Source organism: Amia ocellicauda, chromosome 21, assembly GCF_036373705.1.
Source record: "Amia ocellicauda isolate fAmiCal2 chromosome 21, fAmiCal2.hap1, whole genome shotgun sequence".
Taxonomy (NCBI): Eukaryota; Metazoa; Chordata; class Actinopteri; order Amiiformes; family Amiidae; genus Amia; species Amia ocellicauda.
This window is the reverse complement of record NC_089870.1, coordinates 928,965-989,227: the sequence shown is the minus strand read 5'-3', so window position 1 is coordinate 989,227 and position 60,263 is coordinate 928,965. Positions and strand designations below refer to the sequence as shown.

The following is a 60,263-nucleotide window of genomic DNA, read 5'->3' as shown; positions in this document are numbered from 1 at the left end:
TTTCTTTATATAAATTACAATGTTATTATATATTATTATGTGTATGTAGTCCTTTGTATGCTAGGGTTTGAGAAACTATATAAGTCACCTTGGATATATATATATATATATATATATATATATATATATATATATATATATATATATATATATATATATAATAGCAGATACTTACGTGTCAGTGATAGGAACAGAATGGCAATGAACAGGTGCATTGTGAGCTGTAATGGAGAGTCACTGAGAGAGTCTATACTTTCCTGTGCATGATGTTCAAAAGTCCTCCTACTTCAACATCAATGGCTGACAGATTGTAATGACTGAAACACACACTCAGACTTTTTTTTTCTAAAATCTATGAATCTCTAAAATAATAAAACGAACAACAGACCCCAATGCAGTATCATTAGGTATCTAGACCAATGCAGAAACCCATTGAAATGCTGATATTTACCCTACAGACATTGTGGTGCTTTGAAAGCTAGATAACTCCATTAAATTTGGGGGATATTCAACTTAAAAAGTAAGAATAATATGGTATCATATTTACAGAGGATAGAAAAGATTAACATGTTAATGGGGACACAACATATGTATACAGTAGAGTCTGCATCTCAAATTATCATATGCTTTCATTCTGATACCATGTCCATTATAAGGCTGATTTACATGACATGATTACACAACACAACCTATTCAGCATTTCAGTTAATCTGGTAAATCACCTTCCTAATGTTGGACGACAATGTTAAGTATATCAAGCCACAGACATTTATACTCTATTGTAATCACATACTACAGTTAGCAAACTTGTCAAATTTGTAGATGATTCAAAAATAGGTTGCTCAGCAGATCTGGGCAGCACAGGTTATTGAAAGGGATAATATTCAGTTGTGGGCCGTCACCTGGCAGATGAAATTCAATGTGGACAAGTGCAAGGTATTATATGCACGCAACAAAAATGTCCACTGTAATTACACTATGGGAGGTACAGATCTAGATGAAGTAATGCATGAGAAGGACCTAGGAGTCTATGTGGACTCCTCACTTTCTCCATCCAAACAATGTGGGGAAGCAATAAAAAAGGCAAACACAATGTTTGGGTATATTGTCAAAAGTGTAGAATTGAGAACAAGGGCAGTAATGTTCAGACTGTACAATGCACTACTTAGAGCTCATCTGGATACTGTGGACAGTTCTGGGCTCCACACTTCAAGAAAGATATCGCTGCTCTAGAGGCAGTTCAGAGGAGAGCAACCAGACTTATTCCAGGTCTGAAGGGAATGTCCTACTGAGAGACTGAGGGAACTGAACCTTTTCACCCTGGAACAGAGGAGACTACGTGGGGACGTCAAAATCATGAAAGGCATCGACCACATCAAACCAGAGGAGCTTTTCCAGATCAGCAGGGACACACGAACCTGGGGACACAAATGGAAATTGGGCTTAAAGACATTCAAGACAGAAAACAGGAGACTTTTCTTCACACAGAGAGTTGTTAATAGACTATGTATGAATACATTGACTAACAGACAATGCTTCCTTATCAATGAATAAATACATCAATACATAAAAATGAAATCAAACTCAAAGCAGAAGAAAAAAGGATATCCTTCTGGTGTTTGAAATATTCATGTATCGAACTGGAATATTAGCATGCAGCATCATTCTCAATTTGCACTGACCTTCAAATCCAGTCTGCAAAGCCCACAAACCAGCATTCAATTGAAGAATTAAGAGCTCACGTAGAACTAATGACAACGACAACTAGTTCTTAGGCCATCGAGGGCAGGGTACCAGGAATGTTGCTCTGGTGTGTCAACTAGATCTGGATCGAGCGCATAAGTTCTGAAGAACCATTATAGCCATTCACAATTATCATCAATTGACTTTGCAATGTCCCCTTCATATATTATAAAGTTAGAATGTGCTTTAGCCTGCACTGCCCTCTAGTGTTGAATTGAAAGTGCAGAAGCCAACTTGAGGTTTTTGCATTGACGTTACATGACTCTATAACACTGTGTCTGCACTACTAGCACAGAAATAGACAGCAGAGTCACTGAGCTTCAGGTCTGACAGGTTCAGAGGGAAGGTCTGTCTGTCCGGTCTTCTGACCGAAAATCTGTTGTCTTTAGACTCATCTTCAGGCTCCATTCCTTCTAACCTAGACATGAAAAGCAGTTCTGGACCCTGCCTGGGATATTGCCTGTACCAGTACATGCACTGATCTGAGCCCTGCTGTTTGCATGACAAAATAATGGCCTCTCCTTGATTCACTACTGCAAACATGTCTTGAATCAACACAGTGGCTGAAGACTCTGGAAAAGACAAATAACAAGCATTCTGAATCAGTGACTGTACAGGACTTGATTTGTCTGCAATATATCTAATGGAGTTTGTGCCAGTGTTAGAAGACTACACTTTTACTATTATGATGTAAGCACAGAAGATGAATTTATAATACTCTACATTCAAAACTACATCTTAGGACAATTGGATTCCTCTTCATTCTCTGCGTATTCTGCCATACAGTGAAGCTCTGCACTTACGAGCCCATGATGAGAGAGACAGGATGGTGGTGAGCAGGAGCATGCTGAGGTGGACTGAGGACTGAGGAACTCTTGACTCTGTCTCTGTGTGCCACTGTAAACCACTGCTAAACCAGTGTCTCTTTCAGGACACTCCCCCAGTAGTGTAGGATGGGCTGGCAGACAGAGTTAGCTTCTACTGTTTTTCTTTTTCTTTTTCATTTATTTGGAAGGGCGTATTTTCGTTATGCAATGTATTCATACATGGGATATTTTCTGTCCTACTTGTTTGTTTCTCCTATGATTACAATTAAGTAATAATGTGTAATATACATGTTGCTTATTAGTTTTGAAGTACCTTTAAACAATTCAATTTGATTTTGTAACATTAGGATTTAATGTATTGTTTCCCACTGTAAATACATGAATAGTAAACTTAGTGTGGTAAATGCTTCATGGATATTATTTCATATGCCTACCTTGCAATAGTTTTAACAACGTCAGAATAAATACAACCATACAAATGAGAAAAAAATGGTTTTAAATAATGCTCACATTTTACCAATAATGTTCACGTTAATCCAGATAAATACGATATATATGATTTTTTGGAGGATGCATGTACATATAATTATATTTACCTACCAGTTCACACTATCTGCTTTATCATTATTATTATTCACATCCATATTTTGGTAGCCTATATGGTGGACTATTGATGCCAAAATAAACACACGGACAATATGATTAGAGGTCGCTCGTACGTGGCGGCGCTGTGAGCGATGCGTGGCGCTTTAAACCGACCTGGCCGCGCCGGGAAGCGGAAGACCGGATCAGCGGGCTGCCGTGCTGCTGTGCTGCCGGGGGGAGGCTGCTGGCTGCTGGCTGCTGGCTGCTGGCTGCTGACAAAGGTAGCGACAACGTCTCATTAGCTTGAGTCATAGCGCAAATGTGCGTTATTACATTAATAAAAGTGTAAGCGAAAGCAACACAAAAATTAAGATTAATGTAGACCATAAGAGTGACAGTGAAAGCCGACTAAATGCATTTGGTGTAAACACTTGCTGTTATCTGCAAAATATTTACTTCGCAATAGCGTTTGTTTGTTTTTTTTTTTTTGTTTTTTTTTACTTGAATCTTTACATACCGCAATGGTCTTTACACGGGTTATTCGCTCTTAAATGTTTGAGTTTTGAAATGTTTAAAAACTGTTGAAGAATGTGTTTCATTGAATGGGATCAATGAACATTGACCTTTAAAGTCAATGTTTTCGCTAAAAGTAAAAACAAAACACTGTTTAAAAAAATTACGTTATTGTGGCCGTGGCCAATACAAACGCAAAGCACGCCGTGTCATTAAGGTAATCAGACTTTCTCTTAAACGGGTGCAGTACTTGACAAACATAATGCAGATCAAACTTCATTATCACCAGATTAAGAGCTTCTTAATTGCACTGGAACAAACAAACATTGGGTGCTTACTTGTTTGATTGTTTTCATTTAATTGACATACGACATCCTCTCCTGTAATTTATGATATTGGCCAACTACAGTCTATACAGAGCCTATAAATATAAAGTCTTTTTTTTTTTTTTTTTTTTTAGGGGGGTGGACTGGACTGGACTTCTAAATATGTTGAAAAGAAAATCTATTATAACCAACCCCAATTTGTAGTCCGATATATTGGCCTTTTAATTTACATTCAATTAATTATTTATATTTATTTTCTAGGAAGGTTGAGTATAGGGTTGAAGCTGAATTTACCTGTATGGCCTTCACAGCTACTGTGATTCTCCAGACATAGCTGGACACTGACACCTTGCCTTTCATTAGTATAAATAACTTGTCATCCCATTTACATTACACTGTGTACAATGTGATGATTATTATTCTAGTGCATATCCAAAGGCTGCTTATCGGAGTTAAAGATAATGTTTGCATATGAACATTTCCAATCTAAAGCTTTACATCTGTATAATGCTGATGTCTCTGTATAAGTTTTCAGGGAGAAGAAGTCGCATATGTCAGGATGGGGGTTGATGTGATTTAAAGATGATCTTGTCCGGAGGACGTGATCAGGGATTAGGATTTGGCATCGCTGACAGTCTGTGTTTTCTACGGCAGTTTCCATTTCGCCCGGATTGACTTCTTTCTTTCTTTTGAATTCTTATGAATGTGAATCTGCTTTTCTAACTTCCTGCCTGATTCCAGACTGTAGTATCCATTTGAGTGCTTTTTATTTATAATTATTACTTGTATTTGAAAGGATCATCACAAAATATAAGGCTTGCAAAAGTGCTCTTTTATTAATACCCACATCTGATTTTTACTCTCGGTCAGAGCTCTGTTGAGGTTCAGAAGGCATCCTTTCCTTAAGACCTCCCCTGCACATCACAAGATGTCCAGGCAAAGAGCATTTACCATAGCTGTAGGCACTGTAGTGGGGGCCACCTTGGGAGTCCTGGTGATCTGGAAAGCATTGCGAAGAAAGCTGCATCCTGGCAAACAAGACAGGGAGCCAGTGCAGGACGAGCAGGTTAGCACCACTGAAAGTGAAGCCTCCACATCCAGTTTGCCGCAGTTGCCCCAGCCTGAGCAGCTGCTGAGGGTAGAGCCCAGCCTGGTGACCTCTGTGGAGGATTGGGAGATGCTGTGGCCCACTCTGCAGCAAGATCTGTCTGCCTTTCCTGTGCTGGGGATCGATTGTGAATGGGTAAGTGAGGCATGATATATATAATTTATAGAATATGATAGACATCTGGTGCTTATATTTTTCATATTGTTCCATTTAGTCTATATTTAAATATTGGATGTATGTATATATTTAAAATACATCCAACATATATATATATATACACTCACCTAAAGGATTATTAGGAACACCTGTTCAATTTCTCATTAATGCAATTATCTAACCAACCAATCACATGGCAGTTGCTTCAATGCATTTAGGGGTGTGGTCCTGGTCAAGACAATCTCCTGAACTCCAAACTGAATGTCTGAATGGGAAAGAAAGGTGATTTAAGCCATTTTGAGCGTGGCATGGTTGTTGGTGCCAGACGGGCTGGTCTGAGTATTTCACAATCTGCTCAGTTACTGGGATTTTCACGCACAACCATTTCTAGGGTTTACAAAAAATGGTGTGAAAAGGGAAAAACATCCAGTATGCGGCAGTCCTGTGGACGAAAATGCCTTGTTGATGCTCGAGGTCAGAGGAGAATGGGCCGACTGATTCAAGCTGATAGAAGAGCAACTTTGACTGAAATAACCACTCGTTACAACCGAGGTATGCAGCAAAGCATTTGTGAAGCCACAACACGTACAACCTTGAGGTGGATGGGCTACAACAGCAGAAGACCCCACCGGGTACCACTCATCTCCACTACAAATAGGAAAAAGAGGCTACAATTTGCACAAGCTCACCAAAATTGGACAGTTGAAGACTGGAAAAATGTTGCCTGGTCTGATGAGTCTCGATTTGTGTTGAGACATTCAGATGGTAGAGTCAGAATTTGGCGTAAACAGAATGAGAACATGGATCCATCATGCCTTGTTACCACTGTGCAGGCTGGTGGTGGTGGTGTAATGGTGGGGGGGATGTTTTCTTGCCCAATTGGCACTAAGGGGCCTAAAGTGTGCCATCGTTTAAATGCCACGGCCTACCTGAGCATTGTTTCTGACCATGTCCATCCCTTTATGACCACCATGTACCCATCCTCTGATGGCTACTTCCAGCAGGATAATGCACCATGTCACAAAGGTCGAATCATTTCAAATTGGTTTCTTGAACATGACAATGAGTTCACTGTACTAAACTGGCCCCCACAGTCACCAGATCTCAACCCAATAGAGCATCTTTGGGATGTGGTGGAACGGGAGCTTCGTGCCCTGGATGTGCATCCCACAAATCTCCATCAACTGCAAGATGCTATCCTATCAATATGGGCCAACATTTCTAAAGAATGCTTTCAGCACCTTGTTGAATCAATGCCACGTAGAATTAAGGCAGTTCTGAAGGCAAAAGGGGGTCAAACACTGTATTAGTATGGTGTTCCTAATAATCCTTTAGGTGAGTGTATATATATATATATATATATATATATATATATATATATATATATATATATATATATATATATATATATATATATATATATACACACTTTATTAATTTATTATTTAAATATGGTAAAAATTAACCTTGCTATTTTCCAATCTATTGGAATCAATTTGAGATGCAAAAGAAAATTCTCTCCTAAGACACATTCATATTATTCGTTGCTGATGACAGTGATTCCAAGGCTAATCAATTTTAGTTGATGCCTTTATTTAATGTGACTTCACATGGTTACTCAAACTGTAACATATGGTTTATTACAAAGGTAACAACATCACGATGAAAATAAAATCGGACACATTTCAGTGCATATCAGTAAGGCATAATGGTGTAATGGGTGGTATAATTTATAATAAGCACTGAAAGGAGAGATGGCTAACCTATGGTATATTGATCTCTACAAACAACATTAATAACTGAATAACATGAAGTGCCTGATTCAGTCATTCATGTTACCTGTGCTTTCTAAACGTATCCTTGTTATACTTAATTAAGTTATTGCCGTCTTCTGCCTGGGGTGGCATAATTGAGCAATTATGTCACATGCGTTACATAGAATCCATATGAGCAACCTTGATGGTTTCCTGACTGCATTTCTTCCGTCTCCTCAAGGTGTCTGTAAAGGGGAAAGCAGGTCCTGTGTCCCTTCTGCAAATGGCCACTTATAGTGGCTTCTGTGTCCTTATCCGTCTGCCCAAATTCCGCTCCCCGCCCTTTCCACACAGCCTTATTGACGTCCTGCAGAATCCCGCCATCCTGAAAGTTGGAGTGGGCTGCTACGAGGACGCTGGCAAACTGGCTCGAGATTACGGGGTGGCGGTGAACTGCACCGTGGATGTGCGCTACCTTGCCATGAGACAAAGGTCTTGTCTCTACTACATTTTGAATGATTGCCAGCTTTCACTTTCAGCTGCTTGATGATAGCGATCCTTGGCACTTTATTCAAACCTACCTTTTATTTTTTTCCCCATTTGTTTTTGTTGCTTTCTTCCTTGTACAGACGGATCACTGTTCATAACGGCTTGAGCTTGAAGTCCTTAGCCCAGGACATTCTTAACTTCTCTCTTGAGAAGTCCCTGCAGCTGAGATGTAGCAACTGGGAGGCTGAACAACTTTCCCAGGAGCAGGTAGTGAGATAATGAATAGTAATAACACCTTACATTGACATAATTGTAAACTGTGCATGGCATGTAGATAACATCATGTGCTAGCAGTTCACTAAACAAAAATTAACTTGGGGAAAATAATGTTATTGTAATTTTGTTTACTACTGCACTTTCGTATGCTTAAACTGCTTATTGTATTAACTGTAAGTTGCCCTGTATAAGGGTGTCTGCCAATAAATAATAATCAACAGCAGACTTCAAAGACTGACAAAAGTATTTGCATTTTGACAAATGTAAAATTGATAATGCTTAGATCCTCTAATCCAAATTCCACTAATGCAATTCAATCACACTCGCCTGTTCATTAACTTTTGAAGGTGACCGTAGTAGCGTAAGGTACACTTATAAATTTCAGTTAAAGAAGTGAATTTAAGTATCACCTTATCAAGAATCCTAGAATCTTGTAGAACCCAATTTTGCAATAATTGGATAAGACACCAATTCCAAAGATATAAATTCTCAAATTTATTAAAAAAAAAAAAAAACAAGGATAGTGTAGTGCTAGATTTTAGTTGTACAAAAAGGGAAAAACTAATTAAAATTCACTCAAGATCAACAAATCACTTCCGTGACCAAATCAAAGAACATGGAATCGCATATGATAACACACAAAACGTTAAACAAAATTACAAACGCATTGACTACAATACCGGTTAGTAAGACGAAGGTGAGTCTCTCATTAGTATTGTTAGTTGGACATCAAATAACTATGCAGGTTAGTATTTATTTCAAATAACTTCTCGTTATATATTAAATTATTTCGTATGCTTAAACTGCTTATTGTATTAACTGTAAGTTGCCCTGTATAAGGGTGTCTGCCAATAAATAATAATGTAATCTTTTATTTTAATATATAGGTCTCATTTACGTTTGGGTGCCGAGAGAGATCCTATAATTTCTTGTTACCACAACTATCCCTAATTGATTACTGTTCAATGATTAAGGATAGGCAGAGCCACCTATAATCTAGTGTCTATTAACGTGTGTCAATTTCAGACTAAACAGTTAAATAGGAATGAGACGATATTTCTCGGCGTTGACAGATTTTAGTCAAACAAAACCGTTAAATGCATCACTCATTTATATTTAAGAACATACTAAATGATATTACACATTCTAAAGTTTATGACTTGCAGAATAACATTTCTAATTGATTTCTCAAATGTCATGAATAATAAACTCCAAACTGCTGAACTTCGTCGCAGAGAGGCCTCTCTGCCTTCTGGATCAGATAAAAGCACACGGCACGAGGTTCCACGGGGTGGGACGAGGTCTGTGTGGTTTGGAACAAAGGCAGTCCGGTTTGGCTTTGTCCAATAACTTAATGAGTCGATGCTCCTGGAAGTTTGGATTTCACGAAAGTAGAGTCTTTTCCCAACAGATTTTCCACTGGTTTGAAGGCTCCAAGGTTGTGCACAGAATGTCTTTGTAAGCAGGGTTTTCCACCGTAGTTACTTGAAGACAAAGTCTTTGAGGAAAGCAGGGCCCTGTTTGTTTCCAAGGGTCAAGTTTCTTAAGACTCGATAGCTATTTAAATGACTGAACACTTCTGTATTACAGTCAATTGTCCAGCTGTAGTAACTCCACTGATCAGATGGGTACAGGTGGGCAGACTCGGGTTCTAAAGTTCTTTACTTAATAAAGTTCTTTAAAGAATTCTTCGTACGGCTCAATCTCCTTCTCCCAATTAACTCTTCTGTTGCCGGCAAAGACTTAGTTTGTTTCCGGTTCCAGTTCTGGCAACAGAGCTACAGATTGAGTTGTGGCAGCGAGTTACTGGTTCAGGAGAGAGAGAGAGAGAGAGAGAGAGAGCGCACTGTGCACTACTTTTTATGCCCTTTTAGATCATAGCCAATTGGTTCTTGAGTGTACGAGGTCGGACTCCGGTTTCAGCCCCCAGTCTCCTATTGGAGGAGGCTCGATTTATGCTCTCGCCTGCTTCAAAGGGTTTTATTACCTCCACGCCATATTCCCCAGACATTTTCACAGCAGGGATTCCAAGCCATTTGGCCCATTCTAGGTGAGCCGACTCCCAAAACTGTCACTTTGACATAGAACAGTTCATGGGCCGATGAGCTCAGGAAGTCTGGTAACTTTGGGGGAGAAGTCTTCTTTAGATCAGAGTTCCAGCTCGGGGCTAGAATGCTCTTTTCACAATACACCCCCACCCCCCCTTAACGCTACACCGTAAAGCAATATGAACAATTGTTTTGATTGAATGGTAGTAACAGTTTAGCTTTAATTAGATGGTCTCACTTTCTTAATTAATATGAGTGAAGACCATATTAAAAGTGTGCATAGTGCAATTTTGATTGACCAAAAAAACTAGGGTACAATTTAGCCTGAACATGAATTTAACTTGGGCACTGGTTTTAATACTTTAATTCTCTTTCAAGTAGTACCATCAGATATTTATCATAGCATATCTTTTCATATATTAAACTACAACAATTAAAGTTGTTTTTATGTAAGCTACAAATCTTATTGATTATACAGTTAGGTCCATAAATATATGGACAGTGACACAATTGTCATGTTGGTTCTATACACCACCACAATGGATTTGAGAGGGAACAAGATGTGCTTTAAGTGTAGACTTTCATCTTTAATTTGAGGGTAGTTATTTCTTAGCAGATGCCCTTGTCCAGGGCGACTTACAAAATATAAGCGCAATACAAAGTGCAATAATAGTAAAATGCAAGGCATAAAACATTTTACAATTTCACAATTTACACACATGTATACGACATGTACAGTAAACCATATATAAGGTTACATCCAATATATAAAGTTACATCCAAATTGGGTGAAGGGTGTAATTCCTACACCAATTTTTGTATGTGGTCCCCCAATTTTTTGCAATCATTAATTAAATTGAGTTTCAATACGTGGTTGCGAATCCTTTGCAGTCAATGACTGCCTGAAGTCTGGAGCCCATAGACATCACCAGATGCTGGGTTTCTTCCCTGGTGATGCTCTGCCAGGCCTGTACTGCAGTTGTCTTTAGTTCCTGCTTGTTCTTGGTGTTTTGCCTTAGAAATCTAAACAAACAAATCTGAGAGATAGCAAAAACATTAGGTGTGGCCAAATCAACTATTTGGTACATTCTTAAAAAGAACGCATGCACTGGTGAGCTCAGGAACACCAAAAGGCCCGGAAGACCAGGGAAAACAACTGTGATGGATGACGGAATAATTATTTCTCTGGTGAAGAAAAACCCCTTCACAACCGTTGGCCAGATCAAGAACACCCTCCAGGAGGTAGGCGTATCTGTATCAAAGTCAACAATCAAGAGAAGACTTCACCAGAGTAAATACAGAGGGTTTACCACAAGATGTAAACCATTGGTAAGCCCCAAAAACTGGAAGACCAGATTAGAGTTTTACAAAAAACATCTAAAGAACGCTGTACAGTTCTGGAACAACCACCTATGGACAGATGAGACGAAGATCAATTTGCATCAGAATGATGGCAAGGGAAGAGAAGAGTATGGAGAAGGGAAGGAACTGCTCGGGATCCGAAGCATACCACCTCATCTGTGAAGCATGGTGGAGGTAGTGTTATGGCATAGGCATGTATGGCTGCCAAGGGAACTGGTTCCCTTGTATTTATTGATGATGTGACTGCTGACAAATGCAGCAGGATGAATTCTGAAGTGTTTAGGGCTATATTATCTGCTCAGATGGACAATGACCCGAAGCATGCTGCGAAAACAACACGACTTTTTTAAGGTGAAGAAGTAGACTGTTCTGCAATGGCCAAGTCAGTCACCTGACCTGAATCCAACTGAGCATGCATTTCACTTGCTGAAGGCAAAACGCCCCAAGAGCAAGCAGGAACTAAAGACAGCTGCAGTACAGGCCTGGCAGAGCATCACTAGGGAAGAAACCCAGCATCTGTTGATGTCTGTGGGCTCCAGACTTCAGGCAGTCATTGACTGCAAAGGATTTGCAACCAAGTATTCAAACTGCACAAACTAACAATCATGATTTAAATTGTGAATTACTTTTGAGCCCCTAAAATGGGAGGGACCATCTATATAACAGTGGAACGACCTGCCCACCGAAGTCAAAACAGCAGAGTCCTTGACCTCATTACGGCGCTTACTCAAGACTCATCTTTTCCGACAGTACTTGTAATATTAGTCCTTTTATCCCTGCTAGATAGCATTTTTATGATGCTTCTTGCGTTCTTGATTGTTTTCCTCCTTGCTCCCTTTCCCATAACCCCTGACTGTGACCCTACATCTTGACAGCACTTAGCTTTCACCGTCCAGGATGTAGGACCTCACTTACTGTACTAGTATAAATTGGGATTTGTAAAATGTATTATTTTGAATTGCTATGTTTTATTTAAATTGAGTTTGTAATGATTTGATGCCTTGTACTTATCTGTATTTTTGCACTTATGTTGTAAGTCGCCCTGGATAAGGGTGTCTGCCAAGAAATAATAATAATAATAAAAATGGGTGTAATTCCTACACTGTTCCCCAATTTGGATGTAACTACCCTCAAATTAAAGATGAAAGTCTACACTTAAAGCACATCTTGTGGTGTCATACAGAGCCAAAATGATGACAACTGTGTCGCTGTTCAAATATTCAGGGACCAACTGTTTGTTGAAGTACATCTGCAAACAATTCATTTGAAAGGTATTCTGTGAATCATTGGATATTCTGTGTTTATGGATCATTGGTTCAGCTAAAAGAAAACTAAAGATTTAGTTTAATTGGATTGAGAGGACCGGGAAATCATTCCCCCGACAGAGTTTGTACACCCAGTTTGTGAAGAGGGTTCACTCAACTGACTCGTTAGTGTTCTCTAGGCTGAATTGCACAAACTCCATAAAGATGAAACAGTTTAACAATATTTATTCAATAAATGAATCCCAGATGAAGCATGTGATTACAGTATTTTCATAGGGAATTGCTTATCCACCTTCCCCCCCCCCTTTTGATCCAGGTGCTGTATGCTGGCAGGGACGCCCAGGTGTCGGTTGCTTTATTCTTCCATTTGCTGGGGCAGGATTCCCTAGAGATGCTCAATGGTGCTGTGCCAGAGAGAGACTTCAAGCAGCTGGTGTCGCAGTGCCAAGGCCTTGTGGATGTGCCCTTCCGAGGGAAAGGGGGAGATGGGGATGAGAAGGGCTCCGACGGCATCGGAGAAAGGAAGCGCAAGAACAAGAGGGCAGTGTCAGACTGCCAGATCTCAGGGGACCAGCAGGTTCCAGACCCTCGCAAACACAGACGCAAGCCCTTGGGAGTCGGCTATTCTGCTAGGTAGGGTTTAGTGTTTTTTTTTTTTTTTAAATTGATTTAAAGCACCTTTCTGAAGCACCATAGTGTACCAAGTCTCTATACATTGTGTTAATATAATGTACCTGCAGATGTTTTTACATCATAACGGCATTCAAGTTGGATGCATCTCTGTCTGTCGGCATGGTTTTGAATTTCAGAACACAGAAAATAGTTTACCCTGACGGTCATGGTCATTCACCTCCTCCAGGAAAATTCGAATGCGTTTTAAAAGCTTATTAGACTATTTCCTGTTTATGTAACATGCTTACACGCAAGAGGGGGGAAATAATAATAGCAGAAACCCCAATATCTTAAAAACCTGATGGTCTTATAAGGCAGATCAGGAACAGATTGAAGGTGGTAGCATATTGTTTCTTTCTCATCCCTTCTGACTTTTTTCTTTCTATTTCCCCTTTTGACAGCTTAACTGACTGGATATAAAATGCCTTGAAATATAAAATGCTTTTGCCTGTTTCTTTAGTATTTCATGATTTGGTATTCTAGTTCTAGCCCTTTATCTAGGGATAATAATAACTTACTATTCAGCTTTATTTTTCAATTCAGTGCCTACTGGTCTACCAAATAATAAATAAATAATTGAAACTGAAACCAGTTTAGCTCAGTCTTTCTAGTTAAATGAAACTTTCAAGTTCGAAAGGTGTGGTGCTTCCACCTCTTTTCTTAATTTCCATACATGGTAGAAATAATATACAGAAGTCTGCATACAAGCCATTAATGTGTCCTCTGTCCTCAGGAAATCGCCGCTCTATGACAACTGTTTTCTGCATGCCCCAGATGGGCAACCACTATGTACCTGTGACAAGAAGAAAGCCAAGTGGTATCTGGACAAGGGGATTGGAGGTGTGCTCTCACCAGCCCTTTTAATAACTTAACTTGCTCAATATCTTTGTGGTCCTGACTGTTTTGCCCAAATGTTCAGGACATCTGCACCAGATCAACTAGTGATAGTTACTGCACATACAGTGGTGAAAATTAAAGCTCATAGTCAATACCCTTGTATATTAATATACATTGTTAATTTAAAAAGACTGGGGAAATTGCATTTATTAAAATGTTTAAGGTTTTTAAGGTTTAAGGCAGCCTATCAATTAAGAGCAACCACTCAAATCTTACACTGATCCAATACCTTTTTTAGGGCAATAGCCATTTTATTTTCCAAACAGATCTCAGATTCTTTGCATTTTTGTTGCCATGAGGTGGATGAAGTTAGGGTTAAGTATGGTGTATGAAAATGTAAGGTTGCTCCCCTCTGTTGCAGAGCTGCTGAGTGAGGAGCCATTCATCGTGAGGCTAAAGTTTGAGCCCTCGGGCCGCCCTGAATCGCAGCAGGACTATTACCTCACTGCAAAGGAGAATCTGTGTGTGGTGTGTGGAAAGACAGAGTCCTACATTAGGTGTGGCACTTCAATAGTTTTCAAAACAGTTTTTCTATGCCAAGTGTATTTACGCAATATACTGGTAGCTTTTCAGTTGCACAGAATATTTTACATTGTGATTTGCTTATTACATTTATATTGTGTTTATCTTGGGATTGCTTACTTGAATAATCTAAGGCTCTGTAACTTAACTTTTAAGCTTGGCTTGTTCTGCATCCAGTTGGAGTGATTCCACCAACCAGTCATTAATAGATCTAATTTGATTTATTTCTCTTCAGAAAAAATATAGTCCCGCATGAGTACCGTAGGCACTTCCCCACGGAGATGAAAGACCACAACTCGCATGACGTATTGCTGCTGTGCACCGCCTGTCATGCTGCCTCCAATTACCATGACAACCTGTTGAAGCAGGAGCTCGCCGAGGAGCACAGCGCCCCCCTGGGCTGTGAGGAGGGTGTGCGGCTGATGGAGGACTCAGGCCGACGGCACGTGCGCTCAGCAGCCAGGGCACTGCTTAACGCGGACGGTCTGCCCCAGAGCCGCAGGGAGGAGCTGTTGGGCATCATAAACAAATTCTTCAGTGTAGAGGAGATCACCCCTGACTTACTTAAAAGGGCTGCCAGTCTGGAAACCAGGTAGGAGCCAATCCACATGTAAAGCTGTTTTAGTATTGCAGATTTGCTCTGGAGCAGTGGTTCAGGGTCACAGTAGGTCTACAGGGGTGTAAAGTAACGAAGTACAAATACTTAGTTCCTGTACAAACAAAAGTTTTTAAGATGGCAGTAAGAAAACTGAAAATAGGGTAAATGTAGATAAATCTGATTTGTCAAGATGTCCGTTTATCTCCCAATGTTACCCTTTGTTAATACTGAATACAAAGATCTGTGCCTATGTAACATTGCATGTGGTTTTCGTCAAGATATAATTTAAGAACAAAAAAATCCTTGATTTATGAAAATTTAAAATGTTGGATTAAAACCTCAAATTAATCTCATGTGCCCCCTTTAGAAGGCTGTCACACAAACACATGAACATTCACTTTATTACTAAAATCACTATTTACTTTTGGTACTTGAGTACACTTGAAAGTATCTACTTTTTTTTACTTTTACTGAAGTACTGTTTGAATGGGAGACTTTTTACTTTTACTGGAGTATAATTTCCAAGTACTTTTTATACCTCTGGAGGTCTACCATAGTTTAGCTCAATCTACACTATTGGCCAAAAGTTTTAGAAAACCCCAAAGCACAGATTTTAAGTACAGTTTCTTACACCATCAAAAGGCACTTGGAAACTGGAGGCAACTCTGACAGGAAGAGGTCTGGTAGACCCAAAGCCACAACAGAATCAGAAGACAAGTTTGACAGTCAACAGGTTGTGTGATAGGCGGCTCACAAGACAACAGCTTCAAGCACAGCTTAACACTGGTCGAAGTAAGCAAGTCTCAGTTTCGAATGTGAAGATAAGACTTCAAGCTGCAGGTTTGACAGGTCGAGTGGCTGTAAGAAAACCATTGCTAAGATGGCAAAATAAAAAAAAGAGGCTTGCCTGGGCCATGAAGCACCACCAGTGGACTACTGAAGACCCGGAAGAAGGTCTTTTGGACCGATGAATCAAAATTTTGAAATCTTTGGTCACGCAGGATTTTTGTATGCCATCGAGTAGGTGAAAGGATGGTTCCTCAGTGTATGACACCAACTGTCAACCATGGAGGAGGTGATGGTCTGGGGCTCTTTTGCTGGATCCAGAGTTGGCAACTTGCACAGAGTGAGTGGCACCCTGAACCAAAACAGCATTTTGAAGCACCATGCAATACCCTCTGATATATAGAACAGGGGATGTACCAACTGACTGGAAGATGGCAAATGTCATACCAATCCACAGGAGCATCTTAATGAAAACCTTCTTGGAGCTAGTCAACATGGGTTTAGACGAGGCAGATCATGTCTTCCTAATTTATTGGAGTTTTTTTAATATGCAATTGCAGCTGAAGATCACGTGAAAGCATATGATATGATGTACTTAGATTTTCAAAAAGCTTTTGATAAGGTTACACACCAAAGACTGATCCTCAAATTGGAAGCTGTAGGCATTCAGGGTAATGTAAGTCGATGGATTATGAACTGGTTGATGTGTAGGAAACGGAGGGTGTCGATTAGAGGTGTTGCTTCTAACTGGAGTGAGGTTGTTACTGGAGTTCCACAGGGATCAGTACTAGGGCCTGTGCTTTTTCTAATCTATATTGATGATCTGGACTCTGGGATAGTTAGCAAACTTGTCAAATTTGCAGATGATGCCAAAATAGGTGGCTCAGCAGATACAATCTCAGCAGCACAGGTTATTCAAAGGGATAATATTCAGTTGTGGGCCGACACCACCTGGCAGATGAAATTTTATGTGGACAAGTGCAAAGTAATGCATGCAGGTAACAAAAATGTCCACTATAATTACACTATGGGAGGAATAGAACTAGATGAAGTAACGCATGAGACCTAGGAGTCTATGTGGACTCCTCACTTTCTGCAGCTAAACAATGTGGGGAAGCAATAAAAAAGGCAAACAGAATGTTAGGGTATATTGTCAAAAGTGTAGAATTGAGAACAAGGGCAGTAATCTTCAGACTGTACAATGCACTACTTAGAGCTCATCTGGACTGTGTACTGTGTGCAGTTCTGGGCTCCACACTTCAAGAAGGATATCGCTGCTCTAGAGGCAGTTCAGAGGAGAGCCTCAAATGGAAATTGTCCCCACAAATGGGGACACAAATGGAAATTGGGCTTCAAGGCATTCAAGATGGAAAACAGGAGACACTTCTTCACACAGAGAGTTGTCACAATCTGGAACAAACTCCCCAGCAATGTGGTTGAAGCTAAACATTTGGAAACATTTAAAATCAGAATGGATAGGATCCTTGGATCTAATGGACGCCAAACGAGCATGATGGGTCGAATGGTCTCCTCTTGTTTGCAAACTTTCTTATGTTTCTTATATGCCTAGTTGGTCAGGGGTTCATCCTACAGCAAGATAATGACCCAAAACATGGGATGAACTGGACAGAAGGGTGAAAGAAAAAGCAACCTACAAGTGTAACACATTTGTGGGAATTTCTGCAACAGTCTTTGTAATACCTTTCCAAACAATGTTTGATTTCCACTGTAGAAAGATGACATTGAGACATTAAACTGTAAATTTCTATAAAAATAAATAAAAATGTAGGTGTTCTAAAAGTTTTGACCAGTAGTGTAGGTGAATTGAAGTGTGTGTGTTGGGGGGGGAGGAGATTGTGTGTGTGTGTGTGTGTGTGTATGTTTATGCCATGGCAGTTAAGAAATTAAATCAATTGCTCTCTTATTGTTATCCATTTGTTACTGATTTAGCAGTTACTTCTAACACCAGGTCAGTACCAGGCAGGTTGAAAATGGGGAACAGCATTATTCCAGAAGTATACAAGCATTGTTTTTTGCATGGTAAATTCACACTTCCTAAGAGACGTGCATCTTTTCACACCCCCAGTCCCACAGAGCAAACGTCAGCTCTAAGATAGCTCCAATTATAGCACAGACCCTGTTACCCACCCAGTCCATGTGGCACATGGTAAGATCCACTCCCTGGCAGATCCCAGTCAGCTTACATATCAACAGATTCAAACCAATGAGCCTTTTACTGGTTCATTCCTTCTTATGTCTAATTCTGATCTCTTATTTTAATAAATGGTCAATAAGCATAACTAATTACATTTTTCAAAATATTAAATAAAAATGATGGTGATTTATATTGTTTATGGTCTTAGTTAAAAAAAATAAAAGCCTGTAACAGACCACCATGAATGCATGACATAGCATTCACAAAACTCATTTATTTTGAAAACCGAATCGGAAAATGTTTATTAAAATATTAAATTTAAAATGTATCTTTATTTACAAGCAAGTTTAAATTATGATGGAGAATAAAATGCACAGACATTGTAGTAGGCTGAGAAGAATTTTAGGTCAGCTATCACGTTATAAACTGTTTAAAATGCTTTCCAAAAACAAATTGTATTGAAGTTGTTCATTTTCAGAACATAATGGCAATGTCTAGGTAAGGCTTTTCCAATAATTGCCTTTTGGAATATTCCAATACATATAAAAACTGTTTATAGGAATTATGATGTTTGAACAGGGTTTTCTGAACTCTAATCTCATGCTTCTGTGAATTTTCCTAAAGGGAATGAATAATGCAGTATGGGTTAAATTTACTGAGACTGAGCATAACTGCAACAGGCTGGGTTGCACTATATTTTTGTTTTATTTCCCTCCTTTTCTTAATGTGTCTTCCGCAGTGTTGATGGGGAAAGATTGACCTTGTATCTTAAAAAGGAATGGCAATTGTAAATCAAGCTGCATAACATTTGTAAATAACTATTGTTTTGAACAATATGCATTATTTGCTAAAATTGCTAATTTGAACCGCAGCATTTTATTGGGTATTTTGTGTATCTGCTACACCATCTCTGAGGTGCCTTTTGCTTCTGTGCAGGATCTTCAATGAGAGCTACATCCCTCACGGGCTGAAAGTTGTCCAGGCCTATTCCCAGGGAGGGCTCTGTGGCTTAATGGACCTGGAGAGGCACTGGCGGCAGCACTTCTTGTCATCCATGCAGCCCCGGCACCTCCCTCCGCTGTGGTCTGTTGACCACAACCACAGCAAGCTGCTGCGCAAGTATGGGGAGGACCTCAAAATCCAACTTAACTGAAAACCTAAGAACCTTGCTCACCTCAGAAGCACACTCCCAGGCCGGGGGGCTTTGGTGTTTGCTGCAGATGAAAACCATAGAAAAAGCAGGACTCTCTGGGTTTCCATCCCATACCTTAACCAACTTTAATGAAATCCACACTAACTTTATTGTGGTATAACAGATTAGCTCAGAGACCACTCTGAACCCAACGCAGGATGTTAGACTGGAAAAAAAAAAAAGCACTTTGAATGTGGGGCACTTAGAATTTAATGGGGGAGAGGAGAAGAAAAATCCCGGTCAGCACATTGCTATTACATTTTTAAAATATTTAAATTAAGGAAATGACACTGAAAAACACTAAGAAAAAAACCTACATCTTCGGTTTTAACCTCAATCTCAAGCCGGCACTTAATTTTCTTTTATTTTTACATGTAATGCATAATGCAGATTCCTGCAGGTTTGTAGCTTTTGAGGTATAGGTATCATGTGTTTACATACATAAAACTAAAAAAAGGTTGTATCATTTAACCTCGTTTGTGAGTGCCACAATGCAAGATGCTAACTGGTGAAAATTGGTGCCCCCTAAACTGCACCTGAGTATTTCAGTTTGTGGTCCTTCCTGTGAACTGGCCCATTATACATATATTTTTTTTAATTCAGTGCCTTTGGAAAAGGGGTTTTGTTATGAATGCATAAGTTCATCCCTGATTCATGATTCCTACACCCAGTTAGTTTTCTTCCTTAAAATCTCATCATATTCTGAAAATGTTGCCATGTATAACTCCTCGGGTTAGATTAGAAGGTTTGGTACGGGCCAGTGGTAGTCCAGACATTACATACATTTGGTGTTGTTTGTGGGATTTCTAGAGTTTCCTTGAATGTGCCTTTTCTCTGTTTACACCTCTACATGAGAATCCAAAGTCATTCCTAAGGATTAACTTGATTCCCTCCAGTGTCTGTATCTTCCTGGCTCCAGTCTTAACTGTCGTTATGAAATCATAATTCATAGTAAGTTGTAAACTCAAGCTTAAAAGCTAGCCGCTGCCAACATTTACCTTGAATTTAGATGTGTGTGTATATATATATTTTGTTTTACCTTTATCTGTACAGTGGTGCCAACTTTCTTATTTTCTAACTTGAGTGAAATTAGATCCATTTTTAACTCCCTTACATGTGATTTACTTAAGCTGAACAGCTTCCTAGGCACCCCTAAACTTTTACTAAGAAACTTGTTGCGTTTCACTTTGTCAAAATAACTGAAAGCTGCTATGTTTCCTTAAATAAAATATTGTAAATTAACCTATTAAATAGATTTGTATTTTCTAGTCTGTTGCTGTTCGTCCCCTGTTTGTATTGCCTGGATCAATTATTGAATTGCTTCAGGGACCAGAATGAGTATTTTTTGTGTTTGTACATGGTGCCCTCTAGACTTTTTTTTCCAAGGATAGTGTCATACCCTTGAATAACGAGGATAAAAAAACAGCATGAAAAAAGATAGATTGGATAATGTGTCCTGCTGAAAAAAATCCAATGTTACAGTATAACCATCTTATTTGCATTGCACAGAGAAAAGTAATTTGTCATAATTCAATTCCAGAAAACCGGAGGGTCATATTTATTCACACCCTTGTAGTTCATAATTTGTAAATCCTCCTCTGGCATGGATTACACTGAGAAACCGCCAGTAGTTCTGCCACATTTTAGATGGATTTTTCTATTTTATTATTCCAAGCATACATATTTCCATACTTCTTTGTGTTGTCCAAAGTTTATTGTTGTGCTTAGTGACCAAGGTTCTGGTATTTAATGCAGGTAAGGAGTAAGAGAAACCGCTAAGATAGCCTAATTAGTCTCTTTGTTATACTATACATTATATAATATCAGTCTCTAGATAATACTTTTTCCAACCTTTAAAGAATTGTACTTACCTTTTGAATTGGAGGACCTCCTCAATGTCACAAATGTAGTGTTTTATGGCCAAAACATACATATTCACAAACCAGAAACTGTAGATTTGACAAGTTACAGTTTCTGCTAAGAAGTCTGAAACCTAATCAAAGTTAAGAATAGATTCTTAATTTTGGACCAGAGACTTAGGGCTTCATGAGTATTTAGTATTTTTTTTTACATTAGCTTCATAATAACTATTTGGCTTAACCTAAGGGTATGCATTTGATTATAATGATTATGTACTACTAGCACACTAGTTGGTGTAGGCAAATAAGCAGTGACAATACTGAAAAAGATTCATTCTGCAATTTTTTTTTTTTTTTAGAAAATCACAATTTAATAAATAGTCTGTTAAAAAATGTGTACAAAAGATTTTGTTCTTTTACATTTTTTTTTTTTCTTTTTCTTAAATTAAACACATCCACGACTAAAGCCAAAGGAGAGTCTTTAGTTGGGTTGATGCCAGAACAACGGTTACAATCTCGTTCTGGTGATTTAAGGCCCCAGGATTTTGGCAACAGAACAATCAGTCAGTCTCAAACTTTTTTGAGAAGAAAACACAGTGTCCGAGCTGTGCTCCCAGGTAAATGCTTCTTTCACAGTAAAAATGAATAAATAAAAACTCAAAACAAATGGCTCAACATGCAGGACACATCCCTTCCCACCCACCCCACCCCACAACCCCATCTAAAAATAAACCTGCTGGTTCCCAACAGTACTGCCTTTACTAAGGCTCACAACACCATCGCATCCGTTGTCACATCTGGAATTCACTGCTATTGTCTCACATTAAAAAAATAGATATAAAATATCGATGAGGAAAAAGAGGTAACCTCCAGTCATCCACAGTTGGCAAGTTGGCAAGTCAAACCAAATTCCTTGGAATTACTTAGGCACCACTGACTGAAATTACAGAAACAGGACCAAGAATTAAATTTGTAGTTTGTTTCTTTTGTTACAAAGTTCCTTCATTCAGAATGCTATTCTTTTCAATGTTTTTGTTTTCAGGTTATTGTACTCCCCACCTCACCTCGCCTTGCCTCAAAAATCTCACATTCATTCTACCATTGATTTGAAGTTACCCTAAAACAGTACTGCCCAAATCCAATCCTCGAGGGCCCCTAGCCAACAGTTTTTATAGGTAACCTTAAATGATCAATTTCTTAAAACCTGGAACCACTTCAATGTGACCAATTAACCAGGTGATTTGTGAAATTAAGTTATGTAGAGATTTGGTAAAAATAAAACTAACTACCCTTTTCAGCCCCCAATGACCAGAATTCCCTTAATTGAACATGTTAGTTGCTTAATTGATCAATACTTTCCATGTGGTCCCAGTCTGTTGAATATAGCGATTTAGGGTGACTGACAAAACTTACTGAATAGGGGCTCTCCAGGACCGTGTTTGGGCACCACTGTCCTAAACCTGTAAAGAATGATAAGAATAATTCAAACATGTCCAACCACCAATTATACATTTTTGGTTGAATGCTTTTTTAAACTGAATAAATGCATTACTAGATTTAAAATGTTCAAATCAATTTGTTATTGTTGTTCCATTGAACATTCAGGGTGACTCCAGAGCAATGGGATCCACAGATCTCAAGATAAAGCATGTGCATTTTAGTTACAAATGGCTTTTTTTAGTACATATGGGTCTAGTATAATAAATGAGGTCATCATGAGAGTTACAAAGCAAACTAGAGAATAGAATTTTAAGTGGTGATCATCACACTCATCAGCACCCTATTTCAATTCTTAATTACTTTGTTTCTTTGCCTACTTGTATTCCTTCAGAAGCTGGAAACAAAGCCTTAGAAATCAATTGCCAATCTATTTTACTCACACTTTAAGAATGAGTGCACTATAGGCAAACTATGCAGCCATAATCTTCAAATGTACTCAGGTTTGTCAGGTCTGGATCTTTGTTACTCAGGAATACAGTGTAATACTGTTTTTGCTAACATTCAAGGGCTTGCATTGATTGGCACCGTGTTTGTGAACATCATGTTCCATGTCAGTCACCGTGTTCTGCTGAAACTACAATACTTTTATTTTACACAGCTTTTGTTTGGAACTCTCTCTCCCAATTTGGATTTGGCCAACTGTAGAGCACATTCAGACATTTAATTTGTATGGCACCAATATAAATGTGAGATTCAATGTCTAACATGTTTGAGGTGCTTTGCAAATCCTCAGAAATGTATTTGACTGCCTACACTGAAATGTTATTTTGGATTGTAGGTTATACTGGATTAGTAAATTATCCAAGTTTATTTTGCTTTCCCCAAAAGCCTATGAGATTTTCTTAGCATCTGATGTGGGCGTACTCATAGGAGTTGGGCCGCTTTAAGATCAGTTGTTTCCTGAAAAACATTGTGAACCACTGCCTTTAGTTCCATAGGGAAGAATCAGATTCGGTGCCAGATGATCACCTTGAAAGTATTTTTTCACACAGCACAATTTTGTTCTTGTTCTTGCTACTACACTGGAGGTCACCCTCTCTGTAAAAAGAGCTTTGATTTGCATTGAAAAATATCGGATTGGGGGGGAGGGACAACAAAAAACAAAAAAATACGTCAGACTTTGGCTTTCGCTGTTGTCGCTGTAACTTTCACAGGCATCTCTGGGTAAATGGCCTGTGATCATTATTGGAAGGTTTTGCTTACCAGCTGGGCAAAGGGGCTTGCACGTCTATCAACGTCACATTTCCATTTTCCACTGATTACAAATACTTATTTGACCACAGTGCCCAGGTACACAAGTGGGGACAAATCTTATAGACAAACGAGTCACACTGCATTCCAAAAATACATCACTCCTAAGATTTGTAATCCCATTTATGTAGCCAATCGACAATGCCTTATAAGCCTTTTTCTGCAGATTCACCACATTGGGGTACCCCAGTGCCCTTAACATCACTTAGGATATTACTCCAATTCATTATTGCTAATCTCATAATATTGGTTCTGTTCATCTCCTTGGCAATAAAAAATAATACCTATAATTAATATGCCAGCCTAAAGCCTTTTCCTGTTAAAGTTTGGCTTTCATTTCAGTCCACTCAAGAAGCATTACACTGCCACGCTTTCATCCCATGTTTCACATTTTCACAAAAAATTGAAATTCAAATAAATCCCAATTTTGTTAAATACCATAGATAAGACTTCACATTTGCTGGTGTAGTCAGATGACATATGCTGGAAAGCTACTACAAGAAATCTACAATTGCAAAGAAAGAGAGGAAAATGTCTTGCTGGAAAACCAATTTGTAGTTTTTTCTTGGTGTTTTCTTTTCCCTAGTTAACAGCAGGTATGCATTGTCATATGAATACATGATGTTAACATGACAACTTTTTTTTTCTCACAGAATATAGTGCCACAACATGCTGTCATGCTGGAATTCTGTATGTGGCTTTTGGAGCTGGGCTATTACTGGACAAATTACTAATAACAGTAAGGCTTTTATCATTCTTTTAAATTCTACACTTATGAGAGGAAATGTTATATATTTAGTAAAGGAATAACCAAGATAATTGTATTTAATTTAGCATTAAAGTGACACTATTTAATTAGGTAGCAATGGTATTTTTGAGGGGGAAAACTGAACTTGCCATGGGTGAAAAATAATTAGAAATCTGTAAGCTAAAGTTATATGGTTTGAAAGCCACTACTTGCACTATAAGCTGTGGCAGATAAACAATGCAATTGTCTCACTTGATCATTATTGTTTTCATTTGTTAGTTCCATTACTCTGCAGCCAAATTGAATACTGCAGAATTCCAACAGGAGGAAATGTTATGGCGGTGTGTGCTGTATATTAAAATACATCGAAACTGGATTGGTTTCTCAGTGTCTGTAACTTTCAGAGTCACCTATTAAACAAAATTACATTGATGAGCAACATTTCCCCATTTCTACATTGTTGATAAAATACATTTAGACACTAACTACTATTGATATGTTGTTGTTTTTTCCCCCCAAATATGCAATGGTTCACTTCTAGCCCAGTCCTCTAAATTCCCCCACATCCAAGCAGACCCTACACTCATCCATATTTACACACAGATACACCTTGTTCTTAGTTAGTATTAAGTTCCTAATACTACTGGGAATAATGAGCTGAGTGAACATCAATACACCATTGCTAAGCAGCTTCCCCAGATTGGAGGACCCATTGTTAGCTATCCCCTTGTTTTCCCCAAATCATATGAAGTTGAATAACCACTTTCCTATTTCCCATTAGCAGGTCCAAACCCTCCATTTGTCATTGGATCTTTCAAACAAAGATCTCAGGGGCACATTTTGCTCATTTCCATTTAAATCGGTTTACATTTGTCACTGAAATGGACACACCTGGAGACTAATTGTCTACCCTTGAAAGAAAAACTCTTTCCCTCCTTAAATTAAGAACACAGCATTCAACAGCACTATTTTGATCTGTGGCTCATGAAAGCAAGCAATGACCCATTCAGAGCTATTTTCCATTGTAGATGGAAAGGAGGTGAAAAGGTGAATGAAGGGCTAATCTCACAATAGCATTTATATGCTGTGTTCTTTCTTTTTTCCCCCAACTGTTTGTATTCAGACTATAACGTCAGCTTTTTTTTTATCAAAGGGTTGCCTTGCAAGGAAGTTATTTAAGTTTCACATCTCTCCAGAAGAAAAAGAGATCTGTGCTAAAATGGGGAGCAAAACCAGTAGTGGTTATTCAGCTGACAGTTTTTTCTTTTTCTTTCATATTTAGTATCAAATACTATTTTATTGACTATGTTGATAGTTGTTGGTACTTTTTTAGGTTTGCCTCTCCTTCTTCCTTCATCAGGACAATAGCTAGGCTAGTCCCTAGGCAATTACTGCTCTGTTATAGTGTGATTTGGAAATAGGGCATGGTGGGGATTGGAGCTTTTTGCAATTTTTCAGTAGTTATTTGCTGAACTGTGAGTGGAAATAATCCATTCCATACTTTAGATTTCTAAATGTAAAAAAACAACATAAAAACACAAGGAATAAATGCTGTAGTGCAAATAGCCCTTTAGGGTAGAAAAATCTGCCAATTTTCTAACATGACTAAATACAGAATTTAATCTTGGTTGTTAGAGACTATGCATTTTGTAGAGATGACTGAACCTATCCCTGGTTCCTACTAAACAAAAGACCGAACAAGACAGTCTTAACTGTAAACAGAACTTCACAACACGATGCCAGCAGAGTATGACAAAGGAGTATAAGCCTGTTAGTGCAACATTTCAAGATGAGTTCCTCACCAAGACAATTTATACATCCTCACCATTACTCCCCAAACACACACACCCCTCTTTGACTTCAAAGCATACCTGGTCAGACAAAGACAGTGCTAATCTTTTTAGTAATACGAAAAGACTGAGAAACTGGACTGTGAAACTTGTGCACAATAATAATAATTATTACAGGTTCAAAACACTGGGAGAATCTACAAAAACAAAAAACAATAAATTAAAACGTTCAAATTGACAGCATACACTGCCTGCAAGTATTACATTCTTAGATACAGAATTAAAGCTCTCATCCACCTTGATAGCAACACAGCACATACATACTACTAGTAGTAGTACATATATGATACAAAGTTAAGGACTGGCTGGTAAAAATCTAATAAGCAAATTCCAGGCTATATTATAAACACTAATGCTCATTAGGGACAGTCCTTATGGTTCTCCTAAGTAAGTGCTTTCATATAATCTGAAACGCACAGTAAAACACACTGTATGAAAAATAAATACTGACTTATGATGTCTAATTCACAATAATCTCAAACAATATGGGAAGTATTTTAAATGCAAAATTATAACTAAAAAGGTGCAGTGAAACACTACAAAAACTCAAATTGCAGTCACCCAGGAAACACCAAGATCAATAAGTCTGAGTGCTATTTGATGATACAACCTAAATAATACTTTTTGTGTAATTCTGAGGGGGAAGCCTTTACAGAATAGCTAGAGAATACTAGAATAGAAAAATGTGCCTTTTCCAGAAGACTTTTATTTGAACTATAATTGCTATCAAAAATAAATAAATTAATACTTTAGGCACTGTTCTTCAAAATATTAAACAAAGGGAAATCATCAGAAATTAAAAGATCACAGTCTCTAGTAACAGTTACCAAATAATTTTTTGTCAACTCAAAAATGAAATCTGTCAATGTAATATCCATTGTTGTACAGTTTCTCAATACTTGAGATTACGTTTTCTTATTTTTATTAAAGTAAAAGCTTTTGGTATTACTAAGTTGACGCACATTTGCCAACCATCTGCTTTATACACATTCATAGTGTACGTCTTCCCACCAAACACACACAATCACACAAACGCTACATTTGTTCATCCAGGATGCTATTGACAGCTTCCTCCAGTGCCAACGCCCCCTGCCTCTCTTGTTTGTCCTGTAGGGATGCCAATGAGTGAGTGTCCGGGGCCAGGGGACCTTGTAGTCTCTGCAGCTCCAGGATGCTGTCGATGGCGCTCTGGAGATGTTCGCTAAGGGCGCTATCCTCCGGGGGGGTTCCAGGCTCCTCCTCAGGGCCGGGCCGAGATCTCTTGGCCTGAGGGGGGCATAGGTGGTTGTCGGGGGTAGGGAGGTCTTTTGTTGAAGCCAGTTCTGGGGCTGTCTGCTTGTCATCCGGCCCACACTTCTGGGCTTCTCCTTTGGGGCCTTCCACTGTCGGGGGCGGGAGGGGCAGGGGAAGGGGCGGAGGTGTAGGGCTCTGTGGAGTTTCCCTAAAATCCAGTCCCCGGCCCGAGTTACCATTAGTCATCTCCCTGCACTCCCGGTTCTGTCCAGTATGAATGACAGCAACAGACTTACCCCTGGATTCGCAGGCAGAGTTATGCACCACCTTCCTGGAGCCTGCCTCATGCTTGATTGTGAGTTTGAGTCCCCCACGGCTGCTGGAGCGGTAGGTCTTTAGGCCAGGGGGGCGGTTGGACAGCATAGCCCAGGGTGGCGAGGAGCTGCCCACTTTAAGAGGGGGAGACTGAGTAGCAGGAGACCCAGGTGTCCCCTCTGACACTGGTTTATACAAGGAGGCAATGAAGGACTCTGTGTAAACAAACAAAAACAGCAGAGATTGTAAGTAAGAAAAGACAGCTTGGGAGCTTTGTGAAATAGGTTTGTTCAATCACTTTGCTTAGCCACAAAAATCCACCACAAAAAGTCATAATCTCTTTCCTCACCAATCCTATTTTAACAGCAAATGACTAAGATTTAAAGGCATGCAGTGCTAAGGAAAATATTCAAGCCCTACACTTCATACACCTGTTTTGGGAATAAAGGGAGGGATTCACTAGTCTAGCCTCTCAACTAAGCAGGTCCTCCAGCACTAGCTGATGAAGCACCACTGCTTGCCAACTTGTGCAACGACACCATGAGGGTAAATCAAGGCTCACCTGGGTCCAGTCTGGCCATTCTCTTCTCCTCTCCCAGTGTTGACCTCTCATCCTGCAGAAAGAGCCGTTCCAACATCACCATCTCTGCCGACGGGCTCACCTGCTGAGGAGCAGGCAGGAGACAGAATGGTAAGCACACAGTCTACACAATCACAGGTACTGAGCTAACCAACACAAGTACTTAGACGGAGACACAATTAGATGTGCTGGAAGATATAGAAAATAAATAAAATCTGGATTCCAATTATGTTTCCTCCTTTTTTCAACATTTAGAACTTTCAGATAAGAAACATAAGAATGTTTACAGAGAGGAGGCCATTGACCCATTGTGCTCGTTTGGTGTCCATCAATAACTAAGTGATCCAAGGATCCTATCCAGTCTATTTTTAAATGTTCCCAAATTGTCGGCTTCAACCACACTGCTGTGTAGTTTGTTCCAGATTGTAACAACTCTCTGTGTGAAGAAGTGTCTCCTGTTTTCTGCCTTGAAGCCCAATTTCCATTTGTGTCCCTGGATCCGTGTGTCCCTGCAGATCTGGAAAAGCTCCTCTGGTTTGATGTGATCAATACCTTTCATGATTTTGAAGATTTTGAAGTCCCTACATAGTCTCCTCTGTTCCAGGATGAAAATGTTCAGTTCCCTCAGTCTCTCAGTTGGATATTCCCTTCAGACCTGGAATAAGTCTGGTTGCTCTCCTCTGAACTGCCTCTAGAGCAGCGATATCTTTCTTGAAGTGTGGAGCCCAGTGCATTGTACAGTCTGAACATTACTTGCCTTTTTTATTGCTTCCACACATTGTTTGGATGGGTAAAGTGATTTGTCCACATAGACTCCTAGGTCTTCTTCCAGTTCTATTCCTCCCATAGAGTAGTTATAGTGGACATTTTTGTTACCTGCATGTAATACCTTGCACTTGTCCACATTGAATTTCATCTGCCAGGTGTCGGCCCACAACTGAATATTAGTCTTTTTGAATAGCCTGTGCCGCCGTTTGCATCTGCTGAGCCACTTATTTTAGTATCACCTGCAAATTTGACAAGTTTGTTAACTATCCCAGAGTCCAGATCATTAACATAGATTAGAAAAAGCAAAGGCCCTAGTACTGATCCCTGTGGAACTTCACTAACAACCTCACCCCAGTTAGAAGCAACTCCTCTAATTGACAACATCTGTTTCCTAAACATCAACCAGTTAATGACATTACCATCTACTTACATTAATCTGAATACCTGAATACCAATTTTAGGATCAATCTTTTTTTGTTTTTATTTATTTTCTTTATTTGTTTTTAATTCTGCTAGTCCCTTTAGTACCTCCTCCTCCTTAATTGTAGAGTTTGACTTGACTGATTGTTAACCTGTGGCATGTTATCAGTTTTTTTATTTTGTATAAACCTCTGTAAAAAACTAATTTATAACATTTGCCGCATCTTGTTCGTTACCTAAAATACTTCAATTTTTAGCTTTTAGCTGTTTCACTTCCTCCTTTATTGACCTCTTATTATGCAGGCAAACTAGACGCAGTTTCTGGTGCTTGTCAATTTTTGTAGTGTCTGCTACAAGAAACTGATATTTTTCAGTGCAACTCTATAATTGAAACAGGTGAGGATGCACAACTTTCAAATTGTGCGCCTGCTAAAAATATGCATCTTTATTGGAAATAAGCATTTTCTGCTGTTGTTGTAGGAGTTTCTAGGTGTATGCAAGTCTGCCCTGTTTGTGCATTGCAGTGCTACATGGACCAAACCTGGTCATCCATTATAGAGCCGGCGTGATGAATACTATTGCTATGGCCTATGAGTCAGCTGCCCTTCCAGCAGTGACTGGTGGTGCACTCAACCAGAGGCATGACTTCCCCCTTGGTCCTTTTTCAAGGAGCCTCTCTGTCTGACATCTGGTGGTGGTGTCTTTATTTCAGTGGATCAGGGTCCCTTCTGGATTCCCTGTTCCTGTTTTGATCTCAGTCCCGGTTGAGCTTGGGCTGTGTGGCAGCTGTGGTTATGTCTTTTTTAATCTCAGTTGAACTCAGCATCCTCTGTGCACCATTGCCCCTGATGTTATTGCTTTCCAGTTGAGCCTAGGTCCCTGATCATGTTCCTGGTCTTGTGCCTCCATCTCAGTTGAGTCTCAGGGCCCCTTTTGGACTCCATGCTCCTGATTGTATTAGTTTCCAGTTGAGCTAGGTCCCTGTGGCTAGAGTCCCAGGGCCCCTTCTGAGCACCCTTCTCCTGAAATTGTTGTTCTCCAGTTGAGCTCAGGCTGTATGTTGGCCCTTGCTCCTGTTCATGTTTTTAATTTCAGTTGAATGCCACGGCCCCTTCGGGCTCCATACTACTGATTTAACCCGGATGTGTCCCATATGGTGTGGTTGGGTCAATATCTGCATTTCATGGAGATTTTGAGTACAGTTTTTTGAGTTTCAGGTCTCGGATTTTCAACATTTTCTGGGGGAGGCTGCCCAGACCCCCCCATGAAGTGCTCATTCTGCTTTGCCCTCATTTTACCCCCCTTTCTGTGAATTTCTGGCTACTGCATTGATTACATTATTCACATTCTGCTCTGCATGCTGTAAACTCCTGTTCTGGACTGCTTATCACGATTTTAATAGTATTTATTTGTATATGAAACCAGCATTTATTTAGTGTGCATATGTTTGATATTAGTTCCAAGACTGAGAATATTCTGGAGCTGTACACATTTCCCAGTGTGTGGGTCTAAGGGAGTAATCCAGACTTCTGAAATCCTCACAAGATGTTGGCAGGCTCAGTCGAAGGATATTGCTCAAGTTGCCTCTTAGTTTAGGAATCTAAAAATGTTCCCAACTGTGGATTTTGCCATTATTAATATATTAACAGCTGTAATTGTAGTTGTAACTACATTAATAAAGTATAACTTTGAAGTCCCTTCGTGTTGTCTTACCCGTGCCTCTTGAAGCAGCAACTGGCGGTACTTGTTGAGCATGTCCTGAGTGCGTTTCAACAGCAGACTGGACACAGCTTCAAACTGCTCATCAACTGCATGTACAACACAAGAGCAACTGACTCAGAGTGGCAATCTCATTCAAATAACAGCTATACAGCCTGCTATATTTAAATGCTAAGCATGGCCTGTTGTGCAGAAGACTCAAACTCAGTTTGTGGAGCACCCAAGTGTTTTCCAGTTTTCATTTCAACTGATAATTCAAACTGACCAAATTAATCAAAGTATTTTTTTTATCATTTAGACATATATAACATTATTTCACTTGTTTGAGTATTTTACTGTTGAGGTCTTTTCAATCAAGGTCTCATGACTGTAACTGTAGGAGCTCATGACATAACCACTACAGTAACATTGTTTGCAGTCTCTGGAGAACGATTAATTGGGCAAATTAAGTAACTGGGAGCTGAGGCTAGAACAAACGGCAGAACACGCTGTGGCCCTCTAAGGACTGAGTGTAAGGTGTCTGCTGTAGAGTCAAAGACTGAGGTGGGTGAAAGGGCTGGCATTGATACAACACTAAGAGATGGGTGTTGACTTGGACAAGGGTACAATTACATGCACAATTAAAACTATAAAGACAGATTGCTATTACTTTTATATGCTGAAAATTGCTGAAAATGTAATAATCTAATATGCAGGACTTAGAGCAGAAAGACTTTTTCCGTTCAACTGTTAGACCAGGCTAGAGCAAGACAGTTGTAAAATAATAGAGCAGACTGCACTAATTGATCCTTCAGTCTATTATTTTTGTTTCTTAGCAGACGTCCTTGTCCGACTTACAAAATATAAGAGCAATACAAAGTGCATTAATACAGTGCAGTTCAAAACATTTATGCAATTTAAAAATTCCAGTTTATACAAGTGTATAGGTCTAGCAGTCTAGCCTGCAGCTTCTGTCTATTGCACTGCTCTCCCATTCCACTGTATATATGGATCCAGCTAAGCTACAAATTCATTTTGGAAAGTTGCCAGATACAAATTGAAAACAACAAGATTAATAATTACATAAATATTATATACATAAACTCAAACATAAATACATATCAAATATCATGTCATCTCTGTTAGCTGAGACAGTCCTGAGCTCACCTCTGTGGAAGTCATCACTGGAGGGCAGTGCCCTAACACAGGTGTGGTAAGGCAACAGGCGCCCCAGAGTGTCCTCCAGGGAGCTGAAGGGAGAGTTGATGTCAGGGTTCACCACTGAGCCATGATCAGAACACAGCTGCTGCTGGAACCTAAGGCGAAGCAAACAAACATAAACACACAGCTCATTACACTGTAGTAACAGTTTTCTCCATAGGAGTGAGCGTATTTTCCTCAGCAAATCGTATCTATTTATCATATCTAGCCCATGCAGCTAAAAGATTGAACTTGTTAGAGCAATGGACAAGGGGGACAGAGATATCACTATGAGCACTGTTAAACTTCCAGCTGTTTTTTCAATTCTGGTCTTGGCAAGCTGCAATGTGGTTTAATAGATCACCCTAAATATCCAGTTTCTAAAGCCAAAGGCACATATGCTAGTTATTTACCAGTTAGATTAAGGGAATTTTAATTCACATTCAGATTCAGAAACAGAAACCACTTTTCCTGTTCTAGGATTTGCTTAGTAAGAGTTCTTCAGGAGAAAATAAACTTTGTTTTGTCACTTTCTGAGTTTGAACTTATTCCTTAAACAAATATGAAACAAAATTAAACAAAATGTTACAGTTTTTCACCACACTATTGTCAACCTAATTTATACAGGTACATCAGCCTGTGAGTCTGGTTACTATTCAACTGCGGTAAAATGTATTTTTAATAATTTATCGACTTCTAGTGATTATGCAAAGAACCTTTAATTTAAAAACGTATAATTTTTCCACAAGGATGGTTACTATGATTATGCTCCTGTTTCTAATCTAGGCTTCCAAATGTTTAACATGTTACTGATATAATTAGGCAATGTATTTGTAAATACAATTCCATAGAGTATTTATCATATTTATTTAAGTATAAATGAGAAAAGAAAAAGTTGCAGGATCTGAAGAAACAGATCATTATTATTATTATTGTGACTATTACTTCAAAATTATATTACAGAGAATCGTAGATGACATTAGGATGTTGAGAATGGACCCCACAACAGCACCTGCCTACCCCTTATTCCCCACCATTGAGGGCTCAGACCTTTGTCTCCTAAGCAGAGTGTTCACTGGTCTATTTACACTCACTGCCGGTACTGGAGCCTGTAAAGAGACAAGTTACAAACAGGTTAAATTGACTTTTGTTCAAACATAATAATAATAATAATTATTAGTAGTAATAGTAGTAGTATTTAGAGTCCTCTATCCAGGGCCACTTACATGCTTTAAGAAACACAAACAATCTTCCATGATATACACAACATTACAGGGCTAGCCGCTCTAAAAATGAACCTGCACATGACAGTGAAAATTACAATGATCTACCGTTGTAATCTAAACAGATGTGTTTTAAGGAGGCATCAAAAGGTAATAAGGCACTAAGTCCTAATGCTTATGTATACTGCAAATAATTCCACTACTATGGGGCAAGAGAGGAGAAAGAGTATGCCTATGCAGTGTACCAAACTGAAATGGCATGTTACCTGTGAATTTCAGTTACAAACAAACAAAAACTTGTTTAGACAAATAGGTTCAGAGAATAATTACCCAATTATAGCCTTCTTCACAGGTTCAAAGGTTTCTAAACCACTTGTTCCCCAAAGGGTATAAAAAGTACAGTAAATCAGTCAGTGAAAATGTATCAGTAAGTAATGTTGATATTAACTGTAGTGATATAATGAGTGCTATGGAAAGTAATTGAAAATATTATGAAAAGCATACAGTAAAAGGAAGATGTATCTCTGGAATGACATCTGTTCTGCACAGTTCCACTAAGAGTGATCAAGTGCACAGTTCCATACATGAACTGATTTACTGTTAATGAATGCAACCCTGTCTAACTGAACATATGTCACTTATATAGCTAAGCAGTACAGATCAACTACTACTATATACTAATGATTGACTGAACTGAACTCGACTCAAACTAAATGCTATTCTAAATGGACCAGTGTGTTTTTCAAACTGTTCTGGTGCTGTGAACAGGTTTTCTCTGGTATATCCCTCATGTTATAGTGGGGCTTGGATTTTGAGTTAAATGCATGAGCACTGGATGCAAATAATGCACTGATAAACGGACCAGTTCAGGTCTCAGCAATTGTAATTGATACCAGTACATTGCAAATAGTGTGGGTTGTCACAAGATCGGCCTATCAGCATGGGGTCTTGTTCAGTTGGATATCAAAATTCCATCCTTTAACTGGTGTTACAATTATTGACAGATAATCTTGGTATCATTCAATCCACACATAAAAATACATATTCATTCAAGTTTTATTAGGCTCCAAAAGGCAAGTTATTTATTTATTTATTTATTTATTTATTTATTTATGATTTACTTTAATCTACTTAAACCTTATTTGTGGCAGCAGTTAAAGATTGGAAGAAGGAGACAGAAGAATAAACTAATCTAAATTAATCCCAAAACAAAAACTAAACTTGACCCTGTTGTGTCCCATGGCCTTTTCCACAGGAAATGTATCTGTAATCCTGCCCCAAATTGACTAACACGCTAACACTGTGCCACAATAATACTGTAACAATATTTTTTTCCTATTGTGCCACATTAATAGATACACACATAGATACATAGAGCCACATTATTTAATCAAGAACGTAACAGGGTCAGGTTTTGTTTTTGTTTTGGGGATTCATTTTTGATTAACAACAAGATGGAATGGAGTGCACGAGCAGAAACACAATCTGTGGAAATTTGTTGTCTTTTTGAACTTTGTAGAGTTGGATTTTTGTGTCCGGATGAGACTCCTAATTGTTAAACATTGTGTCTAAGGGATTTTTCCAAATGGGAGTGATCACTGAAGAACCTTTAGAAGTAGGGCTGTTTTGTGTGGACAACTGTGGATTAGTGGATGTATCCGTGATCTGTGTGGTGTAACACACAGGAACCTTGTTGTATTTCCACCCTGTATATTGCCTGTGGAGCTTTTTTGAGGGTTATTCTTTGGACTTCTTGGGGAATAATATTAAGATGGTTTCAGTATTTCTGTTAGTGATAGTCTGTAAACTGTGACTGGTGATTAAGTTATCCAATCAGTACTTGTTGCAGTTACTTATAGGGGGTTTCAGGTCATAACAACTTAGTAATTGATGACAAAACTACAATCCTAGTTTGACAACAATAGTTAATAATGAATTTTCATTTCACAGATGCTTCCTTCTAACTAAGACAAACCTGTCACTAACCACAGTGTTTCTTATTTTCCTGTGTGGCTTGCAAAGGGGTTGAAGTTCTGATTGAGGTCCAAATTCCTTATATAAATGTATCAACTTAAATGGTACAACCTGGGTATTGTAAGAAAGGGATTAATCAAAAATTAAGCTTCTCACCCACCTGTGAGCCTGTGAGCAGTGTTTGAATGAGGGGCCCCTGGAATGGGGGACCTTGGACTTTCGGGGAAGCAGGATGGAGTCCAAGAGTCAGCACCTTTCCATCCACAGCCAGGACAGTGGCAGGCTCTATTGTGAAAGACGGGAAAGCAATAAAAAACATGAGAAAACAGGATTAATTGTACACAAGATGTATTCTCAAAGGTCCTTTACTGAAAGCCATAGTAGTATCTTAACTGTGTATGTTCAGCTATGGAACTACATGGAAGAGGAATTTATATAACCCCAATCGACATATACGGTGGAAGATAAATAGGCAACCAGGTCCTGGCTAAAATATTAACTGAGTGTCTGGTAAATAGGAATCGGAAGCCCGCAACACTAGGTGGACTGAGCCGAGGAGCTGCTGAAAAGGCTGTATTTGGGGTGCAGGAAGACGTGAGTAATTAATGCTGAGAAAGCAGGAGATTAGAGGTGTCGTCCTCCTGAAACTTAGATCATAATATTCCATTGCAGGAGTTTAGAGAACCCCAGTAGTCACACATAAGCAGAAGGTAAACTGAGTTTATTTTGGCCTAGTCTTGCTTGACTGAGGGAAGGGTGATCTGGCCATGAGGATGGACCCTAAAGAAACCCCTCAAAATAGAAATGATCCCCAACCATTAGAATAGAAGGCCTGAGAGCTCAAACTGATTAATTTGTGTTCTGGCATTTCTCTTCTTGCTGCTGCAGTTGCTAGATGTGCTCCTTGGAGACCTTAACTAAATAATTGTGAAAGGGGATATAAGCACAGGGAGACAAATTGCAAAAGTATTCTTTGCTATGAATACTGCCAGGGGTGAAGACTTGTAGAACAGCATTAGAACTTGGGATGTGAGACAAATACCTTTCCTAATTAAACTTGAATTTGAGTAGACATGCATTTTACAATGTCTGTACAGGAAGAGAAAGCAAAGGTTGAAGATATACCAGGTCAAAGGAAGGATTACATTTACAACAGGACATCAGGCAGCAAAGTGAACACAGAAGGGACATTGAACAAAGTGAACAAAACTGGAACAGAGCTGGAGTCTCATGACCTTGCATATGATGTAATCATCATTATGTGCCAAAGCATGACTAGCTTGTCACAGCAGAGGTTGTGAGCTTGTTATATACAGCAGTATGTGGGTAGATATGGGTGTGTGTGCATAGGGGGTGTAGAGGGGAGTATTAGACCTTAGATATTAGCCCTATTGTTTTAAACCCGTCGACAGGTTGATATATATATATATATATACACCGATCAGCCATAACATTTTGACCATTGACAGATTAAGTGAATAACACTGATAATCTGGTTATCATGGCACCTGTCAGTGGGTGGGACATATTAGGCAGCAAGTGAACATTTTGTCCTCAAAGCAGGAAAAATGGGCAAGCGTAAGGATCTGAGCGACTTTGACAAGGGCCAAATTGTGATGGCTATACGACTGGGTCAGAGCATCTCCAAAACTGCAGGTCTTGTGGGGTGTTCCTGGTCTGCAGTGGTCAGTACCTATCAAAAGTGGTCCAAGGAAGGAAAAGCGGTGAACCGGCGACAGGGTCATGGGCGGCCATGGCTCATTGATGCACGTGGGGAGTGAAGGCTGGCCCGTGTGGTCCGATCCAACAGACAAGCTACTTTAGCTCAAATTGCAGAAAAAGTTAATGCTGGTTCTGATAGAAAGGTGTCAGAACACACAGTGCATCGCAGTTTGTTGCGTATGGGGCTGCGTAGCCGCAGACCAGTCAGGGTGCCCATGCTGACCCCTGTCCACTGCCGAAAGCACCTACAATGGTCAAGTGAGCATCAGAACTGGACCACGGAGCAATGGAAGAAGATGGCCTGGTCAGATGAATCACGAGTTCAAGGTGTTGACTTGGCCTCCAAATTCCCCAGATCTAAATTCAATCGAGCATCTCTGGGATGTACTGGACAAACAAGTCCGATCCATGGAGGCCCCACCTCGCAACTTACAGGACTTAAAGGATCTGCTGCTAATGTCTTGGTGCCAGATACCACAGCACACCTTCAGAGGTCTAGTGGAGTCCATGCCTCGAAGGGGTCAGGGCTGTTTTGGCGGCAAAAGGGGGACCTACACAATATTAGGCAGGTGGTCATAATGTTATGGCTGATCGGTGTATAATGTACTTATAAGGCAGTTTTGTAATGGAAAATGTCTTTCCGCCCCCCAAGATGCAAAGTGCAAATGAAACAGATTATGGCTGATGATGTGCGTCATCGTCAATGACTGTCATCATCGTCGATGTACGATAATATCGTCTATTGGCACAACCCCACACCAAGGTCCAACTATGTGTCAGATAAATCACTAGTAGGAAAAGAGGTGGAAGGCAGGCCACCCACCACATGGGCCACAGGTAGGATGACACAGTCAACACAGAGGACAGAGTGTCAGGGTCTGAAAAGAAACTGGTGCGAAAAGCATGGGATAAAAGGAAGCCAGACCCTCTGTGGATGTAGACAGGTAGTGTGTATGGAACCAGCAGAGAGAGAAGATATATAAAAAACAGATTGAAAGAGGTCAGAGGACATGCAGAACATGTCTGGGACTGAAGCCACAGTGGGTAGGATGCCTGACTGGAAAGAAGAGAGAGGGACTGAAGATACACTAAGCTAAGGAGGGTATTGCAATGTTATCTTAGCCTGACTAGCCCCAGGAAAGGCAACAGACAATAATAATAATAATAAAGAATATTTTTTAGGTACTTGAGCTCGAGGAACAAACACTATGGTGAGAACGCCTGTAGGAAGCTTCTAACTTGAGGTGAGCTTGAAGGGCGTACCCATAATTTATTTATTAAGTCATATTTTAACAGGAATGTTAAGATGAATGTCTACATTAAGTGGTTAAACACGGAATTCATATTGTGGTTTGACTACCGTAATCAGGACAAATAAAAGACAGGGAGAATTGATCTCTGTTGTAAGTAAACTAACGAAGATTATTCGAATCTGGTATCTGACGGCATTATAAATATATCTCAATATGGAGTCTCTGAAAAGCATTCAAAGATGCAGGTCCAAGCCTGATGATAACATGACAATTGTAATTCTTCAGTACCACAGTCTGTCGTTTTTTGGAGGCTCTTTAAATTCCTGATGGCGAAGGGCAGAAACATTGCCTATTTAAATGAACTGATTCAATTAAGTTGGACGAGATGGACAAAAACCTTGAAAACTCTGAAGCCCTCCAATAAGGATCTCTGGGTGACTAGATGATTATATCGCTCTGGCTGAAATAAGTATTATACTGAACAAAAATATAAATGCAACATGTAAAGTTGTGGTCCCGTTTCACTAGCTGAAGTGAAAGATCCCAGAAAAAAAACATATGCTCAAAACGCTTATTTCTCTAAAATTCTGTGAACAAATTTGATTACATCCCTGTTAGTGAGCATTTCTCCTTTGCCAAGATAATCCATCTGCCTGACAGGTGTGGCATATCAAGAAGCTGATTCAACAGCATGATTACACAGGTGCACCTTGTGCTGGGGACAATAAAAGTTAATTCTGAAATGTGCAGTTTTGTCACACAACACAATGCCACAGATGTCTCAAGTTTTGACAGAGCTTGGGATTTAAACTTGAGACTTGAAATTAATAGAATAGGGGCTAATGAATGTATTTCAATTTACTGATTTCCTGACTGATGAACTGTAACTCTTTGAAATTGTAACATGTTGCATTTATATTTTTGATCAGTATATAAAGGGGATGGCACAAAGCAAGCATCTTAAACCCAGTTCTTGGAGGGCTGCAGGGATGTTGTTAGTTCCAACTGGAGCTCCTGCTTATTTAATTTACAGAGTTGAACTTGTTTCAAGTGCTTTCTCATTATCTGTGCTTTTTATAGACCTCGGTACAGATCATTTCATTTTACACAAGCATCACAATGCATTTTCTTTCATCGTACCTCTGTTGATAAAAGGTTCACTACTACTACCTTCTATTGTGGAGTCCCAAACAGTCCTGCCAATTTGCAACCAAAGATTTGTACCCTGTAACTTCTACGTGTTTCATGCAAGTAAGGCCTACTGTTTTCGACATCATGGAGGCAAAAATGATTGACTAGCTTCCTAACTCCTCAAAGACCTGCAACATTTATACTCACTGCCAAGTGTCCTGTGATGGGCTGCTGGGTCTGTCTGGGTCCGAGGCCCTGCTGAGGGCTGCCCTGGCACTGGTAGAGGTCCTGGCGGCAGCACAGAGGGGCTCTGGGGTGAGGGCACAGTCCCACCTGGTGTTAAGGCCCTCCCAAGTGTTGCTGCCTTGCCTGGTCTGGGTACTGGAGACAAGGGCGAGACAACCTGTCCCTGGCCAGTCCCCGACACTGCCAACGTGACCGTTTGCCCACTGGTTGGTGACAAGAAGTTAACAGGGGGAGTGCTCTGTGAGGTCTGTCCAATCAGAGGTGAGCAAAGAGTCCCCATCTGCGCACTCCCAGGGTTAGTGGGTGTGGTCATGTGATTCGGATTGGTTACTGGAGAGGAGAGAGCCACTGCCTGCCCTATCAATGGTACAGTGGGTGTAGTAGCCTCTCGCTGATTAACCAAAGGAGTAGAGATGGTGACCACTTGGGCAGCTGGTGGAGTTGTTGTTGTGTGACTTGTGGCAGGAGGGGATGGCAATTGTAGAACCTGCTGTAAAAATGAGTGGGGGAGCATAATATTTAATATTACAGAGTTATAATTATGGGTCTTCATTTATAATCCTCAACGGTATTGTCAAGGTAAGCATAAAAGACTACATTATGACCAGCAAAGCAACAGACAGGTGCAGGTGCCTTCAGGACTGAAAATACTTTGTACAGCCAGTTCTTTAAAGCACATTCCCTTGGACTCTTCAGGAAACTATCAGGTGAGAGGTTTGGATCAACTATAAAATGAAAATAAAAAACTAGCAAATAAATTATCAGTTGCCCTGAGGATAACTTATGAAGAATCAGACTGGTTCTTGAGCAGATTTTCACTCATGACATCCATGATTCCATCAGAAAGCTGACAATATTTATGGATTTTTTTTAATTGGAGTTTTCCTGGAGAAACCGATGGAAACATCAGACATGTAAATACAGCCACAACATTTGTAATGCCAGAAGAAAGAGTATTGTTAGGATGGGATCAAATAATCGGTAACTGGCAGGGTCAAAACCAATCTTTGGTGATGGAAAAGAAATGCATCTGTGACAGGGACACATACATACCTGTTGCAGATGATGGACAAAGAGCTGTTTAAGGGGGGTAACACTGCGCCCCTCTTCCAGGCAGTGACTTTCGGACTCTGGTGCAAGACTTTTTTTCTGCAGTCCTTGTTGATTTTGTAGCTGGACAGGAAGGTGGGGCTGAAGGGAGGTCACCACCTGGGGTTGCAGCACTGCATGAGGGATTAGCTGCAGCTCTGGCTGGGGCTGACTCTGGATTGGCTTGGCTGGCTGGATATGAGTTTGGTTTTGATCTGAAGGCTGAAAGACACAATTCCCCACAGGATTACAATGTAACACTTCCTGCCAGGTGGGGGTTACATGTCATTGGTGGATGATCCAAGTCTCCTGCTTAGTAAAGCACTGAGATGTTTGGAAGGAAAGATGCTATATAAATGGAAGCTGACATTATATTTTTATTACACAAGTGATTTGCCTTTGATTAGCTTTTAAGGATTTAGAACATTGTGGAAATACTGGATAACTTCTTTCTCACCTCACCTTTTATTATATTTTATGTATTTATTTATTCTGGTGTACAACAGTATTTTTTTTCTTGTTTGAAAGGATAGGATCTGAGTGCTATAAGGTAAAATTAGTTTTTTTCATTATTTAAAAAAGCTTTGGGAGCAGGGAAAAACACTCTCCCACTGCAGAGAAGGCTGACCTTTTGTATGATCAATTTTGATTATGACATGCAGACTTGATTTACTTGAAAATTATATTCTCAGTAAATCTGTGTGGAGAGTATACTGTAAATCATGTTATTTTGCTCACATGTATTTATCAACTTGTACAAACACCAGTTTCCATGAGGAGAGGACCCAAGACAAGTGAGGGTATAGTTATTTTAATTAATCAGCTAGCAAATGCAGTGTAGAATGTGAGTTTCTCCACATGTAATTATTATAGAAAGTTGATTTGGAAAAGAGACAGTGAATGGACCTGAGGCAGATGAATCAGTTGTTCCTCAGAAGGTACTCCATCCATTGATGTATTTCCCTCCACCTCCCTGGGTCTCTCTGGGAGCAGCAGGGCAGGGGGCTGCAGGTTGGGAGGCCCTTCAGCTCCCGCCAGGGCTGAGCATTGGCCCTGAGGAGCGAACGGCAGCCCCTGGACCACGGGAGGGCCATTAACAATGGACACGGAGGCAAGGTCTGGAGGGGCGCCTTGCTGGACATTCACTGTGGGACCCAATACCCCCTGGCTGTTGAGCAAGGTAATGTGGTTCCCCAAGGTGGTGCTGTGGAGCAGGGTGCCACGCTGCCCCGGGGCCTGTGGTGCAAAGGTTCCAGCTAAGTGGGCCGGCATCTGAAAAATAGCCGGGGCAGCAGACTGTAGCTGCAGATGACCCGAGAGTATAGCTCCTTGTCTGACCGCCAGTTGGCCAGTGGGGGTTGTGAACACAGGGCTGAAATTCAGTTGCCCTGGAGGTGCGGTAAGTATCTGGGTGCCGTCGACAAGCTGACTGGAGGGACTGCGCCTCACTGCTTGACCTGCAGGGCCAGCTGTGGTTATGATGGGCCGGGCTGTGTTGTGAGGCTGGGGCCCAGATACTGGAGGTTGTCCGGGCAGGATAAACTGGTTGGGTGCTGGGAAGATGCCCTGTGGCTGTATAACTATGCTGCCAGTCTGGTTAAGAAGCTGCAGGCTGAGTGGTTTGGTCAGACCTTGGGAGGGCTGGGGCGGCTGCTTGGCACTTGGAGTGGAGAGCAAGATGTTGGGGGAGGGGGTGCCAGAAACAAAAGTCAGGCCTGGCGGAGTCTTCTGGCCAGGGGGCTTTGGGCTGATCTGGACCAGTCGGGGTTGGATGCTGACAGGCAACTTAGGTTGAATGGGTAGTGGCCCCCTGGGTAACAGGATGCTGGGGGAAGGGCTAGCTCTGATAGCAGGGGCGGTGAAGAGGGGGCGGCCGTTCAGACTCGGGAGCGCCTTCTGGATCAGCACGCCAGAGCTCTGCGCTGGATTGAGAGAAAAGGAGGGTTCGGATGTAGGGGCTGGGAAGACAGTGCCTGGAAGCAGCCCCATGAGCTGAGGGGCAGTGGGTTTAAGAGAAGGGCAACCAGGCCCCACCGCTAAGAGGGAGGGCTGCGGCGGCTCCACGGCTCCCTGAGTGTCTTTGGGCACCAGGGGTTGGGTAGTCAGTGGCTTTGGGAGGAAGTGGGTGGGAGCGGGAAGCAGGGTGCCTGGTGGGTACAGTGACAGGGACTCGCCAGGCTGAGCCAGCCCTGCCTCCTGAGCCAGGGTCTGCTCGGTGATGTCAGCCTCTTGCAGGCTCTGCCGCAGGATATCACAGGCCTCCTCTTCTTCACCCTCCCCTGCTGTCCCTCCCTCCTGCTCCCCTTCCCCATCCCCAAGACCCCCACTGCCTTGAGGGGCCCCCAGCAGCGCCTCTTCCAGGAAGGACAAGTCCACACAGCCAGGGGGGGGCGCATCCTGGGATGGGGGGTCATCTGCCAGCAGGGAGACCGGACTCTGAAAGACACAAGGAGAGAAGACAGAACCCATGAGTATGTTCCCTTAAACTGGAAACTCTGGTTCGAAACCCTCCCTTGTCTCTCCCTGTTGCCAGCAAATATTTGCAATAAGAGATGCCGAAATTCAATAACTGAATCTGTGAATGGTTTTATTATTTATTTACTTTCTAAAAACAACTCTCTTGATGCCAATTGGAAGATTTATCATGATCACTGCCTAGGTTTCTTGCACATCTGCATATTATTCACAACCAGATTCAACATCCAGACAATGCATGGGATGCATTGTCTGAGTGTAGAAATTACATTAATGAAGTACAGTTTACATCACTCTGTAATCCTTCTGTCAAGACTGGCAACAAGGCAAGACTGGGACTCAAATTGGAGACTTTTCAATGGCTTATCCTCCTACATACTACAAAACCACAGGGGCTAAATAGGTAGCAGTTAATTGCAAACCCAGGACCCAAACTCTTCTGTTTTACATTGTGATTTGGCACTATTGGCAAACAAAAAACATTAATCCAGTTGAGAGGCATTTTAATCATTACCGTTGCCATGAGATTCTTGTTTTTTCTTATTTTAATTACTTATAGAAAGCTAATTTAAACCCTTTATTTATGTTTCTGTTCTTACGCAGCAACTGGACAAGAGCCCCCAGAATGGGATAAGCACAACGACTAGTCCTTATCACTAAATTATAATTAAGTTTATGGTCAAGTCATTGACCTGGCTGCACCCCAACATGATCCAGTAGGCTTGAACGCAATGGTCTGACTCATACTCACTGTTGTGTCTGTGAAGAGAGAGGTGTCACCAGCAGAGGGGTTAATGAGCAGGTCCCCACTCTCCAACTGTGGAGTAAATAAGCTCTGGGTTACTCTTAATCACCACACATCTCAGAAAACAACCACCACCTTACCCAATGTGGTGCATTGATACTCTTCTCTAATTATCCCACTATGGTTAGGACAGACTAAAACTGACAGTAAGGGAGGCAGGTAGAATATAGGATGGTACAAGTGCAGTGGTCTCAAACCCAGATCCTGGTGGTTCTCAAGGTTTCAGTATCAACTGCTGTTCTCAAATACTTCATTAATCAAGTTAATTGATCAATTAACTTATATAAAAATATGATTTAACAATACAGTATATTAAATATAATTTGCAGTCTGTAGAGATATATTTAAATAATCAAATGAATCAGCTGATCAGGTCAGAGAGACCCTTGATATAGAGAGAAACAACTTTACATGGGTGCAAAACCATTTTAAAGTTTAAACAAATGGTGAATGGTGGAGGAGGCATAACTGTACCAATACGTTTGTCTTATTCACCCCATTTGTTTTCCTATCCTGTGTCACTGTCACAACATAACTAAATATGGACCTGTCTCAAGATCAGTGCTATGAACTACCAGTCTGGCTCCTGTCACTCCATAAATGTCACTCCTTCTTCAGCTTGCATCACCTGTTTGTGAGTGGTGTTGAGAGAGCATTTATACTGGCAATTCCCAGCAGTGATGCTTAAAATCTGGTTCTTGAGGTGAGCAAGTTTTCACAATATACAGCAATTAAAAATTATGGTATAGAATACAGAATTAGCATGGAATAGGGAGAAGAGTGGGGAAACTGTCTGCTTGCAACTGTAGGTCACTGCATAGGACAACCCCAGTTGTGGCAGTTAATTTGAGTTTTAACAGTGTGCCAAAAGTAAAAAACAGATAAAATGCGGAAAACCGACCATTCTAGCAATACAATACAACACTTGTGTTGGTCAGTTATATATATTCCTGCTGTTGATAACATACACTCATTGCCCCTTCTGTCGTTATTCCCCTGTAACTACATTTATCTCCAGCCTTGCATTGCTGCACTCGCCACAATATGATGTACCATGTGATTGAAGCATTGTGATACACAAAGCCAAGCAAGAGACCCTATCCAGCAGCATTATATGGAATATATACAGATCTTATCACTGTCAAACAAACTGTGTCTTATCACTGTCAAACAAACTGTGTCCTTTATTCCAGAAGTTCTTGTGTCATGCTATGGCGTGACTTTTGCAAAAAAGCCATAGTCAGTTTATGTGGCATTTGGGTGTTTGCTTCCTGTATAATAAAGACACTTGCTATATGCTTGCTATATTTTTCACATTCGTAGGACCACAGAATTCTACTGTTTGTACACACAGCCAAACTCAAAATGTGTCCATGCTTTACCTGGGATCATTTTACAAATGGGATAGAAGTGCTCTGAAATGAATAGTGCATTTCCTCCACCTGCTTAAAGTTTCCCATGTCAAGCAGCATGTCATTTGAGGACTTCAGTGTAACGTTTTTCTGCAGTGACAGGAAGATTTACCTCATTGGTTCCATGTAGGAAGTCATTCAGGGCTTGGGGATCACTGGGGAAGAGAAAACAGAAAAGTAATGACAGAGAAGTGCAATGTATCAGACAGGCTGGCTGCCTACAAGACTTTTCAGGAACAGAATGCCATCTGTCCCCATTACAACTATTTTAAGCTTCCCATTGTGTTAAAGTATGATGCTACAAGAGACATTGGACAGGTCTGCAAATATGGGGGAGCCCTGTATGAATCCAATTATGATCACCTGGGATTTTCATGTGAAAACTCTTCAGGATGCAAACCAAAACACTTTACTTCTGCAGTTGGAGTCATTATATCCTAATGTTGTTTGGAATCTCACTATTTGCTATATTTGTTATATCATATCTGTACAGGCCGTGCTACATGTTTATTTAACTTAGTACTTTCTGTTTATTGAACATGGTTGTTTTATATATAAATATACAGTTTCAGTTGATTTGAAAAAATGTTACTCTGTGATTTAATTTAATAGTGTTCACTGAACTATACTTATTTGTCAATTATGTTTTTCACAATTTGTATTCCTATCCACTGATTGAGCCCAGAGAAAAATGCAGATATTCCAGTTGACTTAACTGAGTTAAGATGGGGTGTGTAGATGTTTAACTGCCATGACATACAAAAGAGTAGTAAATGTGTATAGTTTAGTGAACAATATTTATTAAACTAAATGTATCACAACTAAGATTGTGTCAAAAAAAGTGTGTGAATATGTATACAACTGTATATTGCCTATTTTCCCACACACATATATATATATATATATATACACTCACCTAAAGGATTATTAGGAACACCATACTAAAACTGTGTTTGACCCCCTTTCGCCTTCAGAACTGCCTTAATTCTACGTGGCATTGATTCAACAAGGTGCTGAAAGCATTCTTTAGAAATGTTGGCCCATATTGATAGGATAGCATCTTGCAGTTGATGGAGATTTGTGGGATGCACATCCAGGGCACGAAGCTCCCGTTCCACCACATCCCAAAGATGCTCTATTGGGTTGAGATCTGGTGACTGTGGGGGCCAGTTTAGTACAGTGAACTCATTGTCATGTTCAAGAAACCAATTTGAAATGATTCGACCTTTGTGACATGGTGCATTATCCTGCTGGAAGTAGCCATCAGAGGATGGGTACATGGTGGTCATAAAGGGATGGACATGGTCAGAAACAATGCTCAGGTAGGCCGTGGCATTTTAACGATGCCCAATTGGCACTAAGGGGCCTAAAGTGTGCCAAGAAAACATCCCCCACACCATTACACCACCACCACCAGCCTGCACAGTGGTAACAAGGCATGATGGATCCATGTTCTCATTCTGTTTACGCCAAATTCTGACTCTACCAACTGAATGTCTCAACAGAAATCGAGACTCATCAGACCAGGCAACATTTTTCCAGTCTTCAACTGTCCAATTTTGGTGAGCTTGTGCAAATTGTAGCCTCTTTTTCCTATTTGTAGTGGAGATGAGTGGTACCCGGTGGGGTCTTCTGCTGTTGTAACCCATCCGCCTCAAGGTTGTACGTGATGTGGCTTCACAAATGCTTTGCTGCATACCTCGGTTGTAACGAGTGGTTATTTCAGTCAAAGTTGCTCTTCTATCAGCTTGAATCAGTCGGCCCATTCTCCTCTGACCTCTAGCATCAACAAGGCATTTTCGCCCACAGGACTGCCGCATACTGGATGTTTTTCCCTTTTCACACCATTCTTTGTAAACCCTAGAAATGGTTGTGCGTGAAAATCCCAGTAACTGTGCAGATTGTGAAATACTCAGACCGGCCCGTCTGGCACCAATAACCATGCCACGCTCAAAATTGCTTAAATCACCTTTCTTTCCCATTCAGACATTCAGTTAGGAGTTCAGGAGATTGTCTTGACCAGGACCACACCCCTAAATGCATTGAAGCAACTGCCATGTGATTGGTTGGTTAGATAATTGCATTAATGAGAAATTGAACAGGTGTTCCTAATAATCCTTTAGGTGATTTAAGCAATTTTGAGCGTGGCATGGTTGTTGGTGCCAGACGGGCCGGTCTGAGTATTTCACAATCTGCTCAGTTACTGGGATTTTCACGCACAACCATTTCTAGGGTTTACAAAGAATGGTGTGAAAAGGGAAAAACATCCAGTATGCGGCAGTCCTGTGGGCGAAAATGCCTTGTTGATGCTAGAGGTCAGAGGAGAATGGGCCAACTGATTCAAGCTGATAGAAGAGCAACTTTGACTGAAATAACCACTCGTTACAACCGAGGTATGCAGCAAAGCATTTGTGAAGCCACAACACGTACAACCTTGAGGCGGATGGGCTACAACAGCAGAAGACCCCACCGGGTACCACTCTTCTCCACTACAAATAGGAAAAAGAGGCTACAATTTGCACAAGCTCACCAAAATTGGACAGTTGAAGACTGGAAAAATGTTGCCTGGTCTGATGAGTCTCGATTTCTGTTGAGACATTCAGATGGTTGAGTCAGAATTTGGCGTAAACAGAATGAGAACATGGATCCATCATGCCTTGTTACCACTGTGCAGGCTGGTGGTGGTGGTGTAATGGTGTGGGGGATGTTTTCTTGGCACAATTTAGGCCCCTTAGTGCCAATTGGGCATCGTTAAAATGCCACGGCCTACCTGAGCATTGTTTCTGACCATGTCCATCCCTTTATGACCACCATGTACCCATCCTCTGATGGCTACTTCCAGCAGGATAATGCACCATGTCACAAAGGTCGAATCATTTCAAATTGGTTTCTTGAACATGACAATGAGTTCACTGTACTAAACTGGCCCCCACAGTCACCAGATCTCAACCCAATAGAGCATCTTTGGGATGTGGTGGAACGGGAGCTTCGTGCCCTGGATGTGCATCCCACAAATCTCCATCAACTGCAAGATGCTATCCTATCAATATGGGCCAACATTTCTAAAGAATGCTTTCAGCACCTTGTTGAATCAATGCCACGTAGAATTAAGGCAGTTCTGAAGGCGAAAGGGGGTCAAACACAGTATTAGTATGGTGTTCCTAATAATCCTTTAGGTGAGTGTATATATATATATATATAACTTATGAAATGGAAATGTATATATTGCAAAACCTAATAGATTATTCTGAACAGGAAAATGGGAACATTGCATTGTGTGAATTGCATTCTTAAACTGAAACCTATGAACGCAAAGAGGTACTCACCACAAAACGTCGAGCAAACAGGTGCCATCTTCATCATCCATGTCAACTGGAAACGGTGGACAAACAACAGGTTGCCAGCAGAGTTAAAGAGAAGGCCATATCAAAAAATCACAATCCACATAAATTACTGTATTGCTTATTTCAGATCCCTCTTTCTCCATTCTTGCCCCACAGTGGTGTTATGAGCTGCCCATGAGCATTAGAACTACAGTTTCTTAGCTTTCAACACCTCCTTATAACACATCTGTTTAGATTACACCTGTATTTAATTTAAATACTTTTATTTGTATTATTTTTATTTAATGAATACATGTTTTGACATTTTGAGATCAACAGGATGTTTAAATTTCCCTTCAAATCAAATAAATTATCCTGTAAATTAAGCATTACACTCTTGCCAAGAATATTTGCGCTTAATTATCATTTGCAGCAAACAGGTAACACTGATCAGCTGCTCACTATTCCTCACTTCATCCGGCAGAAAGAAAAAAAAAAAGGGCACATTAGATTTCACATGCGTATTAATATTAATTAACACAAGAATGTTTGCATAATATCTGCAAGCAGCAACAAAATAAAAAACAAAAATGTAAATTAATACTTAGCAAATGTAATATATCAGCTTTTACACAGCTTTTATTGCTGTGCAGGGTAATTGAGAATCACCACTCCATTTAGCAACCGTGTAATGTTTCAAAATAAGCTCTTTCCATCATCAGAAAATAAAAGGCACACAAGGTTTTCCTGTTTTCATGCCTCAACATAGCCTAGACATAGACTAATTGGTCCTTGTAACATGTAGACTGTTCCCTAGAGATGACCTAGCTTCTTATCAAATAGTATATAGTATATTTATAGACCATCAAGTAAATTTGAACAGTGATATCTAAATCTATTCGTAACAGGCCAGTTAACTAACCCTGTGATCAAAAAACATTCCTCCCATTCTGCCATCTCTGAAGTAAACCTCCCTGGTATGCTGACTTTTTTGTCATAAAGTTTAAATGAAAGTAAATTAGTAGGGTTCCATTAAACTAATGTTTCCAAAAAGACCTTCTGCACTCAAAACATTGAACAAGATTACTATCATATTTCTTGAAAAAATTCTTGAAAAAAAAAGGTTTAAGCTTTGTTGTGTATGCATATTTAAAAAACAGGCAGTGCATATTCTATTCAGAAACACATTACAGAGAACAAGAATATATATTATGAAATATAAACATTAAGGAATTAAAGAATGTTGCAAAGGTACATTTTTGATTAATCAAATGATCTGGGGGTATTCAGTACCCCTGCATCACTGCACCACACCCTACCGCCCTTCCCCCTATTTACACCTTTGTGAGCCCACACAAAAATGTATACAATCAAGGGATACCACTGCACTGACTCGGCTCTGGGGCTGGAAACAACTAGTCGAACAGTGAAGGAAAATAATAATAAATACATAATAACAGATGATGAAATATGCTGAAATTCAGGAAGCAAGCTCCCAGGAGACAGGAGACATGGAGTCTCCGGGATAATTGTTTATGAATGTAACAGCAACATGATTTTTTGGGGGCTATCAGACATTTTAGTTTTTTGCCAAATTTAATCTTTTAATCACACGTTTGAGTTAGACTCTTTATATAATTTTTTTTTTCTGGCGTGCATTTTTCAGCCTAATCAAATTAAAAAGTAAATATAGCTGAGAGCAGTAACGCAGGGGGCAAAGCATATCTGTACAGATATTTTATAATACTTTGGGGTTCCAGCCACGGCAACACTCGAACCTCGTTCTTCCATGCCACAGTGTAGCAACCTTATCGCAAAACTAAATGGCCGATGCCTCTTAGAGAGCATTCAGAATTGCTACAATATGATAATGCTAGGTTAAACATAAAAATAAAAACCAATACAGCTGCAAACAGCCAAACATATCTGTGTGGATATGACATACTGTAGCATACTTTGGGGTTCTGGCCATGGCGAGACCCGATTCACGTGCTCTCATATCAGGGTGCAGCGACCTTACCACCCAGGCCTCTGAGCGAGCATTCACAATTGCTACGATATGGTAATGCTAGTTTAAACTTAAAACTGAACCAGAAGGGGCTGACATCTGCTTTGCTCAATAATTGTCACTTAATCCAATATTTTCGCCACATCAGATGACATACAAATTCCTATAGGTTTCTACCACCATACCAATTTTCATGAATTTCTGTTCAGAAGTTTTCATTTCATGGTCATTTGAAATACATGGCATAAAGTTTAAAATCTGATTTGCTCATGGTGGCCATCTTGTTTTATGAATCAACTTGCCTTGAACAAATGTGATAGAGGACCTAGCCAAGGTCATGTGTGCAAAATTTCACTTCACTCAGCTTAACGGTTTCAGAGAGGAAGATAATTAAAAAATTTTGACCAATCCTATATAACTTCCAAACCATGTGACTGATCGACTTGTCTTGAACAAATCTGAATAAAGGTCATAGCATAACTTCAGGCACCAAGTTTCACATCTGTCCCCTTGGACAACTTCCTATAGAGATCCTGCATCCCAATCCAAGCAGTCTTAGCGGCTGGATCAAAACATTCGCAATTTTGACAGGTGAGCTAATCCGGTGACTTGGAAAGCAGTGCGACAAAGTTACTCTACAATGGTAGATAGCTGTTGTGCCCCTGGTTGTCACAAAAGGCGGGGGGCAAGGGAAAGGAGATGTGAAGGGGAGATCTTTATATAGACTACCTACTGATAAAATCAGGCATGATAGATGGATTTCAGCCATAAAACAAGCTTAGAGAATTAGGCAAAAGACTGAGTGATGGAAACCTAACAGGATGCATTGGCGGCTGTGTAGTGTTGATGATTTCATATGATGTTCATGTTCAATGCTTTTTTTTATTATTTTTTTTTATTTTTTTACTATTGTCAATGGTTGACTAGGTATTTGATTGATCCATATTCTTATATCCTTTTACCAATGCTCTGGTGAGCTCTATGATTTGAGGTTGAGGGTGATCACCAACTTGGCAATAGTTAAAAAAAAAAGCATTAATGCATATCTTAATATAAATTATTAGCAAGCAAATAAAAATGAAGATTATTATTATTATTATTATTATTATTATTATTATTATTATTATTATTATTATATGATAATTTCAATAGTGAAATCTACCATTGGCATGTAATTCATAATTTGATCACGAAAAGTTGTAGTTTTTTTAGACGTTTTTTATTTTTTTAATATTATAAAATGTCTGCCTTACTTATTCATTATAAACAGAACTTAGACTGATATTATAAAATTCACTGATAATGAAATTAGACATTTATATAGTTTGAAACATTAGGTGTCTTTAGAGAGACTTCCCTCAGCAAAAAATATTTACTTCTAAGGTAATCTGAATTTAAGGTTTAATTTAATTTAAGGTGTTTTTCAGTGGCCATGAGTCTGGTCATATTGAATAAAATCAAATTACAATGAAAAAGTTTTTTTTTGTGTGTGTGTGTGTGCTTATTTTGTGTTTTTTGTGATTGTGTCTGTGTAACAACAAATACGGTTTCTCTGTTACAAAAGTGACCTCAAGCATCGTATTAATTCACTTTTAACTGTTCACTGTTTTACATATTTTTTTCAATTCTACAACAGGAAAATATGATAAATGGAAATGATAAATGGGTAGTACAATTTTATGTTGGTTGTGCCAGAGAATTAAATGTATACCCAAACATGGCTGGAGCATGCACCTTTCTAAAATAGTGGCATCCATGCCAGGTGCATTGTATGCATCAGTAATACCAAGTCTCTACCTTAGACATATACAGTTAGGTCCATAAATATTTGGGGTTTTTCTTCACCAGGGAAATAATTATTCCATCATCCACCACAGTTGTTTTCTGCGGTCTTCCGGGCCTTTTGGTGTTCCTAAGCTCACCACTGCGTTCTTTCTTTTTAAGAATGTACCAAATAGTTGATTTGGCCACACCTAATGTTCTTGCTATCTCTCTGATTGGTTTGTTTTGATTTCTGAATCAAATCAAGGCAAAACTGAAGGCAAAACACCCCAAGAACAAGCAGGAACTAAAGACAGCTGCAGTGCAGGCCTGGCAGAGCATCACCAGGGAAGAAACCCAGCATCTGGTGATGTCTATGGGTTCCAGATTTCAGGCAGTCATTGACTGCAAAGGATTTGCAACCAAGTATTCAGACTCACAATTTAATTAATGATTATGTTAGTTTGTCCAAATACTTTTGAGCCCCTAAAATTGGGGGGACCACATATAAAAATTGATGTAATTCCTACACCGTTCACCCAATTTGGATGTACCTACCGTCAAATTAAATATGAAAGTCTACACTTAAAGAACATCTTGATTGTTTCCTTTCAAATCCATTGTGGCGGCCAAAATTATGACACTGTCCACATATTTATGGGCCTAACTATAATTGTATCTGTCTGATCAAAGTGAACTGTGTAATCCCATGGCTGAAAAACAGCTAAATATTGCTGGTGTTTGTCAAATCCCACTATATAACAGCAAGCAGAGTTGCTTGCCAAGATGGCGGTGTTTAGATCCATAGTGCTTCAAGGTCATGTGAATGCAGGAGCTACCACCATTCAAATTTTTGTGCGTTTTTGTTCAGTAGATTTCATTTTATGATCATTTGAAAAATGTGGAAAAATTATAATCCAACCAATTACAAGCGGTGGCCTAGCCACTTCGTTGCTTGGCCATCTAACAGTCCATATAGAAAGCTTTCATTATTAGGTTGTCCTTGAATTGAATCACTAATGTAACATCTGTTTCATAAAGTAAAGCATTTTCTTCCAAGCGAGCTCTGGTATAATTGGAGAGTATGGACAAAATTGAATATCAATGTTAACTCAGCACCCAATACTTGGTTTGCAATTTGCACCTCGCAAGTACATGAAGTTCTGATGTCCTATATGGCAATCTGCCTACAAAATTGTTCCCTTATTTTTTTTTTAGCAGTGTATATTGTATTTGTTCTTCATGAGAGCTTTAGGCTTTTTCCAGCTTTCATAAGAATGGTCTGACCCATAAAACTGTGCTCACTTGATTCAATTCAAGTCATCCCAAAGCACAGTACACTAAAACAATTAAAACAGAGCATTCAAAATATCAAGCAATATTCTTTTTCAGAAGCCAATGCTTCATTTACGTAAACTTTCAAAGGATATTTAATGAACACATTGACTTAATTTACATCCTTTATAACAATGTAAAATTAGAAGCCAATAGATTAATGAATTTGGCCTGGGTTTAGAATTTCAAATGGTACACTGAAATTTCATTCCATTTGATATTTTATTTTAAAACACTGAAACTCAAAATATATTATTGTAAGGTTTTTCTGTTGGGAAATATTTGTAAGAATATTTTAAAAATGAAATATGTTTGCTTGCATAAGTATTCAACCCCCACACATTAATACTTGATAGAGGCGCCTTTTGCTGCAATAACAGCTTAAAGTTCTTTACAGTAGGGTTGTACCAGCTTTGCTCAGTGTCGGAGTGATTTTGGCCCATTCTTCTTGGCAGATTTGCTCCAGGTTGTTCAGGTTGGTTGGTTGGATGACGCTTGTGGACCACAATTTTCAAATAGTGCCACAGATTCTGAATGGGATTGAGATCAGGACTTTGAATGGGCTACTGTAGGACATTCACCTTTTTGTTCTTGAGCCAATCCAATGTTGCTTTGGCCTTGTTCTTGGGATCATTGTCTTACTGAAAGGTGAATTTCCTCCCAAGCTTCATTCTGAAGCAGGTCCTCTAGAAGTATTTCACTGTAATTTGCTCCATCCATTCTTCCTTCAATTATAACAAGATGACCAGTCCCGAGCATCCCCACAGCATGATGCTGCCACCACCATACTTCACTGTAGGGATGGTGTGAGGCATGAGTAGTGTTAGGTTCACACCACACATAGTTCTTCGAGTTTTGGCAAAAAACCTTTATCTTGGTCTCATCTGACTTCAAAACCTTTTCCCACATCGCAGCTGTGTCCCCCTCATGCTTTCTGGCAAACTCCAGATGTGCTTTCAAATGGTTCTTTTTCAGTAACTGCTTCTTTCTTGCCACCCCCCATACAGGTCAGTGTTATGCAGAGCTCCACTCCCAGCCACTAGGTCCCTCAAAGTGATTGTTGGTCTCTCTGTGGCTTCTCAAGTCTCCTTCTTGTTTGAGCACTGAGTTTTGAGGGATGGCCTTTTCTTGGCAGTGCCTGGGTGGTGTGATGCAGCTTCCACTTCCTGATAATCGATCCAGCTGTGCTCACTGGGATATCCAAACAATTGAATATTATTTTGTACCCTTTTTCTAATCTATGCATTTGTCTTACTTTATCTTTAACTTTTGTAGATTGCTCTTTGATCTTAATTTTCTTCCAGATTCAGCCTGCCTAATGATCCTGCAACAGTAAGGTTTTTATCCAGAAAATGTGACAGCAACTTTAATGGTTCACAAGTGGAGGCCAATGGTAAGGCAACTGTGTCCTCCTTAGGGAAATATCTTTCATCTGTGTAAACTGGGAGCTTCCACAGTACAGGGGTTGAATGCAAGCAACATATTTCAGTTTTTTATTTTTATTTCAAATATTTTCCAACATATCACCTTATGTACCATTTGTAATTAATATATTGTTTGCATTACAATATTAAGCACAATTCTAAAATACGAATTGACTTTTAAATTAAGTTAATGGTAAATTATATATATTAATATATATAATAATATATCATATAAATAAATATAATATAAATATGTCTTACTACACTGTGGTTTCAACACTAAGGCATTCAGCAGTATGTGACAGGGAGATCCATTTCTTTTTCATGTAATGTGAATGACAGGCACTCCAGAGGGTACTCCCCTATTAGCCATGTCCCTCGTGGCAAAGAAAAAAGCAGAACCTGAGGAAAGATGTCTGAATAAAGCAAGGGATGCAGTGACCTACTTCATATGGACTGGGCCCCATCCAGAGCAGAAGTGTTGATCTCATGCAGGGACTTCATGGGGTGGGCTCTGGGGGCCCTTAAGGGGTTGATGACAGACGATGCAATGTCCCCAGGTTTGAACTCACTGACACAAGCTTCCTCATCATGGTCATTTTCTTTGGTCTGTGGTGTGCACACAGCCAGAACCAGGCCTGTTCAGAAGCAACAGGAGGGATGGAGGTGGGAGGGAGGGGTTGGATAGAAGGGCAAATATGTCATATAGGCACAGAAAGTAACAGAAACATATATATTGTCATGGTTAGAACCACTTTGTGGTTAAGCTGAGTTTCCTTATATGCTTTCATAACTCTAACCTAGCTCTCCCCCTTAGACAATGGAGAACACAGTCCTTGCCATTACATGCATAATCTCAATGATGAAATACTGAGCACAAAATGGAGCAGGCAAAAAACCCGCTGTATCTGACAGCTGGGCTTCTAGTAACATGCAGTTCATAATTCAGATGTTCATGTATAACAGGCTTATGTCTATACCGCCATGGACATGGAGGTACTGTTCTTGACATTGCTTGTTTCGATAATAGGCCTTTTTATAGAGCTTTATCTGACTGATGTCTTACAGTGCTAATGTAAACATCAGCTTTACCATTTTATTATTAATTATTATTATGATTAGTTATTTATTTATTAGCAGACACCTTTATACAGGGTGACTTACATAAGAGCATTATAAAAGTGCAATACAGTCTAGAAGTACAGATCAAAACTGTAAAAATTACAAGTTCAAAATTACATAAGTGCATAAGACAATATACAGTTAATACAAGTCCTACATCCTAGATTTGTGAGCTACTAATTGCAGACAAGATGAGAAGTCATAGTTAATAGCTCAGGGGCAATCAGTATAAACAACATGAGTACTAGCAATGTAGAAGCAAGTTGTACGATGAAAACTAGATATAAAGTACAATTTAACAGGAGAGCTGAGCCCCGCAGAGGAATAACAGATAAGTTACAGGTACAGTCTGAATAGGTGTGTCTTGAGTAATCGCCGGAAGGTGGCACTGTCCTCATTTCAGTGAGAAGGTTGTTCCACCACTTTAGTTTTTGTTAAGCTTTAAAATCAGTTTTGTTTTACTTCCAATAGCTATTTACTGGTGTAAAATAAGTAACATATGTGTTCAGTTAACATAAAACTGTACTGTAGGACTTTTCAACATCCTGTATTGCAAATTATCTCTTAATAATTTAGGCAAACTGAAATGTTATTGTGCTAATTTCTAAATAAGATGTGTTTAACCTATTTTCTGCATATAGATCCTGCTATTAGAATTACTCTACTTTTGTTGTGGTGTTTTCTGCAAATATAGCAAAGAGAACTGTCTTCAGTCCATCCTCAACTGCTTTAGTAAATAATTTTCTGAACAACTTAATACTTTACAAGTGAATGATACAAGTAGAATTATGTATTACACACATCTGTAATAAGCATGGTTAGTTTTTGCTTGGGTACAATTGCTTTATTTCTGAAATAATTGTTCTAAATTAACTACAAATACAAAACAGGACATAACTGAATGCATAAGTAATCATCCCATTTGCTATGACACACCTGATTGAGCTGTGATGAAACCGATTGTCTTTAGAAGTCACATAATTAATTGAATGGAGTCCACCTCTGTACAATTAAGGTGTGTCACATGATTTCAGGTTAAATACACCTGTCTCTGGGAGGTTCCACAGTTGGTTAGTACAAAAACTACATCATGAAGATAAAGGAACATTCAAATCAAATCTAAAATAAGGTTCTTCAAAAGCACGAATCAGGGGCAGGACATAAGAACATTTCCAAAGCATTGAATATCCCCCAGAGCACAGTAAAGTCCATTATTAAGAAATGGAGAGAATATGGTACAACTGTGAATCTGCCCGGGCTCAGTTTCTGGGCGAGAAGGACACTAGTCAGGGAGGCCACCAAGAGGCCAATGGCAACTCTAAAGGAGTTACAGTCTTCCATGGCTGGGCTGGGAGACACTGTGCATACTGCAACAATAGCTCAGGTGCTTCACAAAAGTGGCCTTTACGGGAAAGTGGAAAACGAACACCATTGTTGAAAAAACTCCCATCAAGTCTCGGCTAGAGTTTGCCAGAAGGCATGTGGCAGACTCTGAGACCAAGTGGAGAAATATTCTATGGTCTGATGACACCAAAATAGAGCTTTTTTGCCTCAACGCTAAGCGCTACGTTTGGTGCAAGCCTAACAACGCACATCATCCTGAGAACACCATCCCTACCGTGAAGCATGGTGGTGGCAGCATCATGCTATGGGGATGCTTCTCTGCCTCAGGGCCTGGAAATCTTGTAAAGATAGAGGACAAAATGGATGCAGCAAAGTACAGAGAAATCCTGGAAGAAAACCTGAAGTTTGCAATAGACCTGGGACTTGGGAGAAGATTAATCTTCCAGCAGGACAATGACGTCCTGAAGTGTTGTAACACAATGAAATGTGGAGAAGTCCAAGGGGGGTGAATACTTCTGAGAGCCACTGTATTTGTCCACACGAAGGTTTGCGTATGTGGAAGAACATAGCTGAATTAAGTAATTCAGTCTACTAGAGGAGGATATGACGTTGTGAGATTTGTTGCTTTCAGACATGTTTGTAAGTGTACTAAATGTAGTTGCATTGGCGTTACACAAATGTGTGAGTCAACTAACTTTATAAGCACCCTGTATATCGCTTCAATGAGCAGGTGTTTGGAAGACAATCACACCAATCAGAACAACCATGCTTGTTATGAGGAAGTGTGATATAGTGTAATCCCCACCTGTGCGCTTCTGTACATCATTAACTTATATATATATTAAAAGCTGTTTAGTACACGATTTGTGAAACCGAACACTGTTCTGTTCACTAAGTTTGCAGAGAACACCCCTAAAGCCATTTCTAAAAAGCACGAACATACTGTAAAAACATTACACTTAAATGGAGGAGATTTGTGAAACCCAGCACTTTACTAGAAACAAGGGTAGTACTAGTTCATAACCCCATCTCTGCTGGAAACAAATCCTGTTTGGATAAAACCTGTATAAAATATTTTAGAACCCTGCAGCGTTCAGACAGTGTTTTAGTCTGGACCCCAGAAGGTATCAATTGCATTTGTAAAACACCCTTTACAGGCTTTCACGGTTGTTCTGTACCAGGAACACCCTTATTTGTTGCCAAACAAATCAAATCAAACACAGATCTGTCAAATGCTATCCAACTTCCTCATAAGCACACACTTTATTTCTGAACCAAATGGATCAAATGTATGATCTTCAGCACACCAAAAACCATTATTGTAGTCATCAGCAGTGCACTCCCCACTGGAGCTTTTTATCTTAACCTGAAACCTTTAGTATTTACTTTTTCACAGCCAAACAACCATTTAAACTAGCACCTGTATGACAGCTTTTCACTGTACTTGACTACAGATTTTCTCCTGGTGACTGCTTAGCTATACAGTAATTCTGGTGTGTGTAATTAATCCATACATTTTGCTATACACCTCAATTTCTGAACCGGTTAGCCATTTTCTGTATCCATGCACCACAATCTTTAAGCATGGAACACAGATAGCTAAAGGGCTTACTACTATTTTCAGTAAAGATTAATGTAATGTGACATATTTTAATTGATTCTGTAAAACCATGTTAAAATGATAACTTTAACCCACTGCAAAGGTACATGCTTTTTTGTCTGTCAAAATTATTTAATCCCATGCTTTTGATCTTGGTTTCATTCACTTTTTTATTTTGGTTTCCATTATTTAAAGTATATAAACAACTTATTTATTTTATCAAGAAGCAGCTAGTGAACAAGCAAACAAAACGGTGTGAAAGGCCACCTATCTTTTGTTAACTTTCTTATACAGTACTCTCAAGCAACATTTTGTTAAGG

At 39.7% G+C, this 60,263-nt stretch overlaps 2 protein-coding genes across 5 annotated transcripts; one reads left to right on the top strand and one right to left on the bottom strand.

Annotated features, from left to right (window-relative positions):
• Positions 1-3,347: 3,347 nt before the first annotated feature.
• On the top strand, positions 3,348-20,516 carry exd2 (exonuclease 3'-5' domain containing 2). Of its 4 annotated transcripts, none has more exons than XM_066694383.1 (9): positions 3,348-3,436; positions 4,865-5,237; positions 7,254-7,504; positions 7,642-7,768; positions 12,769-13,085; positions 13,858-13,964; positions 14,383-14,518; positions 14,779-15,135; positions 19,019-20,516. In XM_066694383.1, the coding sequence occupies exons 2-9, from the start codon at positions 4,923-4,925 to the stop codon at positions 19,233-19,235; spliced, it is 1,827 nt and encodes a 608-aa protein (XP_066550480.1). In that variant the 5' UTR covers positions 3,348-3,436; positions 4,865-4,922; the 3' UTR covers positions 19,236-20,516. The 4 variants fall into 4 exon arrangements, with proteins under 4 accessions (XP_066550480.1, XP_066550479.1, XP_066550478.1 ...); XM_066694382.1 differs by having other exon boundaries at positions 4,523-5,237; XM_066694381.1 differs by having other exon boundaries at positions 4,129-5,237.
• Positions 20,517-21,863: 1,347 nt separating this feature from the next.
• On the bottom strand, positions 21,864-56,503 carry LOC136717365 (BRD4-interacting chromatin-remodeling complex-associated protein). Its single transcript, XM_066694986.1, has 13 exons — positions 56,324-56,503; positions 49,353-49,398; positions 46,139-46,181; positions 44,561-44,626; positions 42,241-43,770; positions 41,299-41,556; positions 40,207-40,492; positions 36,054-36,178; positions 33,747-33,805; positions 32,664-32,812; positions 31,512-31,606; positions 28,593-28,695; positions 21,864-28,245 (listed from the first exon to the last, which is right to left on the bottom strand). Exons 2-13 carry the CDS (start codon positions 49,391-49,393, stop codon positions 27,518-27,520), a joined length of 3,483 nt encoding a protein of 1,160 aa, XP_066551083.1. The 5' UTR covers positions 49,394-49,398; positions 56,324-56,503; the 3' UTR covers positions 21,864-27,517.
• Between the last annotated feature and the right edge of the window lie 3,760 nt (positions 56,504-60,263).

Coding starts and splice junctions, on each gene's coding strand:
- exd2 (XM_066694383.1), top strand. CDS start 4,923: ATGTCCAGGCAAAGAGCATTTACCATAGCTGTAGGCACTGTAGTGGGG. Junction 7,505..7,641: donor TACCTTGCCATGAGACAAAG/GTCTTGTCTCTA, acceptor TTCCTTGTACAG/ACGGATCACTGTTCATAACG. Junction 7,769..12,768: donor AACAACTTTCCCAGGAGCAG/GTAGTGAGATAA, acceptor CTTTTGATCCAG/GTGCTGTATGCTGGCAGGGA.
- LOC136717365 (XM_066694986.1), bottom strand. CDS start 49,393: ATGGATGATGAAGATGGCACCTGTTTGCTCGACGTTTTGTG. Junction 40,493..41,298: donor TTGTCCATCATCTGCAACAG/GTATGTATGTGT, acceptor CTGATTGGACAG/ACCTCACAGAGCACTCCCCC. Junction 31,607..32,663: donor CAGTGATGACTTCCACAGAG/GTGAGCTCAGGA, acceptor TTGTACATGCAG/TTGATGAGCAGTTTGAAGCT.